The sequence below is a fragment of the Lygodium microphyllum genome, chromosome 13 (genome assembly GCF_053477565.2).
Source record: "Lygodium microphyllum isolate KBCC chromosome 13, Lygodium_microphyllum_v1.1.10, whole genome shotgun sequence".
NCBI classification, from domain to species: domain Eukaryota; kingdom Viridiplantae; phylum Streptophyta; class Polypodiopsida; order Schizaeales; family Lygodiaceae; genus Lygodium; species Lygodium microphyllum.
In genome coordinates this window covers 77,668,263-77,740,351 of record NC_141147.1, presented here as the reverse complement: position 1 = coordinate 77,740,351, position 72,089 = coordinate 77,668,263, and the positions used below count along the sequence as shown (strand labels likewise).

The 72,089-nt window shown below is 41.4% G+C and overlaps 2 protein-coding genes across 2 annotated transcripts; one reads left to right on the top strand and one right to left on the bottom strand.

Annotated features, from left to right (window-relative positions):
* Positions 1 to 16,309: 16,309 nt before the first annotated feature.
* Positions 16,310 to 18,580, bottom strand: LOC148026812 (uncharacterized). The gene is made up of 2 exons (XM_087691343.1): positions 18,235 to 18,580; positions 16,310 to 16,999 (listed from the first exon to the last, which is right to left on the bottom strand). The coding sequence occupies exons 1-2, from the start codon at positions 18,440 to 18,442 to the stop codon at positions 16,578 to 16,580; spliced, it is 630 nt and encodes a 209-aa protein (XP_087547469.1). The 5' UTR covers positions 18,443 to 18,580; the 3' UTR covers positions 16,310 to 16,577.
* Positions 18,581 to 35,897: 17,317 nt separating this feature from the next.
* Positions 35,898 to 69,935, top strand: ARFC1 (ADP-ribosylation factor C1). Its single transcript, XM_087691342.1, has 2 exons — positions 35,898 to 36,403; positions 69,537 to 69,935. The coding sequence occupies exons 1-2, from the start codon at positions 36,212 to 36,214 to the stop codon at positions 69,897 to 69,899; spliced, it is 555 nt and encodes a 184-aa protein (XP_087547468.1). The 5' UTR covers positions 35,898 to 36,211; the 3' UTR covers positions 69,900 to 69,935.
* The last annotated feature ends 2,154 nt before the right edge of the window (positions 69,936 to 72,089 follow it).

The following is a 72,089-nucleotide window of genomic DNA, read 5'->3' as shown; positions in this document are numbered from 1 at the left end:
ATGTTTAGGGACTCCCTTTGTGGAGTGAGGAAAGAATTATTCATTGTACAATGAAAAATGTACAAACACAAAGTCTTAGATGCTCCTCGAGGCCGTGTGGGGTGGTTTTAGGTGAGTAGAGAGGCTCATCTAGTGCCTTAGAGTTAGTGTCCCGATAATTGCAATAAAAATATATTTGTATTATAGTGCAAAGTACAAAGGGCTTTTCCTTTATAGGACTATGCTTAGAATCCTAGAGCTCAGTACAAGTTTCAAGCCATCTTTAAGTGCTTGATTTTCTCATGGGCTTGCTTCCATCTCTTCTTTTCCTCTAGTAGCAACCCTACCTTGACACTCTCCTGTGCATGACGGCCTACTAGCTTGCTCCTATGGCTTTCCCAATTCCCACGGCTTGTAGTATCCTTCCACACAGGCATATACCAAATACGCACTTCACCAACTCCGTAACAAGAATGATCTTGTGTGCATTCGAGGTGATGGTGGTTACACATCACTTTTATGTCAACAATGGAGATCCCACCAATGTAATACCCTATGGAGGCATCCTTTTTGAATGCTCCCTGGCCCTTCTAGAAACTTCCAAAATCATCGATGTTGTTCGTAATCTACAGACATAAAATTATCTCAAAATAGTATACATAGTAAAATAAAGTGTCTAGACAAACTATTGATGCACTTACCCCCTACTCTACATCAATAGGGCAACCTCCGAGGGTTTGATCAAGTCCACATTTTACGTGGACTCCTTGATTGGGGGGACTTGTTGCTCATGGGCACCTATCCTACCACCAAGCCATCTTGCACTGCCTCAAACTCTTGGATACCAACCGTGGCGTGCTCTGCTAAGTCCATGGCATCTTTAAGAGCTATGAGTGTGTCGTCTATATCTTCTAGCTGCGGGTGGTTATGCTCCATAGGTAGATCATCAGACACGAGGGAAAAGTCATCGGTGATAGCTAGCATCAACAATGCCTCATCTTCCCTCACTCCAAAAAATTTCTCCACATCATGAAGAAACACGAATTCTTTGTCTTCATGATGAAGACTTCACTCATGCTATCTATGCAACAATTTGCATTAATGGTAGATAGGGCAACCTCTTGCTCACCTGATCCACCTCCTAAGGTGTTATCCACAGCAATTATAGCTCTATTGGCCATAAGGTCTAGATATTTTTCCTCTTCTATAGCCTCTACTTCCTCTCTAGAATTGTCTATTGGTGAGACTTTGGATCAAGGACATCCTTTAGTAAGCCTTCCACATGCCCTTCAGTATCCACTATGACTACATGTGGGTCCTCACCTTCATTGAGTAACAAAATAAAAGCGGAAATCCATGAGGTAGTCCATGCCATGCTGATCAAAGCCGTATTTCCTAGCTTGCAAAGGAGTAAGGTGTTTGAAGTAGGTGTGGGTGAGATTTGCACAAAAATAACCTAGTCATTTTCAAAATGCCTTCGTGCCATCGATGTACTTCAAGAGATTGCATGGCACCCATTCCTCGTCAGAATCCTAGAACCCGATGATATATTTGAAAGCTTGGACCATGATAAAATACCTTATCATAGTACTTGATATTTAGACAAAAGATTGGACCATGTACTCGAGACGTAATGAAAGTAAGGAGGACTATGTGGCTATGGCTATGTGAGCATAGAGAGATGAGAAATTGTATGGGAAGAAATAAAATTACCATGGAAGAAAGAAACAAAGTTGGGTGTTGGGTGGCTATGGCTAGTGGGAGAATATTAGGGCTCTGTGTCCATGGCTATGCTCAAAAGAAAGAGAGAAACTAGATGCTATGTGGCCATGTTTGGGAGAAGCTGGGGGCTATGTGGCTATGGTTGTGTAAGGATAGAAAGATGAGAAGATTTGTGGAATGGAGGTAAGAGAATGACCATAGAAGAAGGAGATAAGTTGGGTGTTGTATGGCTATGGCTAAGAGAAGCCAGGGCTATGTGGCTATGACTTAGAGAAGCTAGGAGCAAAGAAAGCTAAGAAGATTTGTGGAATGGAGGTTTGATAATCACCAAACTAAAAGCATGTCTTGAAAAAAGACACCAAAAAATGAAATTTTTTGCTATACATGTCATAAGAAGAGGTTTTGGGGAGGGAAATGCATTTTTAGAGGGGGCTTTTCAAATTTTGGGCCACCTTTTTGGACATCCAGTGGAACCCACCTGACATGGGGTGGTAAAAAGGTAAGGGGGACATATGGAGACAAGCCTACAAGTGGTAGGGACAAGGGGAAAAAGGGAGTAGATAAAATGTGCACACCACCCCCTCTCCTATTGGTCCACCTCAAATCTCTTGTCATTAGGAGAGTCATTTAAGATAAAGGGCCCTTTTTGAGTCTATATTCCCCCTAATGGCAATTCTTAGCATTTCCCATCTTGTCCTAACCACCATCTTCTCCATAGGCCCATTGCCACACATGCCTCTCGGCCTACTACATCAATTCGGCCCCCAATCTTCACAATTACATACATAGTCTATTGAATCCACCTCTAGTTGTTGAGTTTGCCACATGCATACTCTGTTATTATAAGGCCCACCATCATGCATGATCCAAGAATACACATAACACGTGAACAATTGCATTCGTACTCTCCCACTTGACTACACAATAGGTAGTTGACCACACAATGTGCACACCACCCCCTCTCCTATAGGACACTAGGTGACACAAAAGCACTCAGGCACACAAAGGCTTTAGTAGTGGGCGTACTTGCATCAAGCACCCATCAAACCACCATTGCATTTCCACACACCAAGTGCATGAACTCACACATGTTAAGTACATTCCACCATGTGCACATAGTGCCAAAATGATGTGCATCAGTTGGTCAATGCACATACACTTGTCACTTATTAGGTAGGAAATCCACTCACACAAATCAACCACACAAAATACTGCTATTAACCATGCACAAACACCCACACATAAGCCATGTAGAAGCATTAACTCATTGTAGTAAGTTAGTCACCTACACACATGAAATCACACAACACATAATTTCGATGTATGATCTTCTCATGCACTCCTATGGTGAGTGCATGAGGGTGTGTAGATTAATGACCATCATCACATAGTAAGTTGTGTGGATAGTTGGATGGTTGGTTAGTCACATTAGTTACCTCTTTGCACATGCACAATTACACATTGTGACACATCACATGTATTCACACATGACATAGATCACACATTAGCTACATGAGTTAGTATATACAATACGCATTAGTCACCTCACACACAATTAGTCAATTCAGATACATGCACATCACATGTCACCCTTTCCCTCTACACTAAGAACTATACCTAAGGACCAAGAAATCCACAATGAGGTTGATAATGGGCCCCTCCCAATGACCCATGAGGTATCCTAGACAATACCTTGAGCTTAGTGCTTCTTGGCTTCAATTCTCATAGAGCTTGTATCTTACCCATGTATGTTGCCAAGCCTAGGATATGGGAGGAGCATCCATATTTTGAACTTGACCTTCAACATCTACTCCTCCCTACGCATTAAAAAGGACCCCTCAAGGTGTCAACTATTTGAGTGAAAAAAACATTTCTCACATATCATTGAAAGATCCTTTTTTATCGAGAGAAACCCTCTTACCAGTGGGTTAGAAGAACCTCACCTTGTTAGGAGTCATATGATTCAAGAGGAACTCATTCCAAGAAAGTGTGCTTAAGGCATTTGTTCATAAAGGAACAGAAAGGGGGTGTCTCCTCGTTTTTACACCTAATAGAACAACCCCTTTTAAGTGATAGGCTAGAACTCCCTTGACCCTTGTGAGCACCCCATCATAGGATCCTTTCCCCCTATCACACCCCACTTAGGCAATCAACATGCATTGTAGCACATAGGGGCATAATAACCTAGGGTACAACACGCAAGTTAACTGCCCCACACAATCATCATACACTTAATCACATGCATATAAATAGTCTCTCGCCATTCCTTGTGCACATACAAATAGGCTATCACCCTTCCTTATGCATTGCTAGAACCATCAATCTAAGCCATCATACCTAGAGTGTAACAAGAAGTCATCCAAAAGCCCTACCCCAAAGCCTAATCAAAAGGATTCCCAAACAATTGTCTTCAATGTTCTATTAGCTAAGATTGTTAGTAATTCTCCAACATCAAGAGCACATGTTCAATTGAGACTGCTTGATAATGATTAGTGAGCCCCCAACCCCTCACCTAGAACTTCAATAGTTAAACCTGCTCGCACTATCCTAGAGCTATCAAACTGGTCAAGACTACAAGAAATACTCTAAACCATGAATAATGTTGCAATTCAAAACCTATTGAGGATACATGCACTCCATCAAGAAACTTTGGATAGGATGCATATAACTTTTCACTCACTACCCTAGAACTTTGCACAAGCCATGCTCAAGACATCAACACCAAAGATGAGAAGACAACTAGTTATCTTTCACTTGAATCCTAGGAAGCAAAGGCCAAACGCACTTTACATCTCATAGGAGCACCACACTACTACTTTTGCATAAATTGGGAGATGACCAATAACAAACTCAAGTTTCGAGGACAAAATTCACAAGCACATAACATATCCTCACTTCTTGGGACCATCAATAACTTGAGGGCAACTAGAGATCTTATGCCTACTTGCTAAACCCATTAAAGTCTTATTAATATTTGTAAAATGAACTTTAGCAAGAACAAGAACCTTCTTACAATTGAAATCATAAACAAGGTCTAATGTGTAACGTATGGACTAAAATAGGTTGGCCAAAACTCATACCAACCAATGCAACCCTCAATCCTATGGAGAAAATATATATCTTCTCTTAGGAAAATGCAAAATCCTCACAATTTTCAAGATTGAAAGTTCTTCCATCTTGTTTCACGTACTTCTACAGCACAAAGATGTGCGGAAGGAAATCCTCCTTAGAAGAACCTTCAAGAGTGTTGTGAAGTGTGAGGTTGACTATGTAGTACAATGGGTATATCCGACTATAGTACAAAAGATACATTTGAAACTCCCAAATGTGAGGATAATTGCAACTTTTAGTAAGGGTAATCTTGCCAATCCTCAAGGGAAAGGGAAGGAGAAAACCCCTAACTCAAAAGGTACACCTAATTAGGGACACAAGGAGATGCTTAAGGAATTGCTTTGGCCATGCAACAAAGAGAGGGAACCCTCAACCATATTCCAAGAAAAAAAATCAAGTGGATGGTATCAAGCATATAGGCAAGAACTCCAAAACCATCACAACTAAGCAACAAAGGGCTCCTATGAAGCAAAGGAAAAGACCTAGAAGTTATAGGCAAAGACATTGATGATGAAGTAGCATAGCACAGTGATGGGTTTGAAAGTCCCTTGTGCATACTCAAGGGTACTAAGCATTCTCGGTTATGGTTTCCCAAACCACTTGTAGGACCAGCTCTCTCATACTTATATCACAAGAACCTAAATACCACCTCGATGAAGAAGGACCCAACCTAAATGAAGAGCTAAACTAGAAGATGAACCAATGAGGGTCACAATGTTGACCAAAACTCTCAAGGATAAGAAAATATCAATCAACCAAAAGAAAACCCTAGATCTTGCAACTAAGAAAGAGCAACCAATCAACAATGACAAAGAATCTAGTGGAATAGTGATGGAGCTCAAATATGCAAAAAAGATATGTCATGTAAAGTGAAACTTTTGTATCAAAATGTCATTTTATGTATTCCCAAATATCAAATGCATAATATTGTATGTCTATCATCTAGACCATGAGGACAAAAATGCTAAGATTCTAAAGTCCCAACTTATGATGTATTCAAAATAATTTTTGAAAGGAAATATAATATTTGATGACTTGTGTAAGAGGTGATTGGGGGAGTTGCAACTACTTGCTCTCTCTTTATCATCCCACTCTCACGTATCTTTCTCTCTCTCTCTTTGGGGCATAACTATTGCTTCTTTTTCTGTGTGTTTCTTGCTTTATCATGGAGGAGGGAGATAGTGAGGATGATGAGAATGCAAACCTTTTGTGTGCCTTGTTTTTGGAAGAGAAGAGAGAGAGGCTTGAGGTTGAAACCTTAGCTTTCCACATAGATTTTGTGGAAGTGTTCTCTGGTCTTCTTGTTGTTCTTGGTGTCTATGGGAGGGTCATTCAAATAGAAACATCTAGAAGACTAGATTCTCCAAAAAATGAGACAAATAAACTATCATAGCTTAAAAATATTGATTAGCATGGCCTAGAGAAGCCCAAAACAAGACATAAGGAAAAGAGGACACTGACAATTAGCTAAGTGACTTAACTAATAAACCACTAAAGGGCCTCAAATATCCCCAAGTTCAAGCCTTCAATGTCCAAAAGATAGAGGAGGAAGAGAAAGAAACAATAGCAATTGCAAGAAACTATAGAAGCCACCAAAATAGAGCCCATGGATAAAATAGATTAGGACAGTGTGAGGTGCCTCCTCCAACAAACCTAGAGGAGTCCTCTAGTAGTCGACTAAAAGTCATATTCATGCACATCACCATCCCATCTCTCCATGGGAAACCTTGGACTTTGTTGAGCATGGGAATCTTAGTTTTACTTCACAAGGGAAACGTGGACAGGTCACCCATAATAGCAATCTTACACCCACCTAAGAAAGACCAATTTGTAATCAATCAAAGGCAGGAGTGAGGTTAACATCGCACTCGGTTCAAAGAAAATGGGAGATAGGGGAGAGTGTAACTTGATCCCCCTACCCATAAGGTAAAATCTCAGCTCCAACCCCTAAAACAGTGTTAAACCTAGTAACTAATCCTACCGGTATTGGGAGGGACACGATTTAATTAGCTCTATCTAGTGTTGGAAAGTTACTCGACTTATCAAGTCCACCCAGCCACAGGCATCTAATTGTCAGGGTCGAAACCTTCCACTTTCCTTGATGGGTTTACTTAGTTTTCTAATTAGCAAAGCATACTACCACACTATTTGGACATATGAAATGAGCTTCCTTTCATTACTCCGTTAAACTAGGTTTGTTAAACTCGATCTTTAGCATATAACAAACAATTTAAAAATCTAATGCTTTATTTCACCATCACTCCGTAGAGTGATACAAACCATCTTTCCACAGAAAGACATTGTCCTGCCTAGAATAGGGCCTTCCAATCCCTCGGGATTGGGCTCTATGTGATCACACTCTATCCGCGATCAATAGGGAATTTACTAGCTCAGAGCCCCTCTAAGCTTCCCTGAGCCTCTAAAGTCTTCCTACATAAAAGGGGCACTTACCACTTGGCCCTTTGCCCTCTCAGGTGCTCGAGTGATCAAAACCCAAAAACACCTACCTCCCTCAAGAGCATAGGACTCCCACCCACATGTGAGCTTTTTCACACTCCGCAGAGTGTAAGGGAACATTGGGTTGGGGACCCCAATGTCCTGAACCACAACAATCCACAACTCGTCCAGTTATGCAAGCCTGGAATCATAAGAGCTATAATGCATCATTCACAAATCCAAAAGCAGTCATAACCATAAGACATTTTAACACGGTTGTCAATGCGATGCATAGAATCTGTCCCCTTCATCAATTTCTGTGTTCCTTCCTAAAAAACTTTTGATAATACTAACATGTTTTTACAAGTCTAAGTAAGTTCTAACTAATCGTGATCCTTTTCTTATGTACTAATCTGATTATCTCCGTTTGGCCATCCATCACTACAAGATATAGACCTTATAGCGACGTTTAAAGCGACGAAAATACAAACAACAAAATTTGCCCCCGTCGTCGGAAAAAGCGTCGTTATTGACGACGCCATGGTATCGTCGCTATTTGCGTCGCTATATGCGTCGCTATTTGCGTCTCTATATGCGTCGCAAATTTGCGTCGCTATATGCGTCGCTATTTGCGTCGCTATATGCGTCGCAAATGCGACGCATATAGCGACGCAAATAGCGACGCATATAGCGACGGTTGCAGAGAATTTGCGACGCTGATAGCGACGACAATAGCGACGCCTGCAGTAAATTTGCGACGCAAATAGCGACGATAACAGAGGAAAAAAAAATTTTGTGGCAGGGCAGCAAGCTGCCCTGCCACATATAGCACTGTGTGCTGTATGAGAGCCATACAAAATAGTTTCTGCACTGCTGCATACAAAGCGTTTGCAAACAAAAAGAATCTATACTGAAATCATAAAACTGATAGATGAAATAAATACATGATATCGCATAAAATGCGATTGGTACAATCATAAAACAATATCACTAATACATAGAAAATGTCTACATAGATCGGGCGACTAAAAACTAAAGGTATGTGAGCGCTAAGGATCCGAGGGCGAGCTACAAATCGTCGTCCCCCGAAAGCTCGTCCCTCTGCAAAGGAGCATCAAACGGATTCTGCAGAAAAAGAAACAACATATCAATCCACCATACAATAATGCATTCAAATATCTCATGGTAACTACGGACATGAAAGATGAGAGACTTACTGGGCCGCCGCGTCTGTACAATCGGTCGATCAATGATCTGAGACCGTGCCTCTCTGCATATTGAGTCTCAAGGCCTTGCGGATCACGATTTGTAATGGAGTGCTGCAAAGAAAACAAAATGCTAACTGTTAGAAATATGATTGTCAGTACAAATAATATCTCAAAAAAACAAATAAGCAAAACAAAAGAGAAACTTACAAAGTCCTCCAAATATGTCCTGTGGCCGCCACTCCCAAGATGATGTACCGATCCGGCCTCGATTCGTGCCCTCGCCGCCTCCCGCTGCTGACTCCAACGTCCTGGCGAATTTGTAGCCTCCTCCCTCAGTCGGCGCCAGTCCTCTGCATCTAACCACTCGGGCTTTGGAGCCCCACTCTTGATTGCCTTGCGTGCGTCGGATCGTCTATGTGACATGTATGCACGCATGCAATCCATCATCCAGCCCGTAGAGAATCTATCCACTGCGGCTGGCACCGGGAACTCCTCATGCAAGGATGCTACTATGTACTCCTTGCTCCCCTCCGGTATGTTCCTCCAATGATCCAGGACGTTGTGCCGAAAAACTTGTTGGCACAACTCCCTCATGCGAGCTATCACCCTCCTCCCCTCATCATTCATGATGATAGCTCCTGACCTGCCATCCACTAGGTATCCATAATCCCTAGGAGTGTGCCTCGTATGGGCCCTCTCCCATCTCCGTCCACGCTCCTGGGCATATCCAGGAGACCCCTGAACATCCGGTGTACCGACGGGGGTACCCTCTCCCGGAGTGCCACTGAAAGGGGTGCCACCAGAGGGGGTGCCACCAAAAGGAGTGCCACCAGAGGGGGTGCCCCCAAAAGGAGTGCCACCAAAAGGCGTGACATCTGCCGACGGCTGCGCAAAAGCCGGAGTAACTGGAGTGGACGTCCCCACAGGTGTGACAAATCCTGGAGGTGACCGAGCTCTAGCTGAACGACGAGACGGAGACACCGCGTCCGTGTCTCCACAGCAGCACCCCCCTAATCCTCCTGCAGTCGCAGTCCCTCCCTCTGGCCCAAGTCGCGAGCGTCGAGATCGTCTGCTCGAAGCTGAAGCATCTGATCGCACTGAAGCTGATCTAGCAGAGCGCCCTGACGAAGAACGAGACAGCTCCTGATCTGCTATCTCTCTGAATCTCGCGAGCTGATCTGGAGACATACGTGCCATCATCTCCTGAAACTCCTCATCGCTCATCCCTCGACTCATCCTGAAAATAAAGATACCTGCAGAGATAAAGATACCTGCAGGGATGGTCTGCCCTTGCAAGTCCTGTCGATACCTGTGAGCACCACACTTTGGACATGTCTCCATAGTCTCGTATTCATCTCGAAACAATATGCAGTCGTTGATACATGCATGGATGTTATTGTAGTCCATGCCAAGCTTCCGTAAAACATGTCGTGCATCATCACGAGACTTAGGCATGGTGTTTGCAGGTGGCAATATATGATATTTCAATAACCTGAAAACATCATAAAACACCTTGAAAAATCCATCCATATTTACAATAATACCGTTTTAAAAAAAAACAATGAAGTCTGTATGCAAGGTACCTGAATAACTCAGTCACACTCGTATCGCTCCAACCGTATTTCGCTTGCACACTTAAGAGTGCAAGCAATGTCTTCAACCGAGATACTCGGCACCCATCATATAATGGTATGGATGCTTCCTCTCTAAGCGGGTCAGATGTCTCAACATCCATGGGAATCAATGCATCGATCATTGCCTCCATCTCAGGCTCCAAGATTGTAGGCAAGTCGGGAAGGTTGTCTGTCTCCTCTGGCATTGACGATATAGATGGGCCTTGCGAGTGGTCTATTGGCTCCTGCCATCCATCCATCTCACGTCCACGAACTCTTCTAATTGGCCGCAAAGGGTGCTCTCCCCCTTGGGTCGAGACATCACCCCCCTGGACACAAAATTTGCCAACAAGACCCAATCTTATTGTGTATGGTTTTCAATTAGCTTGAGAGTACAATGCATGAAAAATGCTAACTTGAAAATACCGTTTGCTGAAAATCTGCAATCGCCTGATCAATAATCTCAGGTTGAAACTCGCCAAATCGTCGTACGTGTTCTATAGACAATCGACGTTTTCGTCTAATTGCCAACTTGCATTGAGAGCAAGGACATGGGACACGCTGATTAAGATACGACTCGCGGTCTTGAACAATAGGACCTTCTTCGTTTGCCATCTTATCTACATTACAGCAAACGAGGCTTAAATGGATAGCTTTTTGGAGATGTACGTCAACTTGCAAGTTGACCATAAACCTTGCATTGTATATAGTAGTCGAGAGATTTTCCGATGTTATATCTCGGCCTTGTATCATGCTCAACGATTTGTTTGTCCCGGTAGATAATTTTTTGTTATATCTCGGCTTTGAGTATAAGTAATCCATTTTAAAATTAATGCGCGCCATCTATGAAATTTTACAACTATAGTAATAAAATTTATTTCAATCAATTCTACTCATAGTCATAAGACCTGAGAGAAATTATCCTATACTCAATTTAAGGGATCTCCACTTCTATAACAATAATTTTGGGTTAATTTTGATGAAGTACGTGGCCGTATGCAAAGCACATTGCATACCATTATCGATACGTATATTATCTTAAATTTCATTCCCTTCCCTCTCCCTCTCCCTCTCCCTCACCCTCTCCCTCTCTTTCTCTCACCCTCTCCCTCACCCTCTCGTTCTCTTTCTCTCCCTCTCTCATTTCCTCCCTCCTCCTCCCTCTCCCTCTCCCTCCCTCTTTCTCCCTCTTTCTCCCTCTCCCTCTCCCTCGCTCCCTCGCTCCCTCTCCCTCCCCCTCCCTCTTTCTCTCCCTCTCTCATTTCCTTCCCCTCCCCCTCCCTCTCCCTCTCCCTCTCCCTCTCTTTTTCTCCCTCTCCCTCTCTATCTCTCTTTCTCTCTCATTTCCTAAACAAGCAAAAAATAAAGTGATTTAAACATCCTCCAAGCAAAAGGGAGAGGGAGAGATACAATGCACTCTCCCTCTCTTTCTCTTTCTATCCCTCTCTCATTTCCTTCCCCTTCCTATCCCTCTCACTCTCTTTCTCTCTCATTTCCTCTCCTAAACAAGAAAAAAATAAAGTGATTCAAACATTAAACAAGCAAAAGGGAGAGGGAGGGAGAGAGAGAATGCACTCTCCCTCCTTCTCCCTCTCTTTTTCTTTCTCTCCCTCTCCTATTTCCTCCCCCTCCCTCTCCCTCTCCCTCTATTTCTCTTTCTCTTTCTTTCCCTTTCCCTTTCCCTCTCCCTCTCTTTCTCTCTTACTCTCTCGTTTCCTCTCCTAAACAAGCAAAGAAGAAAGTAATTTAAACATTAAACAAGCAAAAGGGAGAGAGAGAGAGAGAGAATGCACTCTCACTCTCTTTCTCTCCCTCTCCCTCTCTTTCTCTCCCTCTCTCTCCCTCTCCCTCTCCTTCTCTTTCTTTTCCTCTCCTAAATAAACAAAAGAGAACGATTTAAACCTTCAACAAGTAAAAGAAAGAGAGAGGGAGACTCACCAATGAGATATGGCGAGCGTGGGCGGCTTCTCTTTGCAACGAGGGCTCCTCCTCTCCTTCGCGAACAACGACGGTGGCGGCGGCGGCGGCGGCGGCAACAAGTCTCTTCCTCCTCTTCTTTCACAAAGCCTTGGCTCTCTCCCTCGCTCTCGCTCTCAAAAGGCGAAGAAAACAAAATGAAAACGGCGCTCTGGTTTCGGCCGCGCTTTTTTTTCCCTGCGGCGTCGCTATATGCGTCGCTATATGCGTCGCTATTTGCGTCGCTATTTGCATCGCTATTTGCGTCGCTATTTGCGTCGCAAATAGCGACGCGTATAGCGACGCATATAGCGACGCCAATAGCGACGCCGATAAACGCCGTCGCTAATCGGCGTCGCTATTGCCCCAGTCCCTTGTAGTGCATCACGATTATAGGTTATAGCCGCAACCTCAATTTGTTGTGCGATGACTAGTTCTTCGGTTTGAATGGGTTCAAGGTTAACTTCTGCTTGTGCTTCAGCATCGTGTTGAGTTCCCTCAGCAACAATGGTGACCACTTTCTTGTGTTGGGGAGCTCTCTGAGCATGACCTCGCTCAGTATCTCAACATCTCTTAGGAGCCATGGAAGAAGCTTGATGGGTTCGAGCAGCACTTTTGCGTAAGAATGAAGAGAGAGAGAGAGAGAGAGAGAGAGAGAGAGGCTCGGATGATTGCAGCATAGCTTTGTCACGTCAATAGCAGCAGAGAGACTTCTACATGGATCGTTGTGTGTCCTTTTGAAGTGACACTTTGTAATGGGAGAGGGAGGGGGTAAAAGAGAGGGCGCCTGCTTTTTAGCATTTTTTTATGACATCATCGATGATAAAAAGAGAATGCTTTCTTTTAGCATTTTTTAATGACATCATCGATGATGTCAAGGAGGGGCTCCATTTTCGTAGCACAAGGATACCAATTTAACAAATACATGGGTGAGCACCGCATGTCTCGTTGTTGGGTGGCGTCACTCCAAGGCGATGACCAAGGCATAGATCTTGCTGTCTTGGCCTTGGCATACTTGGCAACAGGCTACAAAGGCTTCGCAGGCGCCGTTGGCTACGCGTGAGAAGCTCCCACTAGCTTGTAGGAAAATCTTCCCAGGAGGTCACCCATCCCAACACTGTCATCACGCAAGTGCACTTAACTGCCAAGTGACTATCCACTAGGCTAGTTCTTTTTGTTGTTCTAGACTACAAACATAGTTTTAATAAGCTAGTCTTGGGAGGGTTTCCCAAGTCTTTCTTCCATGAACTCGCATATAATACCTCATTAATAATAATTATTATTGTCTTCATAAGTAGAGTCAGTTTCATTAAAAAAATGTGCAACATAAATCACCTTTCTTAGAATGTATACGCACATTGTTTATTAAAATAAACTAAGTAATGGGGACATTACAGACAGTGAGCTTGTCACAAAGTCAAAATGCAAATAATTCAACACTTTTTTTCCCAACAATGATAAGACTAAGAATAGTTCCAAGGTTTTCAAGGGCTCAAAGAAATAGTCACCTTCGATTGCCCACTAACAATACCAATCTACCAAAAATAAAGCTCCTATTGTGCAATCAAGAGTGGAGATAACATAGTTGCAACCACAAGTTGTGACTATGCACGTCACGTCTAGCGAAGAACAATCCTCAATAGTTATGGTGCATCAAGATAAGAATGAGGACCTCAAAAGTACAAGCAACCCCAACACTCGACTAGTCATGCTCTTCTCAATCCAAACCTCCAGTTGAACTTATGTGCAAACGGCCATCAGAACTCTTCAAGAAATGGCAATAGATCAAGGGATGATTGAATGAGTTCATCCTTAATAAATTCAAAGGGTTTTATTGTAGCCACGATTCATAGATATGCATCACTTAAAGTAGCAAAGTTGAGGTTTCTCCACATGAAGCTTTAGGAATGTTCTTAAATTGGGCTAATTGATGAGTCTTATGCTTTACGTTCGCTACTATTGGAGCTTGCCCTTAGTGGAAATGCTAAGATGCAAACATAAATTGTAAATTTCATGCCAATGTGTGCTCATATAATCCCAAATTCGGCATGTTAGGAACCAAAGACTAAGAGGCAAACATTGAACACAACACATTAGAGACTAAAGACTAAGATGCTAACACTAAACTCAACATGGTAGGCACCAAAGAGTAAGCAAACATTACATTTCTAATGTAATGCTAATGTATGTTCATATTATCTCAAACCCAACATGGTAGAAGATTTATAAATTATCCCATACAACAAGAATGGTAGAAATGAAATATGTACATGGTTAATGAAACAAATTGTAAATGTTTAGGGGTAGTGAGAAATAAAAAATTGCTTCCATATTGTGATGCTTGATGATGCCTAATGATTTTCTTCCCTATCCATGTTCCTATTGGAGGTCACATGAGCATCCAATTGATCTTGTTTGGTCACTTTTTCCCTCTTAAGCAACTTAGGAAAGGGTGGGATGTGATTTTCTAGCTCCTATATTGCCTTCCTAGGGCAATTTCAATGAAAGACTTGTCTCTTTTCAAAGACTTGTTGAACCCATCATCAATTTGTTGAATATCCTCTAGAGATTGTGGGCCTTGCCCATCCATGGTGGGTGAAGTCCTCTTTGCGGAGGCAAAAAGCTAATTCAAAAGGTGCTCCAAGGGTGGAATGATGCTTGGGTTAGCCTTTTCTTGTACAAAAATCTTAGTATATAGCTTGCAATAGAGGACTTGATATACACAACCAACAAAAGTGCTAACAAGTATGATTAAAAACATAGCTTGCAAGGAATTGAACACATGTTCCCAATATCTTACAAATTGGTGCATTGTGAAGTGGCTAGTGAAACTTGGGAGAGGATTTGAAATGGGCGTATAGGTCTCATATAGGCTCATCAACTATAGCTCATTGTTATGATTTGTTGCATAGATTTTGTCAATTGTAGATTTGAATGCAAGAGCATGAGCACACAAAAATTCTCATATGTGCTTACATGTGCACTTTCATAATTGGCACAAGCTAGCACTTAAAACACATACATTTGGGAAACCCATCATATATTTCCCCACTCTTTGTTGCAATTGTGGAAATAGGTAAGCCACCCATAATCATCACTTTTGACTTGACATTCACAAACATTACCTTCCATTTCCTAATCACAATTGCTACAATTCCCGTTCATATTGTGCTTTGTCATATTTGATGCTTGTGTTAACATGCACGAGAGAATACTAGATTATCTTTTGAGTCATAAAATGTTTGTGAAACCCATCCACTCTTTCATTTCCCTATTATTTTAATTATATGGGTGAGCCATAATCATCAACCAATGATTAGGTACCCATGGTTGTTGAGTCAACTAGTTAGAAATATGCTCTTCACCCCCCCCCCCCCCCCCCCCCCCCCCCCCCCCATTGTAAGACTTGATTGAGCCATTGGTGGCTTGATTTTCCTACATTTTTTACATGCCTAAAATCTACATACATTGCTTGTTGTAAAGCATGGATAGTTTTCAAATCATTGCAAAGATCAACGCAATTACAGCTAAGAGGCACATGATAGAGAGCATTACCAATGTTTGCTACCCAAATTCCGTGAAGCGATCCAAGAACACACCTCTCATGTAACATGAAAGCATTGAAGAGCCTTCCTCCAACCTCTCAATATTGAGGCAAAATGAAGACAACAAAAATGGGACAATAATGAAACCTCTATTTCTTTAAGAGCTTCTCCACACTCTCATGATCTTCTACCTCTCTCCTAGGATGCTCCTAATCCATTTTCTCTCACAAGCCCAAGTAACATGCTTCCCTTATCCCCAAGCATGTATCAAGCAAGCTAAACCTTGAGTGAGAAACTAGATGCTCACTAAATCCATCACTCCTCCAAGCTCCAAGATCTCTAACTCCATGCTCCAATGGTTTCAAACTCCAAAATGGTTATCACATTTTTATTATGGGTGCTCACGAGCTAAGGAGCGATTAGTGACTTGATGATTTGAAGGCATAGCCAGGGTTGTCAAACTTTTCTTTGTAAGGCGAGGGCTTATCAGGAGGGATAATAAACTTGATTGTGTACACCTTAAGCACACACAATGTGTGGTTTACAAAGAAATTCAAATACTTCATAGTTTTAGGCCTAGGAGTGCTTTATGTACGTTAGTAAATGAGTGAAACGTTTAGGAGTTACATGGCACTACAACATAAAAGTCCCATTTGATGCTCGGAGCAACAAGCGAACAAGATGATCGAAAGCATGCAAACTTTATTCGTAACTAGCTTATTTGGTGTGACAAGAAAACTAAACGATCAAAAGCATTTAGATTTTATTATTAGCGTATGGTATGGTGCGACGAAGGAGTGGTCTACATCCAAAGTTTACTATAGGCAACAAGGTCATGGTGTAGTGGTTCAGGTATGGTTGTGCAAGTTTAAACCCTAGCTACCACTTCCCCTGAGTGGCACATCTAAACTTTATTCTATGTGGGGGGGTTATCGCACTTAAGCGTCACCCTTATGTGGGGGTGGGTTATCACAATTTTTATTATGGGTGGTGACGGGCTAAGGCGGTTAGTGACTTGATGATTTGAAGGCGTAGCCAGGATTGTCGACCTTTTCTTTGTAAGGCGAGGGCTTATCAGGAGGGAAGATGGGGTCGACGCCTTGCTTCATGTTACCGGGGTCACTGTAGCGCTTGATGTAGCCATCGACGTGGTGGGCAAGCTGGATGTTGTGGCCGGGGATGGAGCCCTTGATGGCCCACTCCTGTTGATAGCCATACTTGTCGCGCTGCTTCTCGGGGAGAAGGTCCGGGACGAACTCCATGTGGGGCTCCAAACCACTGGTATTGATGTAGTAGATCCAGCCCCTCCGCCTGTTGTATTTGGTGAGCGGGTCCTTGGGGTCCACATACGCATCCTCGTGCCCATCTTCAAATACGGCACTCAAGAACGCTGCTGGGATGCGAAGCGACTGCGATGTAGATATGTAGCCTGCACAATTTTCACCAGATTTTAATCGATGTGGAAAAAAAAAAACACACACACACACACAAAGCAATTTGCTCTCTTCGAAGAGAGCGTGTTTTAAATTTCCAAATAGTTTCCCCACATATAATAAAACACTAGGCGCTCTGCGCCTAGACTTTGGGGGGGAGGGGGCTGGACGCATGGCACCCGCCCCCGCACTCTCTTTTTTTTTTTTGGGGGGGAGGTGGGAGCTGCCATGTGGCATCCACCCCACACCTCTCCTTAACTAATAGTATAGATTTTTACTCTTATTATATTTTCGCTCGACTCCCTTGGAGACCTGTCCAAAAGCTAAAAACTACCCAAAATTCTCCACATGTTTTGTAATTTGTTTCACATGCCTTTTGGTAGATATTATCGACAATGCTTTTTGCTCTATGGTGCTCTACCTTTTGGGTGAAAAAGTACATACTGTTTTCGCCTTTTATTTACAACATGTTCCCACCAAGTTGGGATTCCCCAACTAGGTTGGAAGCTCCTTATTGAACCCACTATTCACGTAGGTTGGAGTTGGCAATCAGGTTGGCAACCATGAATCTTTCTTGGCCATGGATGAAACAATTGCCCAATGTGGTTCCGCTTCTAGCTTTGCACGTGTGAAGTTTTCCTTTGGCTAGCAATTTATGAGCACAACTTTTCGTGCTGTTAGACTTTTTCTTTTTCCCATTGTGCTTCGCACATGCAAGTATGTCTCTATATGCTCACAACCACTTCTTGATTGCAACCTATTCTCGAACTAGTTGCGAGCCACGTTCGAGAACTTGTTGTGAGCCACCTCCCTTGTGGAGCCAAGTCCTTATGAAACCGACAAACGACTTTTGCAAAAAAACACCCAAAGTCTATGGGCTCGCAACTAGTTCTTGAACACTGTGTATCTAGGAGCATTATGATCTATGGTTGTGAGCCACCTTGCTGGTGGAGAGATGTCCATATGAAACCGGCAAAATGACTCAAGAAGAAACACACAAATTCTACAAGAATAACTAGTGCCAACTACCCAAATCTTTTTTCATTGGTAAAGAATAACCATTTTTTCATTGGAAAAGAATAATAACTAATGACAACCACCCAAATCCTTTATAAGCGGCAAAGAATTCTTTTAAAAAAATACATTTTTCGTGATTTAAAAAAAAAATCGTATCATTTTTCAATTGCTGAAGAAAAACGTTGCTAAACCCAACCCACACGTGAGAACTGACCCGATTTAAGGAGATTCTCGCCACCTTGGATGTGAGCGAGGAGGTCGTCACCGCTCCCATGCGGGTGGAAGCCCTCCTTGAAGATCTCGGAGGGAGGCCTGTTGTCACCACGGTACACGAACTTAGGAAGGTGGTGCTGGGGCTTGGGAGCAGTCGAAGAGGCGGCGTGCTGGGGCTTGTGAGCAGTCGAAGAGGCGGCGTGCGACATATCCGATGTTACTCACACACAAACACACTAGTCACTAGTGCACAGACAGACAGACAGAGAGAGAGAGAGAGAGAGAGAGAGAGTGTGTGTGTGTGTGTGTGTGTGTGTGTGTGATATATAGGTAGCAAGAGTGAGAGGTCTATAATTACAATATACACGTATTTATATATGTGTGTACAGCTGCCGCGCACCGCCTCATGAGGAGGCACTCGTCAACGGCTTCTTCCGTCAAAAGTCCTTTCGAGCACACCTGCAATTACACGCGTCCAGGCGTCCTCATCGACCTCCTGTTCCCATACGCATCCGATTCCTACCGTGACCCTGAATCAGCATACGTGCCTTTCATTTCAGAACCTTTCCTTCCATGCGCGCAGAGTCCCGGTTAAAATGAAACGTGTTTTACCAGGTTTCTCCTCGCCCGGAATGTGCCTTGCTCTCTCTCTCTTTGTCACAATCAAACCTTGTGTCGACGAAGAACCAACGAACCAACACGGCGCAAACAAGAAATCTGGAAAAGTATCGAAACAACAAGTCAAAACCACGGGCTAGTCCCCCCCCCCTCAAGGCCATGGAGTTGTTCACGCCAGCGCGTTAGTGGTTTCAGGTTTTTCTCAGCTTTGTCAACGTTGCTCTCATCGCTTGGGTAACCCACCAAAAAAATATATATGAGCTTTTAGGCCCACGCAATGCCTATGTCACTATTGCTCTCATCGCTTAGGTAAGCCATCGAAAAAATATGTGAACTTTCAGACCCACGCAATGCCTAGGTCACAATCAACTTGAGTGAGTTCACATAGTCAACCACCACACTTCAACTTGTGTGACTTGATTGTCACCCGGCAAGAGCCTAACAAACAAAACACTCTCGCCAAACTTTATTAGGCCATCAATGCCCATTAGTGGCCACATTAAACTCATTATTCTCCCTTAGTGAGTGCCGCATGGCTCTAGCCATGCCCCTATCTACAGTATGCATCTTGGGTTTTCAAGTAAGGAAAATGCTCGCCTAAAGGTTTGCACAGCGTTGATGGGGTGCAAGGCAAGAGACTAAATGCAAGGAATGCATCCAGCATGGGTTTTGGAGGATCATGCTTCTGCTCTACTAAGTGTTCTAAATCTGAATACGAGGACAAGTCAAGAACGAAGTGTGCAGAGAGCAAGCCACCATTAACAAGAGGGGGAGGGTTGAAGCTCAAGTTGACTATGAGTGCACCTTCAAAGATATTGTTAATCTCTCTCTCAAGAGAATCAGAGAATGCTACATAGATTTTTCTTCTACATGTATCTTCTTTTATTTTATGGAAAAGCCATCATCTAAAGCCAAGATTGACAGATGCTTTCTGGCTACTTACCATGGCAAAGCAATGCTACTACAATTTTATCCCTCTTTTGAAGCCAACGAAAGCATCAGATTGGCGGTCTGGGCAGCAAAGAAGAAGCTACTATTTGATATATGTTTTTAGTCTACAAGTGATTTATCTTCTTAGGATACAGAAATAAATTGATAGGCTTCACCTCTATGAGTATTCTTCTATATCTTCTATTTATTCGAACCCCTTCTCTTTCATCAATTGCTCTCCCTGAATCTCCCTTCACTCTACTGTCTCTTACCCCCGTGGTAGACTTTCGGCCCCAAACGCTTCAACAGTGGTGAACTAGACATGAGAGTCGATAGCAGGTGTGTAAAGATGGGGGATTCTACAAGTTCAAGTAGTGGTGATGCTTTACAACAGATGATTGCTTTGTTGCAACAACAACAATAACATAAGTTGTTGTTACAACAGTAGATGCAAACTCGGCAAGAAGCAAAAAGAATTGATTCCTTAGCTGTGAATGCATTGCAAGCAGGTTGATAGGAATTGAGGCAGTTTAAGGGTCAAAATGTTTCAGCCTTCATCTGGTTATATGAAGAAAAAATGTTATTTTATGGGGTACTGCAGTATGCATGGAGTCGATATTTCTCTCGTTTGGCCATGCATGCATTGCATGATCGGATTGATGAGTTACATAGAAGAGATGTTGATTGGACAGCTTTTAAGAAAACTTTGAGAGAAGAGTTTTTCTTAGAAGATGCAGGAATGGTAACTAAAAAGATATTTAGAGATTGGATTGAAAAGCCCAATAAAGGGTTGGCTACTACAGCTTTGCTCCGTGAATTTGAAAGTCGATATGTGCAATTGGATGCCGATGAGCAGCAATCATTGGAGAGTTAGAAAATTGATTTGTTTTTTAAGACTATATATCATGTCTTACAGGAGAAGCTAATTGATCATTTAGAATATGCCTCTTCTGAAACAAGGCTAAAATCAAATTGGGCTAATGTAACTGAGCCAGTGCATATGTTGGTAAAGAGAGAGCGGATGAAATTAAGATGGGGTGCATACACCACACCTGCCAGTGCTTAGAAAAGGGGGTTGAAATTGCAACCAAGGCACTTATGGTTATGGCAGAACAATCGGCTATACCTATTGGCCCGGCTCTTAAAGGTGATGCTATGGATGAATTAATTAAAGGCATGCGTGATTTGAGGCTAAATTTGATAGAAATCTATGCAAAGGTCAAAAAGTTGGATGTAAAGGTAGAAGAGAAGGGTCGGGCAACAGCCAAAGACCGTACAAAAGAAGGAAACAAGAGGAGATGCAGTTGGTTTGACAATTTACGGCATGAAAAGTGAGACTGTACAGCCTACCGTGAAGTGGAAGTGAAAAGGTTAGTCTTTTTGAAAGATGGCAAAATACATGCAACAGAAACTTGTCTTCTAATAGAGCCAAATTTTGGAAATGGTGACATGCAGAAGAGGTTGGAAGAGATGGCAGTAAAGACAACATTTGTTACCATAGATGCAGCCACATATGGGTTGAGAATTGAAAGGACCAAAGAAGCTCGTAAAGGAGGCATGGCTGAAGCAAAATCTCGCATTTGGATGCAGGCATTAGATTACATGGAAAAAGAAAAAATAGCAAATTTTGAATTGGCTAATGCAAGTTAGAGTATACGAGGAAGAACAAGATAGAGTGCACCAGTGGATTCATTTTCAGCCTATGCTCATTTGGTTAAGGTTCATAATCTAGAAGCTCTTGTTAAAGAGAAGAGAAAAAGAGATACGGACACTGCTGGTTCTTCCTCTTCAGGCCCATCTAAACGCATAACATAAAGTAAAATGGAACAACAGAAAGAGGCTGAAAAAGTCATACCTGAGCATGTTATGGAGGATGCATCTCAAGAGAAGAAACAAGAAGGGAAGAAAAGGAGCATCTTGAGAGGTTAGCATACTTGGCAGTAGAGTGGAATTCAAGAGAAGAAACAAGAAGGGAAGAAAAGCAAGACTGGTTAGAGGTTACAATCGGATCTTGAGACTGCCACAAACCAAGATCTCATACTTAGCAGTAGAGTGGGATTCACATTTGGCAAAGTTCTTGGAATTGTGAAGCGTTATCAAGCAATTTTTTGAAAACTAAAAAGCCCTAGTCAAATTGTAGTTAGGTTTGATTTTTGCTAGCTTAGTTGTTTGCATGACTGTTTGTTTTGTCATTTCGTAATTGGATTTCTTGTGTTTGTCTAGCTTAGGATTTGTTTATGTCATTTTGTTTGATTTGTTGAGTGTGAAACTTGATAGCCTTGGTCGAGCTTGGTATTTTTTTGGACAGGTTGAAGCTGGAGTTTGCCAGAAGCTACTGAATATTGTGGAACAGGTTTGATTTCTTGTTGAGACTCTTGTATATCACAGGGATCATGGGTTCATGAGCACTTCACGTTACACTTATATGATGCATTGCACTCAGGGGTCATCTCATGTTCTTATAAAGGCTTTCAAGGTATGAGAATACAATACTCTTGTTTTTATCTTCAAAACTATTGGTGTTTTTTTGAATTTTGTGTTGGGTTTGTGTGATGCTCTACTCGAAATTAAGTTTTTTTGTTTTTTCTGAGCTACAAGAGGCATTGTTTGGCATTTGCTTCGTGTGTGGCTTGTGGTGTTTTGTCGAAAAATTATTATTATTTTTAGTTGTGTTGTGCATTCGGACAAAGTCAATTTCCCCAATTGACACTCCTTAACGTCTCGTTATCGGGTTGTGAGTGAGGCTTGCTCTCGATCACCGCTTGTGTAATAGCGTGAATTTCATGATGCAATCATTGATATGCTGAAATGAAAAAGACAGTTTGATGGTGAAGTTTTGCAAACATTGGTGCAGGTTGACAAAGACATAAAGAAACAACTTCAGAGTGAATATGATGATGCATGTAATGTTGATTTGGAGCAAGCTAGTGTTGAAAATGGGTTAAATGGGAGTGTAGACAGCAAGCTTGTTAGTTGAAATTGGTCTTATGGACAGCAACAATAAGCATAGAGAGAAGGCTATGTATAATGGGGATGTCCATCAACAAGTATATGAAGAAGAAGATGCTCATTTTATTCCAAGAATTCATTATTTGTTGGGGGTAAAGGCGCCTTCGCCTAGCCGCCCGTGTATTACTACACTGATAGTACCCACCACTGCATAGTGCAAGTGGCGAACGCCCATCACCATCACTTTATTATTTATTCTTTTAGTGACAGTTTGAATAAAGGAAGGCCCAGTCACACACTGTGATTGTTGGAGTTTCCATTTGGTCTCTCTCACTTTATTGCTCTTGCTCTCTCGCCATAGCTCTTCCAACTGGTATCAAAGCACAGATTCATGATTACTCGATCTTGGTTTGTGGAGTCTTTAGCTTCCTATTGAATCCCTATATTCATTGGCTCTCCTTCCCAATAGCCATAACTGACTCTCTCGAGCTCCCGTCACTCCCTGGCTTCCCGAGCACCTACCCGGCCCCTTTGGGCACCCTCAAGACATTCCAACAAAGGTATTTCTTCATTTGCTTCAGGGTTTCATATTGGTTACAGGTCTACAAGTCTAAGAAGAGAAAGGGGTAGCACCATTGAAGCTCCCATGCTCCATATCTTGACATAGGCTTTACTGAGGCACCTCAGGCTTGTTGTGTGCCTTCTTTGGCACCCACTTGAGCTTTCTACCACTTTGACCAATAAAAAAATGTGAGAAACAACTCCATGCAGATTTGTGCCAAATTTCTAGGTGCATTTACAGCACATGATTAGTTGTTTGATCTCCTCCAACTCATTCCAGTCATTGGCAACCTCATTTAGGCACTATACACTTGGTTTATGCTTTTGGCATTTGATCCCGAACCTTGGCATTGAGCATTGATGTCATTTACTCCAGGTTTGGGACTATTATACACAATTTATAGGCAACCCATAGTAGTTCTACATTAGCATTTTATGTATGTACCACTTTGGCATTGACATTGGTTGCCCGATTGGTCCCGAATGTGCCCCGAATGCTAGGGGAATGCATGCTTATGATGTGGGATGCTTTTGGGACTGAATTTTCTCAATCATTGACTTTTTTACACAATGCACAAGCAGCCCAAAATGGGGCAGCCCTCTATCATTACACTTAATGCTCATGCTACATAGTCATTTAATGCTCGATTATGCTCGGTTGGTGCCTATACATATCGGAAAGTATGCCTATGGTTTATATGGTTTTGAGCTTGGATTGAGCCACTATTTAATCAGTTTTGAACATTTATTTGCTACTGGAATATTCAGGGCTGAAGCTCTTTTTCTTATGTTTGGATATGCCTATTGCATTCGGGCTATGTCTTGGATGTATAAATTGATGTAGTGACTCTCAGGGATCGACATAGAGCTTGGATTTGCTCTTGAATCATTGGTTGAGCTTAAGCTCATTTTTGCATAGCATTTGGATCTTCATCTCTGTTGTACTTATGACATGTACTTTGCTTATGTCTAACCGGTCTTGACATGCTTGGCCTATGCCACTACTACATGCATGTTACATTGTTTGGAGTTGGATGCTACATAGCCTTACCTTGGCTTGACATTTGATTGCCCAAAGCTTACTTTGGCTATTTATCGGCTTGCCAAAGTTATAGTTTGGTTGTTCTTGATGTTTATGGATACTATGTACGGATGCTACACGGCCTATATTTTCATGAGGTCTTATTGATGCTTGATCTTGGATCTTCTGGCACTTGTGCTATCATATGTCCTTGTTGAGCTTCTTTGCTTGATATTTATGGCCTTTGTGCCAGTGGAAGCATCTTGATATGCTTGACAGACATTGAGAAGGCGGTTTATGCTACTTGAGCGTTCGGATACTTGAGACTGGGATCTTCACTTAGATGTTGCATGGTTGATATGCCATGGTCCTCACAGATGTACTTGGGCTAATTTGGGCTTTGCACTCTCTGAGCATACACCTATTTGTGTCAGGTCTTGCCAGTGTTGTGTACACTTTTCCCTATTACACAAGGGGTATGCCAACTTACTGACGGATTCTTTTCATATGCTTGGGTATTTGCTCAATGTCTGTATGACTGTCACTTGCTAGTTTATGTTCGCTTGATGCTAGTTATGCTTTGACAGTCAATGGTTGACTTGGTGCATTCATTTTGCCTACAATTTTCTCTCATTGTACCTAGCTATAATTTATTATAGCAAGCAGTTATGCATGGACTAATGTGGAATTTTCATGCTGAATCATCTTAATTTTGTGTACTTTTAATGGTACTTAGTGATCAATATCACTAGCTATCAGTTTGGTCATTTTGCCTTGGTTTTGGTGGTATTTTGGCTATTTACATCAGAAAACAACAAGCAGTTTCGAACTGTCTACACCATTTTGGACTGCAATATGGCATCTTCTTCCACTGATGGTGCTATCTTCAACATCACTAAGCTTGATGGTACGAATTATGCCTACTGTGGAAGAGCCAAGTTTAGCAAGTATTGGTGCATAAATCGCATATAAAGCCACTAAGGATGCATGGCGAGCAGCTTGAAACTATGGCTGATGACGAATGGGATGAGCTTGATGAGTTATGCAAGTCCACCCTCATCTTGTCTCTCACTCAACAGGTGCATTACAATGTGGTTGAGGAAGCATAAAGTGCTTGGCAACTTTCGGGACAACCGAGCAATGTTAAAGTGGGAGAAAGAAAGGCGCCTTGCATAGCTCTCTTAGATCATGGTTCCAAAATCATTGTTATGGCATGTAGCTTGTATGAGAATGAATGTTGGCCAATTGATGTAGATCCGGGATGATGCATGCGGGCAGCAACCAATTCATTAAGGGATATTTATGCGCCTTGTCCGAATGTACCCATGACTATTGGAGATGTTAATGATGAATAACATTTTTTTGTGCCATATTCACATAGTTATCTTGTGATTTTGTGACAGCCATATATTTTGAAATCAAGGCTGGAAACAAAAGCCTTGGATGATGGTTACTCATATGCTCGAATTCGGAGTAAAGACAATACAAAGGCAATACAGTTTCTCACTATTTGTGTGAATCATCCTTGCAATTGGGATAGGCTGTCGGATAATCCCATGCCACCTAATGCATGAGAGTTTAAGGGTTTTTAGACAACACTGTTGTAAGTGGAGGCTATGGGAGTGCCTCTAGGAAGATAATCATGCCTCCAAGAAAGGGGGAAACTGAAGAAAGGGGGAAATTGTGTTTGCGTATGGATTGCAAGAATGGACAACATGTAGTATTGGGAGTTTTAAGAATATTTCAACCATGTGTAGGGCTGAAAAGAAATATGTAGGATGGGTTGAAAAGAGATGAAGACATATGGTTTGATGGCTACAAGTGAAGGTATTTCACGGTTGTTTTCAAGGCTAGTTCATGTTAATACAGTGGCTGAAATTTCTATAGCAATTAATGCTAAAAAAAGGGCAAAAAAAGAGGTTATTTATGTTGACACTTTAGAGATCTATGAAGTCATTCAAGAGTTTGCTAATCATGAATGTTATGGGCTGCAAAACAAGGATGAAGCAAGGGTGGATACAAAGTACAAAATAGTTGTTGCAAAGAAAGTTAAGCATGTGGCTTTGCCTTTACTGCCTGAAAGTGATCGGTTGACTGAAAAAGTGACTCAACATCCTAGTTTACGGGATCCACATGGAGTAGGACATAAATTTACAGCTGAAACTTTACAAGAGTTGAAAATTGGTGATATAAACTTCCTTTTGCCTGCAGAAAGAGCTTGTTTCTTGCATATGTTAGCAAGGCATGGGAAAGCCTTTGTGTCTCAGGCTTCAGCCTGATGGAATTGGATGTGTTGATCCGACCATAGTTATACCTATGGTGATCTTTATAGTACCTCATGTGCCATGGAATTTAAAGCCTATTCCAGTGCCTTAGGCATATTTGCCTAAGCTACTGGAACTTTTGAACGAGAAGATTAGAATGTGGATTTTGGAGCCTTCTTCAACTCCATATTCGACTCAATCGTTTATTGTTCCAAAGAAGAATGGTGCTTTGAGGTTTATACAAGATTTACAACCAGTTAATAAAGTCACCCATAAGGAATGTTGGATCATGCCTGATAGTGATTTTGTAGAAGCATTTGCAGGCAAGGCAATTTACCCTATGGGTGATTTATATTCAGGATATGATCAATTCCAGCTTGCATTGGAAAGCCGAGATATCACTACCATGAAGACACCACTTGGATTAGTTAGGATGCGTATGCTTCCACATGGAGCAACCAATTCAGTGGCGCATATGATGAATGCTATGCATAAATTTTTGAGGAAGTATATTCCTCGGTTGACCTTACCCTTTCTTGATGACATGCCAATCAAAGGATGTGATATCTATGAGAAGAATAAAGAGTTGAATGAGCACGGATGTAGAAGATTTGTGGCTGATCATATTGCTAATTGTGACAAGATTTTGAGCCATCCTTGAAGAAGTGCATTTGACTCTGTTAGGAGAAAATTCAATTTTTGGAGTGGAGGAAGTATTAGTTGTTGGGCACATGTGTGGACCATATGGGAGAAAGCCCTTACCAATAAAGATTGATGCCATAAGTAGGATGCAAGAGACATGTTTGAATATATCTGAGGTGAGAAGATTTTTGGGTGCATGTGTCTTTTACTTGATATGGATTCCTCATTTTGCTCATATGGCTGAAAGTTTATATCAACTCTTGAGAAAAGAGCAAAAGTTTTGGTGGGGTAAACAATATACGAAGGCAATTCAGAAGTTAAAGAGATTGATTTCAGCCATGACACTAAAGAGAGCAAATTATGAGAATGGGCAGCCTATTATTCTCACCGTGGATACAAGCCCAATTGGCATTGGTTGGGCAGTGGGTCGTCAGGATGATGCTAATGGGAATAGGTATGCCATTCTGTTTGGAGCAAAGGTCCTTAATGAATGGCAACAACGATATTCTCAAGTCAAAAGAGAGCTTTGGGGTGGTGTAGTGATAGCCCCTAAGTGTGATAGGGAGTATTTTATGGGAGCTCATGTAGTGGTAGAGACTGATTGTCTATCTCTATATAAAGTCACTTAACCCTGATTTTCAGCATATTGCAGGTAGAGAAAACCCCATGTGGCTGACATGCTTTCACAAGCAAGGTTTGAAGATGAAGAGGAGGTGATGGAAGATGAAGAGGACGATGTGATAGATGCTAAAATGACTTTATGACAACAAGGAATGAGTATGCAAATTTTGTTTCTGCAGATACCGATCTGAAAACATCAATTACAACTGTCACTTATGCACGTATAGCTATCATAATAGCAAATATAATTGATACAACTGTTGTTATAGGGATTTCAGCAATAAGAAAAGAACTTACAGTCATGGAGAAGAGATGGGCAATAGAGAGAAAGCATCATCATTGTTTTGCTTCAGTGAGAACACAATTTTTTGAAGAGTTGTATGAGGATGATTGGCTAAAAATAGGCAAATATCTTAATCCCATGACAAAGAAGGCTAAGTGGTCTAAAGCTGAATTCAAAAGGATTAAAAGAAAAGCTTATGGGTTTTTCTTGAAAGACAAATATTTATGGAAGCATGCAAAGAAAAAGAGAGGAGCTCCAGTATGTGTATTGGGAGATAGGGCTTCTCAACAACAAGTGATGCATGAGTTTCATGAAAGCTTATGGGTTGGACATAGAGGAGTTTGGGGTACATTTGCCAAGATCAAAGAGAAGTATTGGTGGCAAAACATGTATAAAGATGTGGAGCATTATGTGGAATCATACAGTGACTGTCAGATGTATTCCACGATGAAGCATAGGGATGGGTTGCAACCAACTTATCCATTGTCTATGCATTACAAATGGGTAGTTGATTTGGTTACTATGCCTACAAGTTTATGAAATATGATATATGTTGTGCTTGCATGAGAAGACTTGACAAATCAAGTGGAAGGTTGAGCTCTTAGTACAAAGACTACTCAAGCAGTTTGCAAGTTCTTATTGGAAGAAGTCTTTTGCAGGTATGGTTGTGTTGGCAAAGTGGTTGTTGATAGAGGAGAATTGGATGCAGATGAGGCTCGTGACTTCTTTTCACAATTGGGTATCAATCTGGCTTTAACTTTAGTCTATCATTAAGGCATTAGCAAAGTCATGCAAGGGTAGGATGTGAAGAGTGGCCAAGAATATTACCATTTGCTTTATGGGTTGATATGACCGCTCATAGTGTAGTCATAGGGTATATGCTTGCTAAATTAATGTATGGACAACAACCAATCATGACTATTGAGGGGACTATTGCTACTTGGAGTGTTCTACCATGGAAAGAGGGTTTGAATAGAGAAGAGTTGCTACCATGGAAAGAGGGGACTATTGCTACTTGGAGCATTCTACCATGGAAAGAGGGTTTGAATAGAGAAGAGTTGCTAGTCCTACGCATTAGACAGTTAGAAAGAAGACCTGAAGACAATAAGACAGCCATGATAAAGCTAAAGGCTACAAGGATCAAGAATAAGAAGAGGTTTAACAAGTGACACAAACTTCGAGCACGAGCTATACAAGAAGGGGACTAGGTGCTAGTTTATGACAACAGCTTGGAAAATCACAGCATAGTGCCAGTCGGAAGATGGCAAAGCAATGGTTTGGTCCATATGTGGTAAGGTTTGTTTTTGACAATGCTAGCTATGCATTAAATGAGATGGATGGGACAACCCTAAGGATTCCAATGGGTGGAAAATGCATCAAGCTCTTTAAATGTAGGGAGTCTTCAGCGTATGAGTTGAAGGAGTTGGATACTGAGCATGAACATGAGAATATGGAAAAAGAAGAGTTAGAAGATGAAGATATTGACATGGCAACAGAGCATACTTCTTCTAACACTGTAGATCCATAAGACTTTGGCACATGCCGAAGGATGTGCACGTTAAGAGGGGGTGTATATCGTATTGCTACGCGGACACAGTGTGAAAAACTCTAGAGGGCATCGTCATTCGGCTTTCTTATTGATCTAGAGAGTCAATGCCATATTAGTCATTAGTGTTAGTGTTCATAGTGTGAATGGTTTAAAAATACTAGATTTTTGGACAAGTTTAGCCTATTTTTGATATTTTGAATATTATTTCTTGTAAATATCCAAAAGCTGTAGACAACTTCTAGAATGGGATGACATATTTTTTTATAAAAAGAGCAAGTGGCTTTCAACCATTTTTGGGGGATTTTATGCAAAAAGAAGGATTGGTGAAATCTTGCGACGCGCAATCGTAGTTTACAAGTGGCAAACAGCACTCCGAACTAGAAGAAGAATGAGTGATCTAGGAGAATTTTGAGTAGTTGTCCTGGTATTTTACCTCCCTTTTAGAGCCAACAGAAGCATCATATTGGCGGTCTGGGCAGCAGAGAAGAAGCTATTGTTTGATGCATGTTTCTGGTCTACAAGGGATTTATCTTCTCAGGATGCAAAAATAAATTGGCAGGCTTCACCTCTATGAGTATTCCTCTACATCTTCTATTTCTTGAAACCTCTTCTCTTTCATCAATTGCTCTCCCTAAATCTTCCTTCACCCTACTATCTCTCACCCCCATGGTAGACTTTCGACCCCAAATTCTCCGACAACATTCATGTCATTGCCTTATCATATGGTGCACTTAACCTTGATACAAAGGCATGTATAATGTGGGACAAGAGATTCCCCCCCCCCCCCCCCCGCCCCCCCACCCCAAAAAAACCCCACGAATGTATTGGAACTTACACATGCTAGTGGTTTTGATATTGTTCTTCATGTGGGGTTTAGACCCTTCCCAATTCATGCTACTTGTGTAAGCAAACAGAGCATTTCGCTACAAGGATTGTCCAAAAGGGATGGAGGATGAGCAAATGGAAGAATCTGCAAAAAACAAATAAGAGTATAGTAATGACTACTAAGGCAAAAAACAAGCTATAGAGACAACAAATAAGGGAAAGATCATGCTTGATTTCAATAAGAAGAAGAATAAATAATTTATGCCCATGTAGACCAACATAGTCTGCAAGAATGCCAATCCTCCTCCTACAAGAGGCAACACATGCAAACTAGTGAGTCTTTAAAAAAAAAAAAAAGAGGAAAATTGTAGGCAAAAAGGGAAAAGAAACCTAGTAAAAGATCTCAATCAAGAGGCTGACCCACCTTTCGTTGGCTAATAAAAACTACTATGCTACAATTCAAGGGGACAAATAGCTCTTTAAAGAATGTTGCTACTAATATGAGTCATCGTTCAAGGACATTCTTTGCCATGACATAGAATGTGAGGGAGCTTTGATCTAAGAGAATATATAGAGTACATACTGTCATAAAAAGAAGGAAGCCATATATCATGGTGCTTCAGGAAATCGAGATCAGTGATTGAATATGCCAATGAATTTTCTGTGCTGCCTAGCTACCTTTCCTTTGCAAATCGGTTGCTTAAGGGGGAGGGGGCACACAATGCTCCTAATCAAATGGGAATTGCTACTTAAGTTTGAGTAGGACACAAAGGATGGCTCCATCATTGCAGTCTCCTTTCCTAGAGGAGAAGAGAGAGTACATGTAATCTTAGTTAAGTTGTATTTATACAACCTTATTATTTGAAAATATGTATTAAATGTTCAATATCCTTGTATAATACATATAATTATTATTCTAAGCATCATATGAGCCACATGCATTCAAATACATGCTATCCACAGGATATTACAGTAGGTGCATTGTGAATCAAAATCAATGGCTAAAGGTGTTCAACCTCAAACCTTGCAAATGGGGCTCGATACAGAATCAAAGAAGATGAGAAGAATCCCCAAATGCCAAGCAACAAGCAAGAGGAATGCCAGGAGCAATAGCTTGATGCTAAGAGTGCAAAGATTGCCCCTAAAATTACATCACAATTTTGTGTTTAACCCTATTGGTCACTTGGGAAGCTCAAATACCTCTAGGGAGGGGCCTGCTCAATGGTGGAAGGGTTGGAGCTAAGTAGAGAGGCAAGAGGATTGATGCATATTGTGATGTGTAGTTGCTATGAAAGCTTTAGGTTAAGCTCCTCTTCTTGAGTTGAACGTAATGCTAAAGAAGGTCCTTAAATACCTACTCTAATACCAATTGCAAGGTGGAGTAGGAGTGGAAGTAGGAGTGGAAGTAAGAGAGAAGCAAGATGTATGGAGGTTTAAGCAAGAGAGAACAAGACGGTAAGTGGGAACTCCAACAGTCATAATGTGTGACCTGCCTTCCCTTATTCTATTGTCATGTAAAGAATAAATGATAAAATGACAGTGATAAGTTGACACCACCTATGATGTATAGGTGTGCAAGTGGCAAGCATCATAAGTAAATGTAGGTGGCTAGGTACATGCATCCTTTAAACCCCAAAAACTTCCAAATATTGGAATTGAAAAAGAACCTCCCCCACTTTCTTAGAATACATGTAGTGCTCCTTTACTTGAGATAAAGGAAATGCCTCCTCTCTTATTTTTGTTGTGCTAGCATATTTTCATTGATGATAATTTTTGAGCCCATGTAATAAAGTAATATAGAGAATGAGCACCTTACTTCAGCAATTATCTATACTATTATGTGTATGATTATCTATGCTATTATCTACACATTTATTTGTTCTATTCTTTGCTATTTATAGACAAAAAAGCTGCAAAATCAACAAAATGTTAAGTGTAGTTATGTACATAGTCATGCATTACATTCTAGAACAATAGAAACTTATCTACAACATATTCCAATATAATAGAAGCTTATGTAAGAAACAAAGCAAGCTCAAGTGAGTATATCACTTTCATGTTTTAAGAAAACAAACAAAATAGAGAACTATACTGAGAAAACTATAAAAAGAAAGGGGCAAAAGAAGAGTAAACATCCAAAGAGTTCAAAGAAGTTTTGAAACAAGAAGAAGAGAAGGGAGAAACATATATATGGTTTTGGATATAAAGAAGAACCTTTTCCTCTTCCTTGTTAGTGCATGCAACCCTTCTGTACTTGGAGATGGAAGAAAATGGATCTTCTCTTGTGTTTGTGTGATTTTTAGCCTCTAGTACTCTTCCCTCTCTTTCCTCTTTCAACACAACTAATAAATGGATCCTCTCATGTTTGCATATTTTTACCCTGTAGTACTCTTCCCTCTCTTTCCTATTTCCTCGTGTGTGCATATTTTTACCCTACATTACTCTTCCCTTTCTTTTCTCTTTCGAAACAACTAAAAAAGAATTCAAAGTGTCTAGTTTGTGCTTTTGAATATATTATTGCCAAATGCGCATTTAATTTTGGTTTGCAATTACTGCTAAACATGAATATAAATGCACCCATAAAGGCCCTTTTAATTTATGAATATTTATAAACATATTTATAAATGCTCAAAAATGCACTCATAAACTTGCTTGTAAGCATGCTCTTTAATTTGCTCATAAATATAGTTATAAAATTGCTTATAAATATGCTCATAAACTTGCCTATAAATGCACTAATTAACATTCTTAATGATCAAATTGTAGGCATCCATAGTTGTACTTAAATAGGTGTTCATAGTGAAACTTTTAGTGTGTTTAGGAGCGCATTTAAATGTGTCTGTGATACTTTTAGTGGCCACAAGTGTAAATGCAATTGTTATCACATAGTTGAATGCATCTGCTAGTATGCATCTATAGCATTTGCATCTCTAGTTCTATGTTGTTACATTGCTAAGGAAACAACACATCTTTATAGTCATCTATAATAAGAAGGTTATCTGAATATAAGACAATCACTTTATACTTTTCAATATCCCTATAACATACAAGTTAGTATTTGAGACACATTTTTTGAAATTTAAACTTAAAAAAAAAAACTTATCTATCCAGTATTTGTTGGATATCAATGCTCCATCCTTATGTAAATATGAAGGTTGTTGCTAATTCTATGAGGAGCATTTATGAGCATTACATTTAGCTGGTAGGTCTTGGTTTCAATGTCAGATGGTGGTTGAGTATGTTTAGATAGCTAAACACAAACCCTAGAGGGGGTTGGCAAAGGTGGGCAGAGTAGAGCCACCCCTTGGCTTGAAGGACCATTATGCTAAAGATCATATAGATTTATGGATGCACTGAATATATGTATGGTTTTGTAGGTTGATGAGACAAACATTTTTTTAATCCATAATAGTGCAAGTAATTTTGTGAAGTATACTAAATGAGAACATTCACTTGCTTGTGAAAAGTATATTAATTGAAGACATGCAAAATGTATTTCAATAGAAAAAAGTTTATAAATTATCTTTAGCTATTCATTAAATATTTTGTGGTCTTTTTGAGTTGTATAATATTTTGTTCAAGTGAAGCTCCATCAAGTAGAACTTGCAAAAATATGAACCCCCAGCTATACAATTGGTTGAGCATAGTTCTAGCATATATATCACATTTGTGTGAAATTCAGATCTACTAACAACAATTTTCAGTTCAACAAATAGGTGCCATTTCTTTTTGTAGAATAGTTAAGTGCTTTAGCACTATCCAAACTTACAAACAACTAATGTCAATATTTAAATTCACAAATAGGTAATGTTTTGCATAAATATGCCATTTCAATTTGGTTATTTGTGTACTTGATTGATAATGACAACAAAGAAGGCTTTAAATAACATTATGAGCTCCTAAATGTCATGGAATAGAGGCATCCAAGGTTACTCACAATTGAAATGCTTCATCGAGTAAGCATGGAGCAAACATCATGTTATATCACATTTTATATTATGAGTGAAAGTGTGTATTTGAATCTTATAGACCTTAGCGAAGCATGACTAATCATTAAATGTTCTCATTTTTAGTTATTGCCTTCTTTAAGCTTATCTATTGTAACTGATGGGAAAATAAATCTTACAACACATAAGTTGATTTATACTTGTTTTAAATAGAAAAAAAGATAAAATATGGGCTAAAAGTTAAATGTAAGCTCATATATTCTTCTTTTTGATTAAGCAAAGTGTTTTACTTATGTACTATATACCTTACTATATAATGCTGAAAATTCACTTGTATATTTGTCGAAAGTCATACAAGTTAAAAACTATGTTTATTCTATGGTCCTTTAGTGAGCGTTACTTTTTTGAAGAAGTTTGGCTACTAGTTTTTCTAAGGGTATTGCTTATGCCAAAGTGGCACAAACAACACGAGATGTGCCCGTGCAATAAGTATAAGCAACACAAGAGGTGGCCATACAAGAAGTCTCGTTCCTTTGATTGACATCGAGGTTTCACCAATTTTTATCTAATGCCACCTCATGTAGTTATTTGACCATGGGTTATTGCCTATGCCAAATTCGGACAAACAACATGAGATGTGCCCATGCAAGAAGTGCAAACAACACAAGCTGTGGCCATACTAGAAGTCTTGTTTGTTTATTAACATCAAGAATTCACCACTTTGCATCTAATGTCACCTCACATGGTTATTTGATAAATGCAATTTTCTATTATTGGATAATGTGCACCAAAAAGGAGTGATAACCTTTGTGTCAGTTGTAGCACTCATGGAGATTGCTCGACTTTGCGCAAGGGGTTACATATGCTAATACATCTTACTTCAACCTTCTTATGTGATCATTAGATCTCCCCATTATTATCCATGGCCCTTGATGTACCTCCATCCTTCCATTCTCTATTCGCCCATTATCATAGCATGAAGCTTTTAAACAAATTTGTGGTTAAGACCTCTCTTTCTCTTTAAACACATAATTTTGCCCATTTTTTGTATTGTGTTGTAAGACCAAATGAGGTTGTTTGTAGCCATATTTTGTAGCATTATACCACTATATGCAATTGGTTTGTGTATGCACTATTGAGAAATACAATAGTTATGGAATAAAAAGATGCACCAATAAATGAATGAAACCGTACTTTGGAAAGGATACAAAAGTGTACAATCATTTCTCTATTGAATGGAAGCTTGTATCGCTTGATAGTTGATACCATAGTAGATTGGGAAGGTAAATAGTCTAGACTCTACACACATGTATGTACATACACAATGGCAGTTGAAAAGGTCATAACTTGCTGGGAAGGGGAGCGGGGGTGAGAGAGAGAGAGAGAGAGAGAGAGAGAGAGAGAGAGAGAGGGAGGTTGGGGGTGTGTTGAAGTCTAAAGGATGTCCGACCCCAAGAAGCTCTGTGGGCAGGCCCCCTAAAAACAGAGGTCTTTATGGGTCGGTAAAATGAACGATAAAGGGTCGGTAAAATGAACGCAGAATTGAAAACTACTGTAGCAAGTCTGATTCGATCAGGTCTTTACTTCCTGGGCCACTGCGTCGACATTGGATTGGATTCCGCACACAACCATCTCAACGACAGCAGGCACTCACATCAGAAGGCAGAAGGGCAAAGGAAGATCAGGCGAGAAAGCGGAAGACACGAAAGAGAAAGGGGCATCTGAGAGAGAGAGAGAGAGAGAGAGAGAGAGAGAGAGAGAGGAAGGAATGGGAGCCTTGATATCCCGGTTGTGGTTCACCCTGTTTCCTGCCAAGGAGTACAAGATCGTGGTCGTGGGGCTAGACAACGCAGGAAAGACCACCACCCTCTATAAGCTCCATCTCGGTGAAGTGGTTGTCACACAACCCACCATCGGCAGCAATGTTGAAGAGGTGGTCTACAAAAACATCAGATTCGAGGTAATTCTTCCTTAATGTCTGTGCGTACGTGCTCTCTCCTACACGAGAGAGAGAGAGAGAGAGAGAGAGAGAGAGAGAGAGTGTGTGTGTGTGTGTGTGTGTGAGTGAGTGAGTGAGTGAGTGTGTGTGTGTGTGTGTGTTTGTGTTCAAAGTCCCTCGGTCTTCAAGACAGAGAGTTCAAGACAGGGAGGCAGGGAGGGAAGAACGGAGATCAGATAGCTCTAAGTCCTTCAGGCTCTAAGACAGAGAGGTTGTTGATGTTCAATGCCATTTGGCTTCAATGTATAGTTTCACTGGTCTGGATATACAGACCAGAGTGCAGAGCAGAGAAGTTGTACATGCCGACCAGCTTTTGGGCATTGCTGCCTTTACTTAGGAAGGCTAGACATGTCAGGACCGCTGGTTTAGTAGAGCTGGAGTACTTATCTTGGAATGTTTATTGGCATTCTTGGGACTAAGAAATTGTCCTTTCCAAGAGAAAAGGGGCTATAATGAATATAAGGAATACAGTAGTATTGTATCTGCTTCCATATTGTGGTTTTATGCTAAGATGGCAATTTCACAAAGGCATGACAAATCTGGTCGAATCAGTTTCTAGATTGAGTCAAAGTGGACTGTCATACTTTTCTTTAAAGGATTGACCTGGTCAAATCCCCTATAATACCACTAATTTGCGATTGAAGGATGCCTTGCAAACAAAAGATAAGCGCAAGGTTGCTGTAAACCTCTTACAAAACAGAGAGATTGATTGCTATAACTGAAATGTTTTTGGAGATGTTTCGAACTGATTCAAGCAAATCGAGATCTTCTTGAGGACTGAGAGCCAAGGGAGGAACAGACATCTTGATTTTAGCGGCCAAACAGCAGTTTGCCTGCTGCTGCCATGTAGCATCTTGTGCAATTTGAGGCTCTTATTGAGTGCCTCACTCGACAACATGCAAATTGTGCAGTGGTTAAGGACAAGCAAGTGACACAAATGTTTCTAGGACATGAGGTTGCATGTGAAGTGATGCTAGGGTTTGACTTAGAAAACACACGATGTACAAACATGCTTGAAACACAAGAACTCAGACAACAATGCAATAAATGCAAAAACACAAAACACAAGTAGAGAAGAAAGAGAACTCTGAAGTGAATGTTGTAAATGAATGTAACAGTGTATAGATGCTCAAAGTTAGAGCAATGGGAATAGTCGAGTGTGACGTCCGCCAAGACATGTCTTGATGTTTGTAACCATCACTTGGATCTGAGATGATACTGAATGTGGAAGGGCACCAGGCTGGTAACCAAAATGCAGCGGTCTTGAGGTTGAATTTGATAAATGTAGCAGTGTATCATCGACTGGAGACTAAGAAAAACTGTCTACTGAAGAGGAAGATAGTGCTGAGGTAAGGCAGCCTGAATAGCCTGAAAATGTAGGCAGCAAGGGTGTGATGATGATGCCAGTAGCTGGTGATGGCCTACAGGCTGAAAACACAGCTTTTTGACACCTCATGGCAGCAAGACATTGGCTAGAAATTGGATACTAGGGGCTGGAGTGAATGTGGCTGCAATCGGCAAGGGTTGGAAAACTAATGGAGATGTGGCAGCAGTTGCAAGGATAGGATACCCATTGGAGAGGGGAGGTTGGAGTTGATAGCCAAAATCTGCAAGAAGTGTGACGACCTACAAGACAAGGGATGGGCTGAATGGTGGACAGCTTGTCTATTTATGGATGGGTGAATCCGCCCAAATTAGGGCTGGCTTATGGGATACAGACACTCTCTAGGACCACACACCATTTAATGAAACCTTAGGTAATTTACATGCTTTGGGGTCATTTTAAAGAGCCAATTAGTCTATACTACATTTTTAAGCTCAACACTCTCTCTCAGGCCCAAAACTGGAACCAAAAAGGAATTGCAAGTGTAGCTTTAGCCCATAATCACCCTAATGCATCCCACCCCATAGCAACTAGGGCATTGGACAAAGGGTGCACATTGGTTGCTTGGTAACCTATCAAGATCAAAGAGGCATGGTTATCTTATATTGAAAGCCCAAAGGGTCGCCCCAAAGAGGCTAAGGTATTAGACAAAGGATGTGTGTTGGTTGTCTAGTGGCATACCATGATCTGCAAAGGCGGATGGAACTATTTTGAATCTTTTTTTTTTTTTTTTTGAGTTGAGATGTGTCAAAAGAGCGTGACAGAATAGTACACACTTAATCCATATTAGAGAGAGAGTAGGGTTTGCTGGGAGAAACATGGTGTGTATATGTCAACACTAAGAGAAGAAGAAACTCAGAGAAAACATAGAAGAGGGAAAAGATGAATGATGAATCACTGAATCATGCGAATGAATTAAGTTGATACAGTGGAGTCGACACTCGAAGATAACTACATTATCCTAGCTGATTAGGTGGCAGTACCTATAGGAATTTGCATAATGAAGGGAGCGAAACACAGTCCTTTGGGTAGTAGAATATCAAAGTAGATGTTGAAAGATGAAGGACAATAGTGTAGGGAGTGAAACAGAGTCCTCAAGAGTGAAGAAAACACAAAAACACAGGTACCTAATGTAGGGTTGACAAAGGGAGGTAACCTACAAAAAACGGCTTGAATCTATTGCAAATGAAGCTTGATGATGATGCTAGGTAAGGAGGGCTAATGCCAGATGATGGAGGCTGCAAACGCTAGGTGGAGATGGATGCAAAATCCATGAATTGTAATGTCCTTCTTGCGGGATGTGAATAGCAGGGGAGACTCGAGAGGATGGAGTAAGGAGAAAAGAATATAGAAGAGAGTGATTGTCATGAGGACATGTATTTTTGAAACCTCATTTAACATGTCAATTAATTTTTAATCACATGATTAAGTAAATGTTGCACATGTGAGGTGCAACTGGGGTTAAGGTAAATTTACAAGCTCGAGACCCGAAGAAATCACGGGATGTCAATGGCAAAAGTTACTATAAGTTATGCCACACAGATACTTGGCGGTATCTGGTGCCAGTTGTTGGCCTAGGTCATCTGTTTGGCCATAAGTGTCAGTTGGTGACACAAGAGAAGTGGTGTTTAATAGTACATAACGCTAATCTGATGATCAAAGATGGCATAGAGATACTCGGGAATGGAAGTTGCTTAGCCAATTTAATTATTGGCTAGTCAGATTATTTTTCAAGGCATCGGAATAATTATTAGATTAATTTTTAGTATTGAAAGGCTGAAAATTAATATTTAATTATGGAAAATGTTGGAAAAACCATTTGGGAAGGTTGTCACTTGTCAAAAATGCCCATGCAAGACTAGAAAATGTCTTTAGAGGCTGGAGAGGCATTTTTATAAATTCAGCCTCTAAGAGAGAGAGAGGAGAGGTTGCTGGTTTGATTTGCAGCCATTGGAGGATCTTTTGAGGTTGCCAAGGGTAGGAGAAGACCAATCAATAGCAGAAGATAGTATCTATAGGCTGTTGAGATAGGGCTGTAGCAGTAAATGACTGATTTTCTTCAGTTCTTTGCATCTACAAGCTGTTGTGGCAAGGCAGCAGCTGCATTTGACTAATTTTCCGTCATTCTTCACGACAAAACTTTGAATTTTCTCTCTCTATAGCTTTCCCTCTCATCTCCCAGCCATTTCATGGCCTTGCTCCGAAGATCTCAGCATTTGGACCCTTGGAGATTGAGAAATTTCAGATTTCTCTGCTGTAAACCTTGATCTACAGCAGAAATTAGGGTTTAGTAGCAACCTCGGGAAGTGCGCCAGAAATTGGAAGCTCCAAGACTTGGATTCAACAGGGTTGAAGCTGTTTTTAGCCTATTCAAGTGGAAGGACTAGCAAATAATTGAATTTGGGCCATTTTCCATCTCCTTTAAAGCGGGTGAAGGCCAATTGATTGCCCGAATCAAGGGGCAAAATAGATTGAAGACGCAATGGCCACTTTGGATAGTAAGGGGAGTTTGGATTGCGAAGGGGATTGGGAGAATTCCATTGTAAATCAACTTCTTTTTCAATAAAGCTAAAGAAATACCGAAAGGGGCACCAATTTTGGGACCAATTAGGTGTGCATTGTCCAAGATCAGTAGGTAAATTTGTATTTTCAGATTTGCATTAATTGTTTGTTACTGTAATTAAGTTGTAATTAGGGATTTACCACCCATCCACGGAAGGAAGGCTGGTTACAGTGATAGAGTGTTAGAAGAAATGAATACGTGGGATGAAAAATGAGTGAAGTTACTGCCGTATTTATAGGCACAAATTGTCTGGAGTGGTACCCCAACTCTCTCGAGCGGTGCTCCATGAAGTCTCTCAAGTGGCATCCCAGCTCTCTCAGGTGGTGCCTAGACACTAACAAATGATCTAAATAAACTTAAAGCCTTTTTGGGGCTGTAAATGGAAACCAAAATAGAAATGAAGGAGAAGAAATGTATTGAATGACTTGGTTTCTTAACACCCCCTCTTAGGAATGAAGAAGAAATGTAATGAATGACTTGCTTTGTCAATACTCCCTCTTGGGCCCTAAAAGGGGAGAAAAAAATCAACCCTAAAATCCTAGTATTCCACCTATAAGGTGACTTTTGGTGAAGAACAATAGACATGATGAGTTGATAGTATCCAAAACTCAACCTTGAGAGAGAAGCCACATGCCCCGTTACTCCATGCAAGAAGGTATACGAAAGCCTAGCCTCCAAGTCATGGCTGAAACATCCAAAGGCCCGAACTAGGAAGAACCTATAGATTAGGTATCATTGGAAAGCAATGGGTGAGAATTTAGGAATCAATGGGTGAGATGGGAGGTGTTAACCGCTCCAAGAAGGTAAAGGGTGCGTGAAGAACCGCTAGATGAGTAGGGACCTTCTCTAAGCGGAAGGGATGGGATCCTCATTTGAAGTAGAAGAAAGAGTTCCCCCCTCCCCCCCCCCCCCCCTCCCCTCGAAATCCCTCTCCATGTGATAGGTAATCAAGAAACTCATGGATCATGGCTTTTGAAGAGTTGGATGATGAATGAATGTTGCTAGGGTGCCAAAGAGGGTATCTAGGACTCCAATGGAATAGAAGCTAGGTAGCTCCTAGAGGTGGCCTCTCGAATCGAAGTAGAGGAGGGAGTGGAGGGAGGTGTATCACATAGAATCTCTTTGATACTTGCATTAGAGTTGATGTTGGAGGAGCAATACAAGGGAGGAGGGGAAATAGTAGCTCTTGGGGGGCGGGGGGCAACTACTGTCTCTCAATGGAGTTTGTACGACATTGTGCCAAAGCAAAAGTATACTGCACTGGAATTTCCATAGGTATCATAGTTACAACATTGGCCATTACTGTCTAACCATGCCATATGCCCAAAACTTGCAGAAAATTTCCAAGCCAGGCATAAAACTGAAAAATAGTCTGGAAGTGTTACTAGAAACTCGTTGGATGCATCCATATCTCATGTTTCTCCACGGTTCAGACTACACAACCACAATTATTGCATATACTCAAGATAAACCATGGCTGAAACTGTCAATGGCATTCACTAATCATGCTACTGTCCATTGAAAGCTAGCACAATCTAATCATAAACTGAACGTATGTTGATTTGAAAACTAATCACAAACTGCTACAAATGTGATGCCAAATGGATCACAAATTGAATGCAACCATAAACTAATCTCTAACTAATCATGAACTGAGCTGACCTCTAACCAAACAAAAAGTGATCCCAAATTGATGTTTAAGTATAGTCTCAGATTTGTGGTACCAACCATACTCATCTGCATACATCTCACAATGACTAGTACATTGAGTGGTGACCTCATGACAGACATATTGTTAGTACATTACCTTGGATGCATGCTGAATACATCCAAGATCCACTACATACAAGAGTTGTCCATAACTGGTGGAGTGGAAGTGCTAGCTCTCCCTTCAACATGAAACATTGCTCTGGATCACTGCTTCGCTAAGCCTATCTGAGCTTGAATCAAAGTTGGCTCTAACTGAAAGGCATCTAGGTAAAGCTATAAAATTAAGGATGGTGTGCCAAATTATCCTCTTCCATCCATTTAGCATCCATTGGTGAATAGTTCTAAAACTTTACTAAATATCTTTTGGAAACTTTACTCGTGATCTTTCTTTCCTTATGTGCTAAAATCAGCTCGAGTATCAAGATTTTATCTAGCTCGTCAACCTTAGGCTGAATTTCAGCAGATACATCCTTTGGTATATCATCACAAAAAGCCCTTAATAAATTCACATGAAAGGCATTATGTATCTACCAATTTGGAGGTAATTTCAGCTGATAAGCCACATTATTGATCTTCTCCATCAGTTGAAAGGACCCATAGTATCTCATACTGAACTTCGGATACTATCTTTCTTATCTTTTCATCTTTTTCAACCTTGCCTTTTAAAAAACGTAACAATACATAATCACCCTTTGTGAAGTGCAAAGCACGTTTATGGTGATCAATTGCCTTCTTTTGCTTTTCTTGAGATCTTTGAAGTGCATATTTTATCTTTGCATATGCTACATCCAAGCTTTTCACATAGCGATCAACCTAAAAAATCTTATCCTTAGCGTGCAAGATAGGTGGTACGTTTTTGCCACCCCCAACAACCTCAAACGGTGCTTTGCTAGTGAAACTATGCACTGTGGTGTTGTATGCAAACTCGAGCAATGGCAAATATTGCTTCTAGTGTTATGGGGATGTGAAATTTTAAGATGCTTTAATCTTATTGATAACATTTGATTAAGTTATTAATCAAATGTGCAAGGTTGTTTAGCACATGTGATACACATGGTAGTTATTTCATGATAACAGGCCAAGGACCCTAAGGATGTAGTGGATGTCAAAGACAAAAGTTGTGATGAGTTATACCAGCTAGGCTTTGGGGGTCAGTTGGTGTCACTAGGGACTAACTTTAATTAATAATTAATGCCAATATAAGGGTCAACAAAGGTTGGGAACCGCTCTAGGTTGCAAATGGTGTAGCCAATTTAATTATGGATGGGCACATTTAATTTTGGGCAAGGTCAAAAGGGTTGAAATTAATTTTCAAGATTATTTAATTCTAAAAATTAATTAAATGGCTGAATAATGCTAAAAATGGATTTAGAAGATTGCCACTTGGCAAAAATGCCCATGCAAATTGAGAAGATTTTTATGGGGGTTGGATCTTAGCCATTCAGTTAGTTTATAGCTTGGAGAGAGAGAGAGGGAGCTGCTAGTCCATTTTTTGATTAAAGAATATTAATTTTCTATAGAAGACAACCATTTGGGGGCCTCAGTAGGTAGGGGATAGTAAGGAGATACCTTCCAGGGGTTGGTAACAGCATTTTGGAGGTGCCTAACAGTAAGGTGAGTGCATTAAATGCAGGCTAGAGTTGGCAGTAGGTAGAATTTAGGGTTTTCTTGCGAAGAAAATTAAATCTCTCTCTCTCTCTCTCTCACATCCTGGCTTTCTCTCACATTCTCCAGTAATTTCTCAAAAGATCCGAGGATTTCTCAGCCATTTGGAGTAGATCTCAACCATATTTGGTGGACAGTAGGAGGATTTTTGCTGTAAACACTAATTTTTTGCAAAAATTAGGATTTGACAGCAATCTCAGAACTCCTGGCAACAGGAGAAGGCATTAGCAATAGTTTTGGGCTAGTTCTCAGTATTATCTAATGCTTATTTTGGCTAGAAATTTTCAGTAAGGTTTGGGACATGTGACATGGTTGGACAACAGTAGCTAATGTTGTGATTATGATGCCTCGTGAAAATCCCAGTGCAATATGCTTTTCTTTTGGCACAATGCAATGCAATTGAGAACGATTGCAGGGATTTCAAGGGGGAGGTCTATCATGGGGACGTGAAATTTTAAGATGCTTTAATCTTGTTGATAACATTTAATTAAGTTATTAGTCAAATGTGCAAGGTTGTTTCGCACATGGAAATTATTTCATGGTAACAGGCTAAGGACCCCAAGGATGCAGTGGATGTCAAAGGCAAAAGTTGTGATAAGTTATGCCAGCTAGGCTTTGGGGGTTGGTATTAATTTTGACCCTAGCATAGTTGTTTGGCCAATAAATATCAGTGATGACACTAGTGTTTAGTATTAATTAATTAATTAATGCTAGTCTAAGGGTTAGCAGAGGTTGGGGACCACTCTAGATTACAAATGGCCTAGCCAATTTAATTATGGATAGGCACATTTAATTTTGGGTAGGATCAGAAGGGTTGAAATTAATTTTCAGGATATCTAATTTTGAAAATTAATTAAATGATTGGATAATGCTAAAAAATGGGTTCAGAAGGTTGCCACTTGGAAAAAATGACCATGCAAATTGAGCAAACGTTTTTTGGGGGTTGGGTCGCAGCCATTTAACTAGTTTACAACTTCGAAGAGAGAGAGAGGGAACAACAATTTGCTGCAGAAGATAGCCATTTGAGGGCCTCAATAGGTAGGGGACAATAGGGAGACACCTTTTAGGGGCTAGCAACCACATTGTTGATTAGGTGACAACATTTTGGAGGTGCCTGGTAGCAGGTGACTACATTAAATGCAGATTGGAGCAAGCAGTAGGCAGAATTTAGGGTTTTCTCGTGAAGAAAATCAAATCTATCTCTCATCATGGCTTTCTCTCACCTTCTCTAGTAATTTCTCAAAAAATCTCAGCATTTCTCAACCATTTGGAGTAGATCTCAGCCATATTTGGTGGACAACAGGAGGATTTTTGCTGTAAACACTAAATTTTTGTAGAAATTAGGGTTTGACAGCCATCTCGGAACCCATGCCAATAGGGAAAGGCTTTGTATACTGAATTTACCACTTGAAACTTGTGTAATTTTCAAGGAATTCAGATGCTAGCCCATTCATTGTAAATTGGGGCAGCATTTGGCGAGTTTGTGGTTTCAATTGTGCAAGTCGTGTTAGAGCTTGATATTCCCTGGATAGGCAAGTACAATAGGTGCATGCAGCAGGTACTTTAAGTAGTCTGCGTGGCAGTGCAGCAAGCAATTCACATGGCAGCTAACAATGGCAAATTGGAGACACGTGTCAGGTTGGGCGGGCAGGCTGCAGTCGAACTGTCCAATCGGTCGATCTGTATTTTCTTGTGCATTATTTGTGGCCTATTTATAGGCATTGGTCTTCACATTCTTTGTTAGTTGTGCTCTCTGTTTTCAGGCTGCAGATTGTGGAGACTACCCTCAAGGTTCTCGGAGAGTGAGATCTTCGAGATTGAGACATACGCAGACATTCTCTTTGCACCCGTGTATATATCTGCATCCTTGTATGACATTCTTTACTGCAGATGTTTTGCGTTTCACTCTCTCACACACACACACGCACTCTCTCTCTTCTTTGTTCACTCTTTGTTTTGGTCATACGCTTCCACATTGCTTCACTCTGACATGTTATTAGAGCATTGAAGGACTACCCATGTGAAGAGGAGATTTCAGTGCGACACAAGGCTGTGTTTTCAACGTTCAAGGATGAGCAAGAAAGCTGCGCATCAAAACAAGGTTGAGGCGAGTATGGGCATATGAGAAGGGAGAAGATTTGTTGAAGTTGTTGCTAGTTTTTGCTGTTAGAGAAGGAAGAAGGTTGCGTTTTGGGCCTTCAGGTGCAGATTTTACCTTTTCATTGCCTCTGGTGGGAGAAGAAGGCGTGGGATGAGTGGTCAAGAGCCCTAGTAGGTTGCATTCACACAGTCAGAGGGGGCTGTTTTTGTGTTTTGTGCAGGCATTGTAGGTAAAGATATCTTTTGAGACTGAAACAGAGTTTAAAGGGATCATGAACCAAAAGGTGTCTGTGTTATTGGCTCTTCTATGAGATCAAAAGCTCGATGGTGAGAACTACCGCATCTGGTGGGTTATGATGCTTGCCATTTTGGAGTTCTATAATCTGGTGGAGATTGCTACGTAGGCTATTCATCGTCCTTCTTTGCGAGACGAGTCCAGACTCTCTTCTAGTGATAAGGTGGAGTTGGCAAAGGCTTAGGCACATTGGGATAAACTCAATGCTCGCATCCGCTCGTTTTTATTTCTCTCATGTACTACAGTTGTTCTCTCTCATATTGAGTATTTGATGGTGGCATGGGAGATATGGCTAGAGCTTGATCAGATGTACAATTGTATGACTATCATGAAATGAGCTTCTTTGGAAGTGTAGACGAGGACTATTAGTGTCAATAAGTCATCTTCTATGCGGGAGCATATTAACAAGCTGAGACAGCTTTAGATGCAGATATAAAACGTAGGGAAGGTGATCACTTCTGAAGACATGGTGATAACTCTTCTTTCACAATTACCTCTCCGTTTCAGTAGCTTTTATTCCACTCTGATTACTTCAGGATGGACTAAGGCTCTTCGGTATGGTCTTGGAGCAAGAGGAGTAGTTGAAAGGGATCAATGCTTCTAAATTTGAGGCCTTGATTGGTTAGTCCTCTTAGAAGAAGGGGAAGGACTGAAAGGAGGGAAAATCCAAGAAGGGCAAAGCGGGATGTCTACATGAGCCGTGATGTTCGGTTCGTGGAAGTTCTAGTCTCAGAGGGGGGTGAGGAATACCCTGTTCTTGGAGATCTCGTTGATAGCTGGGCGCTAGCGATTGTTCCTTTGGAGCCTATGCCTCTTGAGGACTCTTCTTCGGATGAGAAGCACAGTTTTGAGCTACCAGACTCACTGATTGCACCCTAGCCTTTGGTGGATCTTTCAGAAACTTCAGTAGATGGAGCACGACAAGGCAAGATCTAGCCTCCTCCTCGTTGGGCTCCTAATACTCTTCGTGATGCAGAGATTGAGGGGCCCCTTGAGGAGTGGCAACCGCAGGATAACCCGTTGCATTCTCGGAGAAACCAAGCACACCACACCGAGCTTGTTTACAGTAATTACTGTTTGATGACTCGTGTAATCAAGATTAGGAGCCCACCTCTATGAAGGAGGCTTTACACATGATCATTGGTGGAAAGCGATGGAGCAGGAGCTAGAGTCAATTGAGAGGAATGGCACTTGGTACCTTGTGTCGAGGCCTCCTCATAAGAAAATCATTGGAGTCAAATGGGTCTTCAAGTCCTAGTACAGTAGTAATGTCACATTTTATAATCACAAGGTCTGCTTTGTTGCTAAAGGTTTTGCACAGTGCTCCAGCATTGACTTCCATGATACTTTTGCCCCTACAGCTCGGATAGCTACTATTGGCATAGTTCTTGCCTTGGCTATAGGAGATGGCCGGTCTATTAGTTGGATGTAAAGTCTGTCTCCTTGAATGGAGAGTTGAAGGAGGAGATTTATGTTGAGTAGCCTTTAGGCTTCGATTCTTCTAATGGTAAGGTGTATAGGTTGAGGAAGGCTCTCTATGGCCTTAAGTACGCTTGCGTGCTTGGAATGAGAAGATTGACTTATTTCTCCAGGAGAAATTGGCGTATTGGCGCTCCAAAGCCGATCTTGAGCTTTATGTTCATACTTGAGGTAGAGGTCGTGTGTTGTTTGTTCTTTATGTGGACGAGTTGATTGTGACAGGTGACTATACTCAGATGGCCGAGTAGACAAAGGCAACACTTTATGAGAAGTTTGAGATGACAGATATGGAACTTCTTTACTTCTATCTAGGTCATGAGATCTATTAGACTTCGAGGGGGATCTTTATTTCGGAGTAGTGGTATATATGGGAGCTCTTGACTACGTGTGAGATGGAGGGATGGAAGTCTCTTACGACACCTATGGACCCGAATTGGAAGGCTACAACTCATTTCGATTCTCCTTTGGCGGATGCTACATGTTATCGATAGTTGGTTGGCTCCTTGATTTGGCTTCTCAATACTCGTGTTGACTTATGTTATGTTGTCGATGTACTAGCCGGATTTATGAGTGAACCCAAGATGGTGCATTGGCAAGTTGCTTAGAGGATTTTGTGGTTCATATGGGAGATGGTTGATCGTGGGATCTATTATCCAGCAGGTACTGGTGCTACAGACTTGATCCTTATAGGATGGAGTGATTCAGATTGGGTTGGCAATGTGGATCATCAGAGGTCCACGACAGGTTATTGCTTCACCTCGGGTATTGGTGTTGTTTTATGGAGTAGCAAGAAGCAACCCACGGTCGCCCTATCTTCGACGGAGGTGAAGTATTGGGCGGCATCTTCTATTACATGTGAGATAGTGTGGCTTTGCCGGCTCTTGGAGAAGCTTGGTTGCCTACAGAGGGGTCCTACTATTCTTAAGTGCAACAATGAGAGTTGCATTGCCTTGGCTAGGAATCTTGTGTTTCATGCTCGGATGAAGCATATTGAGATCTAGTACCATTTCATTTAGTAGAAGATTTTGGATGAGACTATTTCCTTGGTCTACTGTAAGACTTGGTCTACTGTAAGACCAAGGATAATTTTGTAGACTTGTTTACAAAGGTGCTTTCTCAAGCTTTACTTTGACAGCACTCCAGATTCCTTAGCTTTCTGCCGTGTCTAGGATTTGAGAGAGGGTGTTAGAGCTTGATATTCCTTGGACAGGCAGGTGTAGTAGACAGTCTGCGTGGCAGTGCAGCAAGCAGTCCGCGTGGCTGCTGACGTTGGCAGGCTGGAGACACGTGTCAGATCGGGCGGGCAGGCTGCAGTCGATTGTCCAGTCCTACAATTTTTCTGTCCAGTCAACTGCATTTAATGCAACCGACATGTATTTTTGATGCATAATTTTTGGCTTATTTATTGGCCTTGGTTTTCACATTCTTTGTTAGTTGTGCTCTTAGTTTTCAGGTTATAGACCGTGGAGATTGCTCTCGGGGTTCTTGGAGAGTGAGATCTTCTAAGTGGAGATATATGCAGACATTCTCTCTGCACCTGTGTATATATTTGCATCCTTGTACAACATTCTTCATTGCAGATTTTCTACATCTCTCTCTCTCTCTCTCTCTCTCTCTCTCTCTCTCTCTCCTCTTTGTGTTCACTCATTCTTTTGGTCATACGCTTTTGTACTGCTTCACTTTAACAAGTCGTGGGTGAAAAGTCAAGGGGCAATAAAGGAGATTGTGGAATCTCAGCTTCTACTCATTCCATTAACAATCAAAGTTAAAGAAGTACTCAAAGTTGTACCAGGGGTCAACAGGGTGTCCAATGTCCAAGATTATTAAGGTAAATTGTACATTTCAATTTATGTTTATTCGTTGATTGCTATAATTAAGTGCTTAATCAGGGAATTACCACCTCCAAAAAAGGAAGGCTGGTTTCACCCACCATGTCTTATGGTTTGATACATAGCACGTCAAAAGATTCAACACTGTGGAATTAATCTTTGTAGAGTGATCATTTGTCTGCAGATCATGAAAATTTTAGTGTGGCACCTATGTTTTCAAATAACCCTTTTCAAAATAAATTGGTCATACGAGAATCTCAATCACTAACGATTGGCTTTGGCATACCATGATACTTAAAGATATGCTGCAAGAATAAATGTGCCATATGATAAACTTTTATCTTCTTTCTCAACGGAATGAAATGGACGTGTTTGTTAAACCAAATGATAGTCCATATCCCATCAATCCTTGTAGGTGTCCTAGGAAGCTCAAAGATAAAATCCATAGCAATGCTCTGCCAAGGCCTAAATAAAATAGGTAAGGGCTGCAACAAACCCGGTATCTTTGGCCTATTATGCTTTACCTTCTGACATATGATGCATTCCTTGACAAATTGCTCTATATCATGCCTGAAAGCTAGCCAATAAAAGAAATGCTTCATAGCTTTGATCGTGGTATCAATCTTTGTATAAAGTGGTTATGCCTTTGGCCATTGCAAAGCTGATCATAAATATTAACAAAGTTCGAATTAGCAGCATACTGTTTCTGTCAGAGTGCAGCGGTGCGGAAGCGTAGGACTGAGAGAGAGAGAACGCAGAGAGAAAAGGGAGAGAAAGAGACAGTGTACAATGAAGATCTGCTGTATAAAGAATGCTGAATACAAAGATATACACAGGCGCAGTGCGCTGGACTGCGTGTCTCCACCTCGACGATGCAACCTGCTGTCCACCTCGAAGTCTGCTGCAGTCTGCACTGTCTGCTGTCTGAAATCTGTGAACAGAGACAGAAATCTGCACGGCACCGGTCTGTAATCTGCGACAGAGAAGAGTGTCCAGACTGCTGAAAACGTCGGCAATATATAGCTGAAAAACTGCCTGGAATGGGGCGCCAAAAATAGCCAGTCGGCTGCAGACTGCCTGCTGCAGGGTCGGACTGCCACGTGGCAGTCCGACTGTGCAGTCCGATTGCATGCAGTCCGACTGGACTGCACCAGGCTGAAACCTGCCTGGCTGTGATCTCTCTAACACCCCCTCTCAGAGCCTGGGCAAGGCAGAAGCCTGAGGGATCTGGAATGTTGCCGAAGTAGAGCCTGAGGAAGCGCCTTCGTAAACAAATCCGCAAGATTGTCCTCCGTCTTGCAATACTCCACAGTGATGGTCTCATCCAGAAGCTTTTCTCGGATGAAGTGGTACTGGATCTCAATGTGCTTCGTCCGGGCATGAAAAACAGGATTTCTTGCCAAGGCAATGCAACTCTCATTGTCACATCGCAGCAATGTAGGACGAGTCTGGGGGCACCCAAGCTCCTCCAACAATCTCCGAAGCCACACAACCTCGCATGTGGTGGAAGATGCGGCCCGATACTCCGCCTCAGTGGACGAAAGGGCTACCGTGAGCTGCTTCTTGCTACTCCATGAAATAACACCTGCACCCAAAGTAAAGCAGTAACCTGTTGTAGACCGCCTGTGGTCCACGTCACCGGCCCAATCCGAGTCGCTCCAACCTGCAAGTACAAGATCTGACCCATCTGTCCTTGCGGGGTAATGAATCCCCAAATCAGACGTCCCCCTCAGATACCGAAGTATCCTCTGAGCAGCCTGCCAATGCACCGTCTTAGGTTCACTCATGAACCCTGCCAAGAGCCCAACAACAAAACATAGATCAACCCTCGTGTTGAGAAGCCAAATCAAGGACCCTATCAACTGTCGATAGCGGGAAGCATCCGCCAAAGGAGAAGCTGAGTGGGAAGTGGCCTTCCAGTTCGGATCCATAGGAGTAGAGAGGGTCCGACAATCTTCCATCTCAAAAGTCACCAAGAGCTCCTGTACATATCTCTGTTGGGAGAGAAAGATCCCCCTCTGAGACTGATAAATCTCATGGACTAAAAAGAAATGAAGTAGCCCCAAATCCGTCATCTCGAACGTCCGATGTAAAGCTGACTTTGTCTCCTGGACCTGCTGTGCATCATCACCTGTGACAATCAAATCATCAACATATAATACAAACAGCACACAACCATCCTCGGAAGTGTGAACATACAGCTGCGGATCGGCCTTGGACCGCCGATATCCCAATTGAGTCTGGAGGAACGAATCAATCTTCTCGTTCCAAGCTCGCGGGGCCTGCTTGAGACCATACAGGGCCTTCTTCAACTTGTAGACTTTCCCATCTGAAGAACCAAAGCCAGGAGGCTGCTCAACGTAGATCTCCTCCTTCAAATCACCATTCAGGAAGGCCGACTTCACATCCAGCTGATAAACAGGCCATCTCCTATGGCCAGCCAAAGCAAGAACAGCTCTAATGGTTGCCATACGAGCTGTAGGGGCAAAGGTGTCATGACAGTCAATCCCTGGGCGCTGGGCAAAACCCTTAGCAACAAGGCGAGCCTTGTGCTTATCCAAAGTACCATCACTGAGATATTTGGTCTTGAAGACCCACTTGACTCCAATCACCTTCTTCTTCGGGGGGCGTGGCACAAGTGACCAAGTGCCATTCCTCTCAATAGCCTCCAACTCAGCTTCCATAGCTTTCTTCCATGGGGCGGACTGTAAAGCCTCCTTCACGGAGGTGGGCTCTCGATCCTGCATAACTCGGGACATCAAACAATAATTGGAGCAAACAAGCTCCGAAGAATGCGCCTGGTGCCTCCGTGACCTCCGCGGACCATCCTGCAGTCCCCACTCCTCAGGAACCCCCTCGATCCCTGAATCACGGAGTGTGTCACGGGCCCAGCAAGGAGGAGGCCGAACCTCCCCTCGTCGTTCTCCATCAGTAGAAGACTCTGGAATGTCCACCGGTGGTAACTCTGCAGAAGGATCCGGTGGAACAGTAGACTCTGTGTCAGAAACAGAATCATAATCAAACAGCACAGGCTCCAGTGGAACTGTAGAAGGAGCCAAACTCTCCCCTGGATCTCCAAGAACGGGATGCTCCTCACCCGTTGAAGAAGCCGGAACCTCCACAAACCGCACATCACGGCTAGTATATACATCCCGCTTGACGGGATCATACAGTCGGTAGCCTTGGGACTGGGAGCTGTAGCCAACAAATACCTGTTTTCGGGAAGCCGCTTCAAATTTGTCACGGTGAGCCTTGGGAATGTGAACATAGGCATCACACTCAAAGACCCGAAAGTAAGAAACATCTGGCTTCGTTCCAAAATAAGCCTCAAATGGAGTCATCCCTTCCACGGCCGAAGTAGGGGATCGATTAAGGATGTGGACTGCAGTAGCCACAGCCTCGGCCCACAGAACCTGAGGGGTCTGTCGGTGCTCCATCATGGTGCGCGCCATCTCGATCACACTGCGGTTCTTCCGTTCTAGAATACCATTTTCTTGAGGAGTATTGGTATTGGCAAACTCCTGGTGAATTCCTCTATCTGCACAAAATCGAGTAAATTCATTAGACACAAATTCACCTCCCTTGTCGGATCGCAAGGTCTTCAACTTCCGGCCTGATCGGTTCTCCTAAAAGAGAAGCCAATCCTTGAAGTGCGAGAAAGCTTCTGATTTTAGTGCCAAAAAGTAGGCCCATGTCATCCTGCTGTAGTCATCCACGATCAGCATGAAGTACGAGCTCCCACGCAGGGACTCATTCCTCATAGGACCACATAGATCCGTAGATACTAGCTCCATCGGTGAAGTAGACCGCCGCGAAGCTGTGTGGAGAATGGCATCCCTATGTTGCTTCCCCCGTATGCAGGAGACACATGGCTGCCGGCTCACCACTATATCCGGCAACCCTCGAACAAGCTGTCCACGTGACGCCTTCCGAAGATAGTCATAGTTCAGGTGACCAAACCGAGCATGCCATAATTCAGACTGTGACTGTGAGGTAAGAAGAAGAGAAGAGAGGGCAGTGGAAGACTTCAGTTTGTAAATGCCGTTCTCCTCATATCCAGATGATAGAACCTTCCTCGATTCACGATCAAGGACTCGCACAGTAGAACTGTCAAATTCCACCAAAAGACCAAGGGAGCAAATCTTATGAACTGAAAGGAGATGGTACCCTAATCCTGGTACATGCAAGACCTCTGAAGTATGGGTGCCACCTCGACCATCCGGAATAAGCTGCTTCTTACCCCGACCTGCAATAGAAACTGAAGAGCTGTCTCCAATGAGAACCTGCCCACGTGAAGGGCGCAGCTGGGCAACACCATCTGATGAAGGAGTCATGTGCCGTGAGGCACCACTATCAATAATCCACTCTCGAGATTGGGGAGCCGCCATCGCAGCATCAGAAGCATTCGGTGAAGCGTCCTCAATGACAACTAAATGTAGAAATGCAGTTGATGAGGGTGCAGCCACCACTCCAGAATCCTTGGTTTCCTTCTTCTTGGTGTCCTTCGAGTCTTTGTCAGGGCAATCCTTCTTCCAATGGCCAGTCTTTCCACAAATATGGCATGTGGAGTCTTTGTCCTTGTCCTTCTCCTTGTCCTTCTTGGACTTGTTATCCCCCTTCTTCTTCTTTTGGTCCTTCCCCTTCTTCTGAGAGACTTGACCTGTCAACGCCTCCGTCTTGGAAGCATTCTGTCCCTTTAACTGTTCCTCTTGGTCCAGGACCATAGGAACCAACTCTTCCCACCGAAGAGTAGACTCTCGCCCCGAAGCAATAAGGGCAGAGTAAAATGTACCGAATCGTGGCGGCAACTGGGACAAGAGTGTAATCGCCATGTCTTCGGAGGAAATTGGCTTCCCCGCATTCTGAACCTGCATCTGTAGCTGCCTTAGCTTGTTAATGTGTTCCCTTAGCGAAGAAGACTTATTGACGGACAAGGTCCACATCTGTACCTCCAAAGAAACCCTCTTTATTAGGGTCATCCGATTGTACATTTGATCAAGCTCCAGCCATATCTCACGAGCCACCGTCAAGTGCTCGATGTGAGCGATCACGGCTGTTGTGCATGATAGAAAGAGAAAGGATCGAATCCTGGCATTCAGTTTGTCCCAATGAGACTGGGCCCTGGCCAACTCCGCACGAGCATCGGAAGAGAGTTTGGACTCATCTCTTACCGAAGGCCGGTCAATATCTTCCTGTACCTACTCCGCCAAATCATAGGACTCAAGAATGGTCAACATCATAACGCGCCAAATGCGGTAGTTGTCGCCGTCGAGCTTCTGATCTGTAGGAAGAGCCGGTAAGACAGGCACCTTCCGGTCCATAATCGCCTGGAACTCCAAGTCCATCTCTGTAGACATCTTCACCTGCAATGCCTTCTCAAACGCAAAAGCAGCCCCCTCTGACTGAGTAAACTCAGCCTGCTAAGGCTCTTCCGCCTCCCGAAGCTTCTTCACCCGCCGGAGGCGATGAAAAAGCAAAACCTGCACTTTTAGGTTGAAAACTCAAACTTCCTCCGCGTCAAACAGCAGTAAACAGCAGCAAATCCACCACCTGTACTCCTTTCCTGTGCGCCCACACTCGTTTCAGCAGTAGACAGGAGGGCGGAGCCCTCCTGTCTGCCCTTAAACGCAAAAAACGCAAATTTGTGTCGCGATGGAAACTCCTTTTCAGGTTGACTCTGCGCTCAGTCAGCCCTCAAACACTGCTCTGATACCATGTCAGAGTGCAGCGGTGCGGAAGCGTAGGACTGAGAGAGAGAGAACGCAGAGAGAAAAGGGAGAGAAAGAGACAGTGTACAATGAAGATCTGCTGTATAAAGAATGCTGAATACAAAGATATACACGGGCGCAGTGCGCTGGACTGCGTGTCTCCACCTCGACGATGCGACCTGCTGTCCACCTCGAAGTCTGCTGCAGTCTGCACTGTCTGCTGTCTGAAATCTGTGAACAGAGACAGAAATCTGCACGGCACCGGTCTGTAATCTGCGACAGAGAAGAGTGTCCAGACTGCTGAAAACGTCGGCAATATATAGCCGAAAAACTGCCTGGAATGGGGCGCCAAAAATAGCCAGTCGCAGCCGATTGCCTGCTGCAGGGTCGGACTGCCACGTGGCAGTCCGACTGTGCAGTCCGACTGGACTGCACCAGGCTGAAACCTGCCTGGCTGTGATCTCTCTAACAGTTTCTTCATCGCATCCAAGTCAGTGTGATAAACTACGGTGACGGTTGAAATTTGTGGCTTACATCATAGTGCATCGGCCATAACATTCTTTTTACTATCGATGTGTATAATCTAAAAATGAAACATAGAGAGAAAGTTTGCTCATCTTATATGCTTCTCTGACAATTTTGTTTGGGTTAGAAAGTACCTTAAGGTTTGATGATTTGTTTGCATTGTATAATCAACCCTTAACGAATAATGTTTCCATGCAGATAATGCATGAATTACAGCCAAGAGCTCTTTCTCATAGACGTACAAATTCCTCTCTGCATGGTGGAAAAGAGGGCTTCATTAGCCACAACTTAGCCATCTTGCATTAAAACAACCCCAATGCTATCTCCACATGCACATCACACTGAACCACAAATAACTTCCTTAGATCAAGCAACACAAGCATAGGATCTAAAGTTATCTTTTGCTTTAACTTTTTAGATGTTGAAATTTCCATTGTTGTCCATCTAAACAACACATTTTTCTTTTTCAAAGTATGCAATGGAGTTGCAAGTTCAGCAAAATCGCGTATATACTTATTATGATAGGAACATAGACCCAAGAAACTGCAGATCTTATGTACATTCTTCAATGGTGGCCATTAACATATTACTTCAACCTTTGTAGAGTCCATATGAATACCGTTAGTTGATACAATGTGTCCCAAAAAGTGGATTTCATGCAAAAAGAATCTACTTATCCTGTTGTTAATGACCAACCTGTTCTTACGCAGCTCATTGAACATAATGTCCAAACAGTGTTCACAAATGCCTTATGTGGCTTCAAGTTGTGATCTATGATCTGATAAAAAGTGGCAAGAGCATTCATAAGTCCAAAAGGCATGACAAGAAACTCATACAACCCAAAAGATGTCCTTAAAGTTGTCTTAGTACTCTTCCGGTCTAATTTGTATTTGATGATGCCCACTTTTTAAATCTATATGGCTCAACCTTGCAATCTATCCATAACATCATCGATATAAGAGATTGAAAATTGATTCTTTATGGGGATTTTATTTAAAGCACAATAATCAATGCATATATGCCATGAACCGTCCTTTTTTTGTACCAAAAGCATTGGATAACAAAACGGTGAAGAGTTGGGTTTAATTAGTTAATAGCTCATTTACTTGGCTCATAATCTCCTCCTCCTTGGTTGCATTGACCTTGTAGGGTGACTTATTAGGTGGGCTACTCCCAGAGCTTATTAGATGGGTGACTCCTATGGATAAGATCGATGCTATGATCTTTAACCCTATTATGTAGTAGCTGCCCTGGAAGTGACTGAGAGAAGCAATCATCCTACATTTTTAAAAATGAGATATGATCCTTGTCTAACTTTGACATGTTTTCAACATTTTCATTATCAAACTTATCCTTAGTAAAACCCAAGTATATTCAAAGGTGATTTTTCATTACTTTAGAAATGGCGACAGTTGATACAACAAGGATAGATTTTTCTTTCAACTTTACATCAAGTGTATGGATCTTGCCTTCATGTTTAATAGTGATCACTTTCGTATGTGAATCAAATCACTACATGCATACAATGGCACCATGGCATATCAAGCAAGACATCACAACCCTTAAGTGAAGCAATAAAAAAACTCTTGTTGTCCATATATTCCTGAATGTGCAATCGAAGCTTTTCAATGAGTGGTGTAACAGGCTCTGCATGGCATTTGCATGCCATTCTAACTTTTCCCATGGGTCCCACCTCATCCTCTCTGATGCCTTGATAGGCTACCATATTTGTAGAGATGAAGCTGGCTCGTGTACCATTATTAAAGAAGATCAAAGCATGCTGATCTTTGATTTTGCCTCGTGCTTTACGTAGCTCAGTAGCATCATCATTGGGCTGATCGTTAACAATGTCAAGCACCAATCCAACTGATGTTTTGGGCTTTTTCCCTGCAAGATTTGCTTGATTTTTTGAAATCCTGTGATAGATGTTAGAATACAGTGCATGCAAAAGTATATAGACAAGACTGAAAGACAATGAATTGAGAGAAGAGAAAAGAGAAAGTAGAATGCAGAAATTTGGAGTAGATGAATGTTGAAATGAAGAAGGCAGATATATGAACGGCCTGTCAAAGTATCTCCATGAGCTGATCTCTCTCTCCACTTGAAAACATACAAGTGTGGTGACCTATGCAGGCTGCCCATAAATGGGCATAAAGAAATACAATAAAATAATTAGGTCGGCTAGCTTTATACTTGCTGATTGTTGCAAAACTGCAATCTTTGAATAAAATAATGAGAAAAATGAAGTGTAGCACCATTAGCTGCCATGTGGCAATGTGTGCAACATATCGAGCCTATTGGATTGTAGTGACAGAGAGCGCGAGCTTCGAGACACGTAGTGCTTGCTAGCAACAGAGAGAGACAGAGAGAGAGAGTGCAGAGTAGAGAGTGAGAGTGAGCACGCCTTGTGGGTACAATGACGAGTGTACCTCTTTAGATTTTTAGATATATATATATATATATATATATATATATATATATATATATATATATATATATATATATATATATATATATATATATGAAAATACAAATGTGCTAAGGGTGTGTTCACACCCATGCATATGTAAAAGGCACAATGGCCCTTTATTCCCAACAACCTTTCACCTAAAGGCAATGTGCCTTAAGAGGAGAAAAGAATAAGATAAGTCTATGTATGCACAAAGTTGAAATACATATATCTATCTAACTCCCATCATCTGTCGACAATGAGCAAATCGCTTTGCTAGAAGACCCTTCGTGAGAAGGTCTGCAAGATTATCATATGTATGCACTTTGATAAGCTCAATGCTCTTGTTGTCAAGTACATCTCTAATGAAGTGATACTTTACCTATATGTGCTTCGTCTTTGCATGAAAGACGGGACTCCATGCTAGCATGATAGCACTCTGGCTATCACAATGGAGAATAGGTAACTCTAAAATGCCAAGCTTTCCCACCAGATATGAAAGCCATAAAGCCTCCTTGCATGTCTTAGTAGCAGTCACATACTTTGCCTCTGTAGTAGACAATGCAACACACTTTTGTAGCTTAGAGATCCAAGAGACTGCTCCTGATGTGAAGGTAAACACATACCTAGAAGGGGATTTTCTGCAGTCCGTATGACAAGCATAGTTTGCATCCGTAAAGCCAACAACATATGCCTTCTGCTTTCCAAAGTAGATGCACAAATCCTTTGTGCCTTTGAGGTATCTCATAATACCTTTCACTGCTTCCCAATGCTTTTTACTAGGGTTTGTCATGTATCTTCTAACCACTCCCACTACAAAGGCAATGTCAGGACGTGTAGCAACCATACCATACATCAAACTGCCAATAGCTGAAGCATATGGTATCTTGGTCATTTTAGCCTTCTTATCATCAGATGTAGGGTTGTCCTCTGCACTGAGTTTCACATATGGAGGCAATGGAACCCCAATTGTTTTCCCTCCCTCCATATTGAAACGCTGCAAAACCTTGGAGATATACTCCTGCTGAGATAGATAGAGTAATCCTTTTGATTTATCTTTGAGTATTTGCATGCCAAAAATGTGGTTTGCATCGCCAAGATCCTTCATGTCAAAGCTGCCATGAAGACTTTGCTTCAGTGAGTCCAAGGCATGAGTATCCCTCTCGGCAATTAGCATGTCATCCATATACAAAACCAAAATAATCAAGCTGCCATCTGTTGCCTTCTTGGTGTACAAGCAATGATCCACTTGACTTCTATGAAAACCTTGAGACTGCATAAATATATTAAACTTATGATACCATTCTCTTGGTGCTTGTTTCAGCCCATACAAACTCCTTTTGAGTTTACATATCATTCTCTCTTTAAAGCTCTTTTTCCACAAACCCTTCAGGCTGCTGCATATATATGTCTTCATGCAGATCACCATGTAAGAATGCAGTCTTTGCATCCATCTGTATGAGCCCATATCTTCAGCTGCAACCAAGCCCAAAATGGTTCTCAATGTAGTCATCTTGACTAGAAGAGAGAAGATCTCATCGAAGTCAACTTCACGTTCTTGCTTGTACCCCTTTGCAATCAATCTTGCTTTGTACTTTGGCGAGGAACCAAAAGTGACCTTTATCTTGTAAACCCATTTACATGGAAGGGTTTTTGGCCCTTTAGGCAACTGCACCAAGTCCTAAGTGCCATTTTTCTCAAGAGATTCCATCTCTGACAACATGGCTTTATACCATTTCTTGCTGTCCTGTTTGTCCATTGCTTCCTTGAAACAAGATAGTTCACCACAATCTGTCAACATGACACAATTGGCCACATTGTTTGCACCAAGAACAAATCTATCAGGTTGTCTAGTAGCCCTAGACGATCTCCTAACCCAGTGATCATTGTTTACTAGCTGTTGAGCATTTTTAGCTTGCTGTCTTGGCATTTCAGCTTGCAAATCAGCATTAACAGCTTGCTGTCCTGGTTGTTCCTGCACATCTAGTGGTTCATCATTATAGGGCTCATCATTATAGGTAATAGTTGGCTATTCATTTCGAGCATTATTTTCTGCATTTGCAGGTTCATTTATAACAGGTATTTGTTGCTGTTCAGCGGGCAAATTTTGCTGTCCAAAATGTATTTCTTCTCGGAATACAACCCTACGGACCTTCCTAGTCTTTTCGGGCTGTTTATGCATGCGATCTTTCCAGAAGATAACGTCATTGCTGCGTACTACTTTCCTTTTCTCGGGATCGCATAATCTATATCCCATTTCACCCTGCTCATCATATCCTAGGAAAATGCATTTATAGGACTTTGGCTCAAGTTTGCTGCGTTTTTCTTTACGAATGTGCATAAATGCTTCGCAACTAAACACTTTCAAGTGTGCATACGAAGGTGGCTTGCCAAACACGCTTCTTGGGGAAACCCCCCCCCTAAAGATCTGTTTGGTGACCTATTAATCAAGTGTATGGTTGTCATAACAGCCTCTGCCCAAAAACCATGGGATAATGCAGCATGAGACAGCATCGTACGGACCTTATCCTGTATGGTCCGGTTCATATGCTGTGCAACTCCATTTTAGGGTGGATTATGAGGGGTAGTGAGCTTCCTTTTTATTCCTTTGTTGTCACAAAATGCTTGAAAAGCCTTGGACACATATTTTTCACCATTGTTAGAGTGAAGACACTTGAGTGTCTTATCAGCTTGATTTTCAACCAATGCCAAGAATTTTAAAAACTTGTCAAGCACTTCATCCTTGCTATGAATAGGGTTAGCCCATACCTTCTGTGTAGCATTATCGACAAAGGTGACAAAATATTTATTTCCCCCTAAAGATAACCCTGGCATTTGACATACATTGGAATGTACTAACTTTGGAGAAGATTTCAACGAAAGAGACTTCTTATGAGACGTCTGTGCATGTTTATCATAAACACAATGATCACAATGCTCAAAATCAGCATAATGAAGACGAGGCAAGTAACCCAAACGAGAAAGTACTTTCATTCCAATTTGACTCATGTGTCCCAATCGGCCATGCCACAAAGAAATACTTGGCTGCTCGGTCACGGCAACGATATGATCACTCATACTAGATACATGGAGGGGATACAAGGTATCACTTTTACAACCTCTGGTAATCACTCTAGACTCCTTACATATCTTTCATTTCCCATCTCTAAAGGTGGTATGATGTCCATTGTCATCTAGCTGCCCTGCGCTAATCAAGCTCTTCTTGAGCTGAGGTACATGCCGTACATGCTGAAGTGTGAAGACAGAACCATGCTGAAATTGCAACTGCACGCTGCCAATATCTGCAATGTCACATGCATAGTTGTCCCCAAGATGGACAACACCATGTCGAGCCCTTGTATAGTCAGAGAACCACTCACGATAAAGGGTGACATGAAAGGAAACACCTGAATCTAGAATCCAAGTATGTATGTCATCATCTGTATTTGCAAGTAAAGTATGTGTACTAAAGTGTGAAGAGACCAAGTGTACGTCATTCCCATTGTCATTGTCATGAGTGACTGCATTCACCTCTTCAATCTTGACACTGCTCTTCTCAAGCTGACTCTCTTTCTTCTCTTTCTTGCTATCATCTGTCTTCTTTCCCTTTCCTTTCTCTTTCTTACATTTGAAGTAGTTACGTTTAAAGTGACCCTTCTTGCCACGATGATGGCATTTAATATCCTTGCCACGTGATTTACTGCGTCCCTTGCTATCGGATTTGCCTTTCTGTTGTGATCTGCCCCTAGTATCATAGCAACCAGAAAAGTTAGAAACTTTTAGAAACGAAACGTCAGAAACGTGTTTCGTAAGTTTCTTTCAAGAGGGGGTAAAATAAGGATCACAAGTTTTTTTATATAGGGATTTTTAATAGTTTTGACTAGGAAAAGAGGTTCTAAACCTCCATGGAACTCTCTCTTAAACAAAGAATGGCTAAATTGAGAATAATACATTATACGTTATATATCCATGATTCATTATTGACTTATCACTTATGTTAAAGTTAGTCTTTGGACAAGCTATACAATGGTTTAAAACTCAAACATTATGATTCATACATATCATACAAAGAAAATTGAAATTAACATGTAAATAGCCTATCTATAATATGGACTGAGTCAAGTTGCAACATCATGATTCTCACTGCAAAACTGACAAAATGTCAAAATCGAGAATGAATCATAGTATATGATAAATAACTCATAAATGAGACTAAAGTCGTATAATATTTAAATCTCAATACAATAATAAATACTAGATTAACAAAGTCCAATAACTAAACAAAATCACAAAAAAATCAATCTCTTGTCCAATATCTTGAGCCCTTACGAGTCATTACACATCATCATCGCCATGTTTAACATTGCCCAACAGTTTTTGTTAAAAAAACCATGTTTTGGGTTTCAACTCAAAAAAAAAAAAAAAAAAAAAACGCCCACGTTTTTTACTCTTAGAAACATTTCGTATTTTGAGAAACATTTCGTAAGTTTCAAATTCAAAGAAACGCATTTCTTAGCTACTATGCCTAATATTCAAAGCACTGGAAGACTTACTAGATGCATTGTTCTGCCGATTCATTTCTTCCATGAGTAGAGCACTCTCTACATCAACATACAAAAAGATCGCATTAGAATTGCTCATAGCAGTCCTGAATGTATCCCAACTCTCTGGCAGAGTGCGAAGCAAGAAAGTAGCCTTAAATTCTTCATCAATCAATAACTTCAAGGCAACCAGCTGGTTGAAAATGGAGTTAAACTCACTCAAGTGAGTAGGCATTGCTGTACCCTCTTTCATACGCAAATCCATAGCTTTTTTAGCCAATACACTTTGCTTGCGGCTCTCTTTTGTGCATACAATTCTTCGAGTTGAGTCAAAATAGCATAGACAGAATCCAAACCTTCAATTTTAAACAACAAGGCATCAGAAATCCATAGCTCGATTGTTGAGCATGCAAGCTCATTTAACTTATCCCAATCTTCCTGCTCCATATCTGCTTTGGTCTTAATCGGCTTTGTTTGCTTCTTCTTCAACAGGATATTGTAGCATTGTTTTTGCTAGACTACAAAGTTATATGCTCCTTCAAGCTTCTTAATGTGCATGAAATTACCGATGTCACTGCTGCCAGCCATGATTTTCAGCCCAAATGTGACAAAAAATTCAGCAAATGCAGGCCCAAACTGTCACACAAGTGACCAAGGTACAAACAAGTACTAACTAGCAATAAATAGCCACGTAGAAGCAGAAATTTCACATCTGCAGATAAATTTTCAGAAGCACTAAACCTTGTGTTACAGCACTCCACAACTGATTACAGCTGTTTTAGGGGCAAATACATCACATTACATGAGAAGTCCCAAAATTTAGCTGCAATTTTTGTTGTACATACACCCCTGGGCACAAAATTCGACACACACAGTCAAAAGCCCCAAAATTTTTGTGCTCAAAGTATCAGCCATACATTTGCACTGTCTCTGACATGCATAGAATAGGCCAATTTTGCCAAAATAGGATAGTTTCAACAAAATCCCCAAAATTTTCCAAGTGCTAGATGTCCAAATTGCATGGAATTAAACCCGCATGTACATAAAATGACCAAATGGCACACAAATTTTGCCCAAACAGCAAAAGCCCCAAATTGCACGGGGTCCAATGTGCATCAATGTTGAGAAATTGGGTAAATTTCAGCCCAATTTTTGCATGTACATGAAAAGCCCCAAATGTTGCAGGCAAAATGTCACAAATTCTTGCAATTTTTGAGTCAAACGGTTTTGCTCTGCATCACAGTCTCCAAATCCAGGAAAAGCCCCAAATTTCTGGGCCAAGATTGCACAAATCTGCACTCTGTGCTTCCACGCGTAAAAGTTCGTCAGAGGGAAAAGGGGGATAAAAGAGATGATAAAAAAAAACCAAACTTTTGAAAAAATGTGATGGGGAGGGGGTTGCGTTGACCCGCCGGTTTGGGTTGCGTTGGCATCTCCAACCCGCCGTGTGGCTCTTGTCCTGTCTATCAGCGCCCCGCTGGTCGTTGCCATGCTAGTCCTGCCGTCAGCGCCCCACTGGTCGCCTTGCAGTCGCCTGTGAAGTTGGCAGCTTGTTTGACTTCAACAAGATGCTGTTTTTTGCCCATCTGCCTTCGTCATGCTGTTTTCTACTCGTCTACCTTTGTCTGACGGTCAACCCTCCCGTCGGCTGTTAGTCTGCTACCTGCCAAGAGCTCGCCTGTCAGCTGCATCGTCACGCCTGCAGCAACTGTTGCCCACAACCTCATGACCTCATGACTTGCTTGCCTTATGTAGTGTGACACACTTTTGATGTCTCGAGAAGTGTGCACTCCTTGTCCGCTCTGATACTAGTTTGTAGTGACAGAGCGCGAGGATCGAGACACGCAGCTTGCTAGGAGCAGAGAGAGACAGAGAGAGAGAGTGAAGAGTAGAGAGTGAGAGTGAGCACGACTTGTGGATACAATGACGAGTGTACCTCTTTAGATTTTTAGATATATATATATATATGAAAATACAAATGTGCTAAGGGTGTGTTCACACCCATGCACATGTAAAAGGCACGATGGCCCTTTATTTCCAACATGGATTGCCTGGTGAAGCCGATAAACGTTTGTAGACTACATAGAATTGTCCGACTTGATTAAAAGAAATGAATAATTATGCCTGAGAGAACCAATTGTACAACAATAGCTCAACAATGCCTTTCCAGGGGATGAATAAATCTCTAACACCCTCTCTCATATCCTAGATGGGGCATAAGGCTCTGGGATTTGCAGTGTTGTTGAAGAATGGTTTGAGGATGAGCCTTTGTAAACAAACTTGCCAAGTTGTTCTTTGTCTTGCAGTATATCAATGGTCTCATCTAAGATCTTCTACCGAATGAAATGGTATTGTATCTCAATGTGCTTTAACCTAGCAATGCAACTCTCATTGTTGGAATGCAGTGTGGTAGGACTTGTTTGAGGACACCCAAGCTTTCCTAACAATCATCGAAGCCACATTGTCTCACATGTGGTAGAAGATGTCGCTCAGTACTTCGCCTCTGTAGATGATAGGGCAATAATGGGTTGCTTCTTGCTATTCCAAGAGATAGCACCGCACCCAAAGTGAAGCAATAAATTGTTATTGACCTTGTATGGTTAACATCTCCAGCCCAATTTGAATCCGTCTAGCCTTGTGGAACCAAGGATGAATCTCTTGAACCTATTGGATAATAAATATCTAGGTCGGGGGTCCCCCTTAGGAGCCACAAAATCCTCATAGCAACCTTTTTATAAACCAACTTGTGTTCACTCATGAACCATGTAATCAAACCTACTAGAAAACGCCAATATCAATTTGAGTGTTAAGGAGCCATATCAATTGACTACGTGTAGCAAGTAGGATCTGCCCCTATGAATTTGCATGGGCCATAGCCTTACATATCCGGCTTTTGCCCAAAGTAAGCCTCAAAAGGTGTCATACCAACCATGGCCGATGTAGGGGATTGAGTAAAGATGTGGACATTGGTGACCATTGCTTCGGCCCATAGACGTTGAGACATTTGCCGATGCTTCCGATGCTTCATTATAGTCCATGCCATCTTGATCACATTGCAAATTTTCCACTCCAACATGCTAGTCTCTTGAGGTGTGTTTGTGTTGGCAAACTCTTAATGTATGCCACGATTTGCACAAAATTGAGCTAGCTCATTGGAGACAAGCTCCCCTTCTTGTTGGAATGTAGGGTCTTGAGTTTCGCATTAGACTTGTTCTCCTTGAAGATCAACTGGTCCTTAAAGTGTGATAATGCTTTTGACTTCAGCTCCAAGGAATATGCCCAAGTCATCATGCTAAAATAATCAACAATTAGCATAAAGTATAAACTCCCCTTAAGAGACTCCATCATCATTGTTCCACATAAGTTCATCGAATCAAGCTCCAAGGGCTCCTTAGCCCTATGCGAAGCCTTGTTGGGAATAATATCTCTATGCTACTTGCTATGAATGCAAGATACACATGGCAGGTGGCTCATCCCAATCTTGAAGTATCTCTGCAAGCCAATCTCTTTCTCCACTTGAAAACAGACAAGTGTGGTGATGTATGCAACCTGCCTGTAAATAGCATAAAGAAATACAATAAAATGCTGCAAAACTGCAATTGCTGAATAAAATAATGAGAAAATGATGTGCAGCACTGTCAACTGCCATGTGGCAACCTGCGCAACATACTGAACTTGCTCGACTGCTTGGTGAAGCTGATAAACGCTCGTAGACTGCATAAAACTGTCTGACCTAAAAAGAAATGCATAATTGTGCTTGAGAGAACTAACTGTACAATAGTAGCCTGACAATGCCTTTCCAGGAGATGAATAAATCTCTAACAATAGAAATGCTTGCACAACCATTGCCTTCTGTGCCAACCCCAAAAACTGCTATAGATGAGGTCACTTTGCTCTCTGTGATGGCTTAGCTTCTTTATCTCAGCCCACCACTCAATTCTCCACCCTTAGATTTTCCCCAAACGTCCCAAATTGGAAAAAAAAGAGCTTGACATGGAAGACACACTCACATGACATGCAGCTCAAAATTGATTGAAACTTGATATTCAGCAAATATCCTTTTTTATTGGGATCTTCACATGCAAAAATGAGCTCCTTATCCCTTTGGCCCTACCCTAATTTTTAATAGCATTTGATGTGTCCTAGCCTCAAATTATGAATTCCCAACCTCTTTGAAGCTGAAAGTATCAAAACTTTCCACAAGTCTTAGTCTAGGATATTAAATCATAAATCTCTAATCTGCATGACACCAAAAGTCATTTTCAAGAGGAAATTCAATGTCCTTGACCAAGATTTGACACTAGGCACCCATTAGGACCAGTCCACAACAACTTTTGTCTCCCATTGCCAAAGCTAGGATTGTATGGCACTGTGACACACATTTAACTTAATCTCACATGTGCACAACTTAAGTGTCCAAAGAGCATCAAGTTAAATAACTCTCGTCCTCATGACATCTTCTCTACATATCATCTATCAATGGCTTGTCCATGTTGTAACATTGATGAGAAGCTTAAAGACAATGACTATCTAACTTGGAGTATGGTAACAAAAGGGTGGTTTGTGCAGAAGCATCTCCAGTACATTGTTTCAAGTTCTATGTTTCACTGTCTCTCCCTCTCCCTTTCCCTTGCCTTCTCTTCCTCCTGTCCTTATCCCTGTCTCTGTTTCTCTTCCTCTTCCTCTCCCTCTCCCTCTCTATCCCTCTCCCTCCTCAACTTTCAAGTTTCATTCATACATATTACACCCTCTCCTTTTCCCAAATTCCTCTTCCTCTCTCTCTCCTCCTTTCTCCTCATTCTTCTCCACAATGCCTAGGCCTCTTTATGATCTATCTTTAAGTTGCACATTTTATATTTGTAGGCTGATTTTATATATAATTTGATGTGTATGTTTTAAATGAACATATGAAACAATGTATTTTACTCTTAAATTTTTTGTGTACGTTCCATACCGTACATATTCGCATTCTGAATGTAGTGTACTAAACCTATGAAACCACCCTGTTTTGGAGCTGGTTTACTTTTCTGATTTGCGATGGGAGGTGACATAGAGAGTGGTCTTTGCTCCTAGTATGTTCCCACATGAGGAGACACTTTGACAGTTTGGCCAAAGGTGGGGAATCCATGGTCATGATGTGCTTTTCATGGAGCTGGTTTGTGACAAGCATCAAGATTCAACTATTCTACTCTTTGTGATCAAGGATTGGCATGATCAACGCCGACATTAGTGTCTTTTTGAGACGCCTTGGTCGTGGCCTGATCACCCACTGCTTGGGCATCATGGTCCTATTTGATTGTCATTATTGTATGTATTGTGTTGGTGCATTGCATTTTGAGCAGACACCATAATTATGGCTGGCCTACTTCCATTAATATGCCTTATTAAATGTTGACCGACCTATTTATTGTTTTATATTATTTTAGCCTATATAAGAGCTGCCTCTCCTCCATTTCATGTTGTCTCATACATCCACAGTGCACACTGTATCCTATTGGGGAGACAGAGACTTGTACTCTGCTTGTTGCCCATGGTTTGTGCCTTTCACACTCTTGTGCTTTGGTATATGGATGTAGTGTTTGGAGTTCATTATCTTGGAGTTCGTGCATTCTTATTCATCTGTTCAGTTCTTCAATGACAGCTCTAAAGTCCAAAACTATTCTCTGCCCAATACAAGATCAGCCCGATCCATATTCATGATTTGGGTAAGCCTAATTCATGTTCATGATTTGGGAATCTCCATGGATATTGGATACAACAATATTTTTCTGTCCTCTCCTTTTATAATTGAGATGACATATTTATGTTTGTTGGCTTGTTGGGAAAACTTAAACTTTTTGACAAGAGCATTATTTAGAAAGTTGCAACCCATTGCCTTGCAACAAATCCATGTGGCGCAAAAGTAGGCTACCACCTGGGTGTTGACATCCAATGCTGATGTGTAGAATCCAAAGGCAAAACCTCCCAAGGTTCATAATATTCATGCCTTTGCATTAAATGGACTTCTTTCTTTTCCTGGTTAAAATTTTCTTTTCGATCTTTCCGTTTTTGAGATAGTTCTGTGCAGACTGGTCAGCTAACAAAGAACAGAAATACAGTTTATCATTTTTAGCCTTATCAAAATCTTCTTGACCTACTTAAAACCCATGCTTTGTCCAAGCATTATCTGGAGAGACTTTTTATTTTTTTGGGTTTTCTGGTTGGTTGGGTGGGTTTTTGTAGATGTTCAGACTCCATCTGGAACGCTAGAAGCGTTAATTTTTTAGGGATGATCTTTCTGAGGAGTTTGTTATGAGATCTCAAATCACAATTTAGATGCAGTTGGTTTTGGATTCTAAAGGTTGGTTCCACCTTTGGACAGCTGATATACTGAGGCTGGGTTTAGATTGGTTGGATTGAACCACTAAGAAACAATATAGGGGGCACACATTTGTTGCGGTTACACACATTGTAAGGAATTTGTCTGCCTGGTAGTTGAAACAGCAGACAGGCAACATACAGCAGATAAATAAGGCAGACGAAAAGGACTTCAACTTCTGGCAATTGGAAACGTGAACCAATTGAACAACCACACACTTGTTTGAGGAAGAAATCTGTACTTTGTTTATTCACACAAATGTGTTTTTGTTTGGTACTCCAATCCGTCTGCCTCATTTGAAGCTGCTATGATATGAGGGGAAGCAGGATCCTCAATTTGCAAGCGAAAAAAAACACACACACACACACACACACACACACACAGATTATATTACTTATTATGGATAAAAAAGAGAGAGATTATGTGGGATTAGTTCAAACTTCTTCATGAAAGAAAAGAGAGCTGATGATGATTGTATTCATACACAGGTGTGGGATTTGGGCGGGCAAGACAGTTTACGTCCATCTTGGGCTACATATTACCGAGGCACACATGCAGTTCTGATGGTTGTTGATAGCACAGATCGTGCAAGAATTGCTCTTGTTAAAGATGAGCTCTTCCGGCTTCTTCAGCATGATGAACTTCAGCAGGCTGTGCTACTTGTGTTTGCAAACAAGCAGGATCTGAAGGATGCAATGTCCCCAGCTGAGATAAGTGATGCACTTTCTCTTCATAGCATCAAGAATCATGACTGGCATATTCAGGCATGCTGTGCATTGACTGGTGAAGGCTTGTATGATGGGCTAGGATGGATAGCACAACATGTTACAGGCAAGCAGACAGGCAGTTAATAATCCATTATCTACTTTTGGAAGCCAACATGAAACTGCAGATTAATGTCCTTAAGGATATGTGTTTGTGAAAAGTCTACAGAATGTGTCGCATTTTATCAACTCATTTGGAATAGTGGTCTTGCTTAAGCTATACATACCGGGTTACACTTCAAAGCAGCTTCATTAGTTTGGAGTCCTTGCGTGATGCTGCTGCTGCATCATGGTTGTTTGGTTCTAAAAAAGGAAGGAAGGATTTGTTCATGCGTATGCTGCCTAGATGTAAGGCACCAAAACTTACCTTGACAGATCTGAGGTTTTGTTTGAGAACTTTAGATTATATCATTGTTTAAGTTCCTGATCATTAGTTGAAGTCTGGGTGTCATGAAAGGCTCCATGACATGTACTTTGCCATTTGTAGTATTGTGGCTTCTGGAGTGTGGCATGCTACTGGTGAAAAGAGTCTTATTATGAAACTTCTTTTCAACTGATTTTATTGCTAGAGGAGCTTTGCTGCCATGGATGCTTGTCATTTGAGGATTGACTGAGCATCACTTTGTGATGTCTGTTAAGGATGATTAAAGTAACTATTGGGCACCTGGAGTTGGTTCTTATAGAAAGGCAAATGTGAGTATTGTACATCTTTGCGCCAAGCAAAATGTTTATTTGCTTAATTGGACTCTCTAACAAAAGTGCATGCTATCCAACTATTCTAATTTGTAGGTTTGTGTATTTAGCTCACAATGTGAATACTCCAGTGGTTGTAACACCACAGTTTTATGTGATTCCTACTACACTTGTACTTGCACAAAACTTGCTGCACTAGAGTTTGCACTTGAAAACTTTACCAGGTGAAAACAGAGATGGATTTGCAAGAGCAGTGAGAAAAGTTCAACATGCACAGCTTTAGTTTGAACATAATATTGATTCATCAGATCTTTTATTGAATTTTCACACGGCAACATTAGAAGCGAATTATGTGACTGATTTTTGGCAATGGGGTAATCTGAAGAGCTGTGATTTGTTGGAGAAACCTGCAATGAGGCATCCACAATTGAGGCTAGCAAGCAGTACTGCCGTCGAAAGATTTATACCGAGTTCCTTTCTAATTAAGAAAACTGGTGCTGCAAGCTTATGTTTGGCAATCAACTAAGCCAAAAGTGAATGCAGTCAGTTACTGCAAGATTTATTCTGCAAGCTTACCCAAAGTTGACTACACAAGAAATGAATTGAAGCCTCATGAATCTATTGATGGTCAGGAGCACATGTATAAAGCATAACGTTTAACACTTGGTATGTGGTAGAATCTTGGGTGATGGTTGAACCAAAGATATAATCGATTCAAATGGGTTTTGCTTTGTTGATGTGGGTTTATGTTATGAATGTGGATTTTGGATCATGAGCCATGGTCCAAATGGCCTTACCATCGTGGGTCACTGTGATGACCATGAAACTTAAAAAGGTGATTTAATCCTTGTGAAGAGCAAAATGATTGATAGTTCGTTGGATGATGAAGATGGCTTGTTTTAGACAGATAGAAATAATTTGCAAGATCTTTTGAAGCTCAATGCATCTTGAAAGATGAACGCTTATTGGAATGAGATTCTGTGATTAGGCGGCACAAAATTCAAGGCAAACAGCTTCATGTCCATCCAAACGTCCATGCCAAGCTTGTTTCTAATGAAAAGAAAGCGGGTGTTGCAAGCCTTTTTAGGTGGCAACTAGATGAGCCAAAAGTGCATGTGGTTGCCTCGCCCTTTGTATCATGGATTCTACAAGCAAACCCAAAGGTTGATTTCACAAAATTAAAAAAGTTGAAGTTCTCATTAATTTAGCAAAATCGCCCTTACATTATAAAAGAAAGCATTTTTTATGATCATCCTTTCGCCATATCTTGTGCTCAAAGATAATTATAATGTAGATCTTGCCAACCACTTTCATTACTTGTTTGTACAACAAATCTTATTTGCATGTTTTGTGTAATCATGTTTGGGTAGCAATTGAGGAAGTTTTGATGATTTGTTTACGTCTTAAGAGAGGGAAGATATACAATTAACAATGGAAAAGCAAAACTCACCCATGATATATATGGATTGTCTCAATATTTATAACCTGATTTGATGTGTTAGAAGGTGGTGTGTTGTGGCTTGATAGTATAGTGTATTTGGAGAGTGTGACAGAGATTGGGTTAATAGAAATGCAAAAGTTTTT

What these genes read in the sequence shown, in the direction of transcription:
- ARFC1 (XM_087691342.1), top strand. Translation starts at nt 36,212, where the DNA reads ATGGGAGCCTTGATATCCCGGTTGTGGTTCACCCTGTTTCCTGCCAAG. An exon ending in ACAAAAACATCAGATTCGAG is followed by an intron (nt 36,404 to 69,536) that starts GTAATTCTTCCT and finishes ATTCATACACAG; the next exon opens with GTGTGGGATTTGGGCGGGCA.
- LOC148026812 (XM_087691343.1), bottom strand. Translation starts at nt 18,442, where the DNA reads ATGTCGCACGCCGCCTCTTCGACTGCTCACAAGCCCCAGCACGCCGCC. An exon ending in CGAGAATCTCCTTAAATCGG is followed by an intron (nt 17,000 to 18,234) that starts GTCAGTTCTCAC and finishes AAAATTGTGCAG; the next exon opens with GCTACATATCTACATCGCAG.